The sequence below is a fragment of the Enhydra lutris genome, unplaced genomic scaffold (genome assembly GCF_002288905.1).
Source record: "Enhydra lutris kenyoni isolate GAN:26980312 unplaced genomic scaffold, ASM228890v2 scaffoldscaffold3, whole genome shotgun sequence".
Lineage (NCBI taxonomy): Eukaryota > Metazoa > Chordata > Mammalia > Carnivora > Mustelidae > Enhydra > Enhydra lutris.
The window spans coordinates 56,175,837-56,244,257 of record NW_019154087.1 but is presented as its reverse complement, the minus strand read 5'-3'; the positions used below and the strand labels follow the sequence as shown (position 1 = coordinate 56,244,257).

At 40.0% G+C, this 68,421-nt stretch overlaps 2 protein-coding genes and 1 pseudogene across 3 annotated transcripts; all 3 read right to left on the bottom strand.

The window, feature by feature from the left end:
• Positions 1-18,356: 18,356 nt before the first annotated feature.
• LOC111157726 (tripartite motif-containing protein 60-like) lies at positions 18,357-19,772 on the bottom strand. Its single transcript, XM_022519370.1, has one exon. It carries the CDS (start codon positions 19,770-19,772, stop codon positions 18,357-18,359), a length of 1,416 nt encoding a protein of 471 aa, XP_022375078.1.
• Positions 19,773-29,666: 9,894 nt separating this feature from the next.
• Positions 29,667-33,573, bottom strand: LOC111152899 (annotated as a pseudogene).
• Positions 33,574-35,772: 2,199 nt separating this feature from the next.
• Positions 35,773-59,669, bottom strand: LOC111152683 (apelin receptor early endogenous ligand). 2 transcript variants are annotated; one of them, XR_002640934.1, is made up of 3 exons: positions 59,447-59,669; positions 57,979-58,068; positions 35,773-35,822 (listed from the first exon to the last, which is right to left on the bottom strand). XR_002640934.1 is itself a non-coding variant. In XM_022511253.1 (2 exons), exons 1-2 carry the CDS (start codon positions 59,520-59,522, stop codon positions 57,980-57,982), a joined length of 165 nt encoding a protein of 54 aa, XP_022366961.1. In that variant the 5' UTR covers positions 59,523-59,654. The 2 variants fall into 2 exon arrangements, 1 of the variants encoding a protein (XP_022366961.1); XM_022511253.1 differs by lacking the exon at positions 35,773-35,822 and having other exon boundaries at positions 57,980-58,068; positions 59,447-59,654.
• Between the last annotated feature and the right edge of the window lie 8,752 nt (positions 59,670-68,421).

Sequence of the window (68,421 nt, the reverse complement as noted above, 5' to 3'; positions counted from 1 at the left end):
GAGAGAGAGGAAGGAAAGCAGGCTCCCTGCCAAGCAGAGAGCCCGATGTGGGGCTCGATCCCAGGACCCCGGGATCATGACCTGAGCCACCCAGGCGTCCCAAAGAAAAACCTTTCTTATTGCTTGAGTAGACAGCCATCTGCATTGAAGAAGTCCACGAAACATATAGCTTACATCTCTCCCATTCTCTGAACTGTTCTCTGAAGGTGGGGACTCCAGATGGGATCTTTGCATTCCGGACTTCTGGTTTAGTGCCTCACATGCAGTGAGAGCTTATAAAAAGTCTCATGCATGAGTTATTAAATGAGATGCCTAACTGGGATTTATGAGACCAAGGTTAGAAATGCAGATCTGGCAGTTTTCAGTCTTTGTGTGAATCAAGTCACCAGCAGCAATGGGTAGAACATATCAAGAGTTTTCTGTCTGTCCAAACCAAAACATTTTGCTTACTATTTAGCACATAGAGAAGCCTGGATCTGCTGCCATTTCCACACTGCTCTCTTGCCTATGAATGCAGTGTGATAAGAGGGTATAGCTATCCGGGGGGCCCTGTTATGCCTGGAAGCGTTGAGATGAGGAACCAAAGATGTCAACTGAGAAAAGAGCCAGAAGAGAAACTTGGGAATCACCCACTTCAGAAAAGTAATCTGTTTAACAGACTGAGAAGGTGCAGTCTGAGACCAAATTGCAGGATACAAGATCAGGGCTCAAATGTTTAGAAATCAGTTGTATTTCTATACACTAGCAATGAACAATTCTACAGAGAAATTAAAGAAATAATTCCAGTTACAGTAGCCTTAAAAAGAATAGGGGCACCTGGGTGGCTCAGTCAGTTAAGCTTCCAACTCTTGGTTTTGGCTCAGGTCATGATCTCATGGGTCGTGAGATGCAGCCCTGTGTCAGGCTTCCTGCTCAGCTTGGAAGTCTGCGTGGGGATTCTCTTCCTCTGCCCCTCCTCCCACTTGCATGTGTGTGCTTTCTTTTTCTCAACTAAATAAATAAATATTTTCTCAACTAAATAAATAAATTAATTAATAATTTTATTATTAAAAAAATAATAAAACACTCAGGGATAAATTTAGCCAAGGAGATTCAAAATTTAAACAGTGAAAGCTATAAAATACTGATGAAAGAAATTACCAAAGACCGAAATAAATGGAAGTATATTTGATGTTCAGGATCAGAAGCCTGAATATTGTTAAGATAGTAATACTGCCCAAAGCAATATATGGATTCAATGCAATCCTTGTCAAAACCCCAAAGGCTTTTCGCTGAAATGGAAAATCTTACACTTTAGATGGTATTGCAAGAGCCCCCTAATATATTGCCAAAATGATATTGAAAAAGAACAAAATAGTAAGTGAAATACAGGGTAAAAATGTTGTTTGTCAAATTTGACCAGGCTATGCTGCTCTAATATGTAAACCCTGACCTCTCAATGGCTTAGCACCACAAAGTTTATGTCTTGTTCTTGTGATGTCCAGGACTGAAACTGTGGCTCCACTGAGTGAGTCCAAGATCCATACCCTCTGACCTTGTTTTTTTTTTTTTTTTTTTTAAGATTATTTCTTTATTTGACAGTCAGAGAGCACAAGTAGGCAGAGCTGCAGGCAGAGGGAGAGGGAGAAGCAGGCTCTCCGCTGAGCAGGGAGCCTGATGTGGGGCTCGATCCCAGAATCCTGGGATCATGACCTGAGCCGAAGGCAGGCAGTCAACCAACTGAGAGGATAAGGGTGCCTGGGTGACTGACTTGTGACAGCACCATCAGAGAGTTGTCTTAGAGAGGTCAAGAGAGCACTATGACCTGTTTCCAAGGAGGATGATGACTTGCTCCCAAGATTACAGCATGGAAAAGTAAGGGAGGAGATATAACTATACAGAGTAGAGAAGCTTACAAACACTAGGAAGATGATCAAGGGTCCTATCATCCAGTGATGTGCCATGTTGATACCAAGTACCCTTGATATGATGTGATAAGAATGGCACCTTCAGCCCTATGGTCTTCCCTAAATCCACTGCTCTAGTCCAACTATAGGAACAGAAAATGAACTGAAACTGAGGTACATTTCCCCCAAATACCTGATATAATATTCCTCAAAACTGTCTGAGAAAGTCTAAGAAACTCACAGACCAGAGGAACCTAAGGTTACAGATGATTAAATAATGTGGTATCATAGATGGGATCCTGGAACAGAAAAAGGGCAGCAGGGAAAAACTCATAAAATCTGAATAAGATGTGGAGTTTAATTAATAATGCATAAATACTGGTTCATTTATTATGACAGAGGTACTAGAGTAATGTAGGGAAACTGAGTATGGAGTACGTGAGTACTCTCTGTAGTATCCGTGCAACTTTGCTTAGTATCTAAAATTATGCAAAAACCAAAAAATTACTTAAATATATGAAGGAGAGAGCATTGTGATGGCCTGTGGCTCTTCATGCCAGGCAGAAAGTAGCACTCATCATGTCTGCACTTACTTTGTTGGCTAGAAGTAGTAACACAGCCCCACTTATTTGCAAAGCGGTTGGGATCACTGGGAGTCATCTTGGAGGTAGGCTATCACCCTGTGGAAGAAAAAGAGAAAGAAAAAGGAAAGAAAGGAAGCAAATAGTCTGTGGGGAGTTCCTCACATGAAGTGCACTCAGTCTGGCCAGAATGGGGGTGGGTGGCAGAAAACTAACAAACCAACCAAACACCCCGGTCTCTTAAGAATGCAAAAATGTCTAGTCCACAGGACAACTCTGCACCTCAAACCCCCTCCAGCTCCTACTACCTCAGGTGCTACTGGGGGCATCAGCTCCTAAGAGTCTGGAAGGCAAGGGGTGGCTAGCCAAGTTGTGATTGGCAATGGTCATCGGGGGCTTCCGGGCCTCGGCTCCCAGTGTGACAGGAGGAGGAGGTCAATCTTGGTTTTGGAGACCACCAGCAAGATGAGGGCCAGAAAGAGGGAAAGACATCATGTGTGAACAGAGAAGCTGTCCTCTTCTCCCAAGACCCAGTGCCTAGGGACTTGGCTGTGTGGGGTCAGCTGGGTGAGCACGAGGTTCCCCGAGAGGGCGTGTCGGTTGTCCTGCAGAGCTCTCACTGAGATACAGCTACCCTTGTTGTTCCTGTTTCCTCACAGACCTGATGACGACTGTCCTGTCCATCCGCTGTCGCTCTTGCATCCATCAGTTATAGAAGCTAAGTGTTTCCTCTTCCTGGCTTATCTGTCCCTCACTCTGCCAGCCCAGGGAGCAGCCCCCAGCAGATCACACTGAAATTGCCAAGCAAGTGCAAGTCAGAAGTAGCACAAGGAAAAGACAGGAAGAGAAATACTATCAGGTTCCCACCCCTTTTTTGGTGAAAGGCCTAGAGCATTTATGTCTGCACTGTAGTCTCTGACTGGGTTCACATGTTCTGTAGAACAAGATGCCTCAAAGATAAAGCAATAGCCATGTAAAGGAGAAAAACGTTAAAGCTAGAGAAGATAGCTGAATATTAGAGGGAGAGATTAGATTCTGGTTTTGAGCAATGGATGCTCTTATTGGAAAGTAACTAGCTACAGCCTAGAAAGTCTTAAAGTACAAAGAATAGGATACTAGACACAAATTAATTGATAACAAAACTTTCAGACCACGCTTTCATACTCAAATCTCCAATATATTGAGATAGCAGATTTGCAATTACTAATTAATTAATATTGAAAGTATCCACAACAGGGTGCACATTTTGGCAGCACATATACTAAAACTGGAAGGATATGGAGATTAGCATGGCCCCCGTGCAAGGATGACAGGTAAATTCATGAAGCGTTCTATTTTCTGTGTAGTTCCCCAGCATCCTGCCCCTCTTTCAAGATTAGGAGACACACACACACACACACACACACACACACACGCATGCATTCACAACAGGTATTAAATGATACAAACTCCAGGGCTTTTTCATTTTAATTAAAGAATGATGATTACAGACTTTCATCACAACATGTGGCTCAGAAAACATCAATTCAAGATAAATCTGATTCTAGATCCTATAACAGCACAATCTGATCTTACCATTTTTAAGGAGAGAAGAGACATTGGAATTTCAAAAGACGCCACAGAATTACAATCCAAAAGAGATCCTGTCACGATGGCATTACTAGGTGGAAGAGATGAAAGACAAAACCAAACAGGATATAAAAGTTGCTAAGAATCCCAGTAAAAGGAGGAAGATGCCATCGTGACAGGATTCAGGCTATAGAATTCAGTTACAGAACTGGGATACTTTTGCTGCAGGGGTTCCAGTAGTTAAAGGCGCAATTCTTTTTCCACAAAAGTAAAATCCAGTAGGACTGGCATTCTTCTGAACTATGAAATTGGCACAGTTTAATTTTATAATTTGAATGCCTAGTCTTATATCTATTCAAGTGATATTTTACCAAAATACTTACACCTTATGTCATACTGGGTATGATTCCTAATCTCTTACAATCTGTATAAGTAATAGATTATGAACAATGAACTATTTAAAAACTACTGTGCATTCTGCTTTATTTTCTTATTTTACATATATAGGAGAGTAAGCACATGCAGTATAACTCAACCAGTGTGCAGTCTTTAAAATTCTGAATTCTGTGTTTACCACTTGTAAGTGGAAGAAAGATTTTTGTGTGTGTGATTTTTTTTTAAGTGACATCTTTAAGGTGTAGAAAGAAAAAAACACGTGAACTCGTTGTTTTATACTTAATGAAAATACTTCTCAAAAGTGATAATGGAATGCCTACAAAAGTAAAACTGAGGGAATTCATTGCTATTCTTATACTACAAGGAATGGTAATCAAAGTTCTTCAGACAAGCCAGAAATGTGTATCTACACAAAGAAACGAAGTACATAAAAAATGGAATCAATGAAGGTAATAGCTCTAAAAGATGACTGCTGCTTACAGCAATAATACTAACAAATGTATTAGTCTGTTTCTAGCATATATGTATGACCCTAAAAGCATAAAGGATTAATGAGAGAAGTTGATAATATACTTTTATAGGGGCTATCCCTTTCCCTTCCTGAAAAGGAAATGTTAATATTATTTGAAGATGACCTCAGATTATTTTATTTTATTTATTTTTTAAAATTTTAAAAAGATTTTGTTTATTTATTTGACAGAGATCACAAGTAGACAGAGAGAGGCAGGCAGAGAGAGAGGGAGAAGCAGGCTCCCCACTGAGCAGAGAGCCCAATGCAGGGTTCGATCCCAGGACCTTGAGATCATGACCCGAGCCGAAAGCAGAGGCTCTAACCCACTGAGCCACATGTACACTATAAACCATGGTGAACAAATCAAACCTAAAGCAAGCAGTAGAGTATAATAAAAACTATTATTTTTTTGGAAATTGCAAATGAAAGGTTTAATTTCAGAAACTGAGTCACCATTTATAAATACACTAAAACATAGTCAATGTAAATACAGATTAATAATAGGTACTTTTTTTTAAAAAACAAAATAACTTTTCTAAAAGGTCATGGCAAATGAATGACTTGTTTCATCCAGAATATTTAATTGGTTGAAAGTAGGAAAATGAACCCTTTCCTTGATGTTGGAGCAAAAATTCTGAAGACAGGTCATTGTTAGAAGAATGCCAACTGATGCTTCCTTCTGCTGCTCTTGAATTTTTTTTAAATTTTTAAAATTTTTTATAAACATATACTGTATTTTTATCTCCAGGGGTACAGGTCTGTGAACTGCCAAGTTTACACACTTCACAGCATTCACCATAGCACATACCCTCCCCAATGTCCATAACCCCACCCCCTTCTCCCTCCCCTCCTCCCCCCAGCAACCCTCAGTTTGTTTTGTGAGATTAAGAGTCACTTATGGTTTGTCTCCCTCCCGATCCCATCTTGTTTCATTTATTCTTTTCCTACCCCCCAAGCCCCCCATGTTGCATCTCCACTTCCTCATATCAGGGAGATCATATGATAGTTGTCTTTCTCCGATTGACTTATTTCGCTAAGCATGATACCCTCTAGTTCCATCCACGTTGTCGCAAATGGCAAGATTTCATTTCTTTTGATGGCTGCATAGTATTCCATTGTGTATATATACCACATCTTCTTTATCCATTCATCTGTTGATGGACATCTAGGTTCTTTCCATTGTTTGGCTATTGTGGACATTGCTGCTGTAAACATTTGGGTGCACGTGCCCCTTCGGATCACTACATTTGTATCTTTAGGGTAAATACCCAGTAGTGCAATTGCTGGGTCATAGGGTAGCTCTATTTTCAACTTTTTGAGGAACCTCCATGCTGTTTTCCAGAGCGGTTGCACCAGCTTACATTCCCACCAACAGGGTAGGAGGGTTTCCCTTTCTCTGCATCCTCGCCAGCATCTTAAAGTAGTAATAATCAGCTTCGGATTCAGAATACATGCCAGCTCATCATTGACCTGTTCTTGAATTTTAAAACACTTCAGTGATGGCTGAATCTTCTCTATTATATATATTAAAAAAAAAAAATCTAAACGCCTAAGGCTATTCTTACAACTGCAATATAACAATTTCCTCCCTGTTAATGAGCCAACTCTTCTAAAAAGAATTTTATACATAATTTGATCAAATTGGAGTCAGTGGAGTCAGTGCACAAATTTCAAAAGATAGCTTCCTCGTGTGGAGACAGCAGGTACGAGGCTGGGGGCGGACTCTGCAGGACTGTGAACAGGCTCCTCATGTGTGGGCTGGACAGCATGTGTCTGGGGGCTCATGGTCACGGTTGGGGCCTCTGCGTGAGTCAACCACATAAAAGCTGAACACAGAAGCACAGACCCAGAATGCTCTCTTAACCAAATTACTATATAACTAACATTCCAGGACACATCTAAGTTTAGTTTCATCTTCAAATACAAATAAACACTTATATTCCAGAATATTTTCTGTATTTGACATACTTTAGAGCCTGCAGTTAAAAACTGCTCAGCCAGGATTTCTTGAACTCCACCTCCTATTTACAGATTTCATTAAATAGCCACAAAAGCTGTTCTGTTGAATTAAAGCAATTTTAACTAAAATACAGTACCTGATTTGTGGTTTTTACATAATTGAATAAAAAGCCTACGTAATAAAATTGTTTACATCTCCTCTGCCATTCTAGTGAAACAAATTAGTAACCCCCAACTTTAAAAAAAAACTTTACAGTTATGAATGAAACCCTAATCGTCCTCTTTCATCATGGGCAAGACAGGCTCTTCTTAGGGGGCCTGTGGGAACCCCTCAGTGATGTGGGGCCTGCAGGCCTGGGAATAAGGCACCTGGGTGACTTAAGTCGGTTTAGCGTTTGCCTTTGGCTCCGGTCATGATCTCAGGGTTCTGGGATCAAGCCCCACATCAGGATATCTGCTCAGCGGGGAGTCCACTTCTCTGTCTCCCTCTGTGCTCTCTTTTAAGTAAATAAATAAAATCTTTATTTAAAAATTTTTAAAAGATTTTTATTTATTTATTTATTTGACAGAGAGAAAGAGAGATCACAAGTAGGCAGAGAGGCAGGCAGAGAGAGAAGGAGAAGCAGGCTCCCTGCTGAGCAGAGAGCCCGATGCAGGGCCAGATCCCAGGACCCCGAGCTCATGACTAGAGCTGAAGGCAGAGGCTTAACCCATTGAACCACCCAGGGTGCCCCAAATCTTTTTTTCTTTTAACTATTTTTTTTAAAAACTATTTTGAATAATAGATCAATAAAGTTGAAAGGGACTAATTAAAGTGAAAATTAGAAACAATGGAAGACCATCAACAAACCCAAAGCTGATTTTTTGAAAAGATAAAAATCAAGAGGCAATAAATTGGTAATGAGTACAAATAGATCAACTTAGCTTGGGATTTAAAATGTATGCTCTTTCCACTATTCCACTGCCTTATTTTGGGTGATGGGGAAGGTTTAGAAAGGGGACAATCAGGAACAAGCATGATGATGTCACGAAAATGGGCAAAAGAATATTATAGAGATGGCTTCCTGGGTGACCATGTTGGTTGAGGAATATTAAGGAACCAGAAACTGGCAGGGACAGAGCAGGGCAGGGATGCTGGGAGTGCACTACTGATTTTTCAATCAACAAATTATTTTCTCACAGAAATGATTTTATGCTTTTGAATGGGCGCTGGTTTTCTTGGTTAAGGAAGCCAGTGAGCTGCGCTTTCGAGAAGGGTAAAGGGGGAAAGGCTGAGCTGTGACTGGCTGTGGGGTATGGGACTCCCCCTATTGCTCACTGCAATTATTGTTAATGGCAAAGACTTAATGGTATTTCAAAAGTGGCCATTTGAGAGGTGTACCACTGAAACGCAAAGCAAGACAGTTTTCGTTTTTTGTCTTTTCTGCTTGGGATGAAACATCAATGTTTTATTCATAATGAACTCACCCACTAAAGCTAGAATTAGACTACTATTAACCACCTCCAACACTGGTCCAAGCACCATTTCTTCTTTCCTGGGTTATCCCAACAACCTCCTCATTTCTCTTCTTGGTTCTAAACTTGCTTCCTCCAGGCTATCCTCAACACAGCAGCCTGAGTGATCCTTTTAAAACATAAACGTGCCGCTTTTCTGCTCAAAACCCACCAGTGACTTCCCATCTCATTTAGTGGCCTTAGAATCATGTCCCACACAACATACTATTCAGGCCCATGCTGCTTCTTGACCTTATTTCTTATTATTCTTCCACGTATTTACTGTGCTCTAGTCATCCTGAATTCCTCGCTATTCCTACAGGCCAGTTACAATCTCTCCTGAAGGATTTGCACCGGCTATTCCTTCTGCTCTGTCAAATAAACAAATAAAATCTTTAAAATAAAATAAAATGCTCCACAGAAACTATGTGCTAAAGTATGACTTTTAATCAATACTGTATACACAGTTAGTCTGTTTCTCTAATCAGGAATTCACATCCAAGGATGGTCAGGTGGCGTTCTAATGGCAAATTCAAGCTCCAAGTGCTACCATATTGCTTCATTTTATCTTAGTCCTTTTTTTGTTGTTGTAGGTTTCAGCATTTTATTTTATTTTTTTAAAGATTTTATTTACTTATTTGAGAGAGAGAGACAGCATAAGCAGAGAGATCAGCAGAGGGAGAGGGAGAAGCAGACTCCCCTCTGAGCAGAGAGCTCAACGCAGAAGGGCTCAATCCCAGGACCCTGGGATTATGACCTGAGCCCAAGGCAGATGTTTAACTGACTGAGCCACACAGGCACCCTCTAGAACACATTTGAGATAGTCATTTACTTAGCAGGCAAACTCTGTACGTTCATATAGCCTTGTTGGTAAACCAGTGTTCCCAGCATTCTTTTTAGGTGTTCTGATCTTGCACCAACGGTTCACTTGAAGCAAACACAATTCCATAAAGGCAGAATTCATCTAACATTATACTTACTGTGAGGCCACCAGTGTCCTTAGAATCGACGGCCAGAGAGTTTGGGAATTCCAGGCTCATTTTTCATTGGGTATAGACTACAGTGTTCCCTAGCATTATTGTCCTATCCATGCAAGAGTGTGAATAACTCTAATCTTTCAGTAAAATCATACATGTCCAATACCACTAATTTCATCAAACTCACCCCATTTTTTATGTCCATTATAATCCGTTAGTTTAATTATAGCTTCAGAATATATGAGAGATTAAGATAACTGAAGTAAATATATATCTATATCTATATATCTGAAGCAATGTTGCAGCACTTGGAGCTTAAGTTTGCTATTGGAATGCCACCTGATCATCCTTGAATGTGAATTCTTGATTAGAGAAACTGACTCTGTATGCAGTATTGTCATGCTTTAGCACATTGTTTCTGTTGATGCATTTTATTTTATTTTAAAGAGAGAGAGAGAGAGAGAACCAGAGAGCACAAGCAGAGGGAATGGCAGAGGGAGAGGGAGAAGCAGGCTCTACTGAGTAGGGAGCCTGATGTGGGGCTCAATCCCAGGACCCTGGGATCATCCCCTGAGCTGAAGGCAGATGCTTAACCGACTGAGCCACCCAGGCACCCTCTGTTGATGTATTTTCAAACACATGTCAGACATCCTAACAGTAGATTTCACAACAAAAAATGCTAGAAATATGTAACAATTATTTCAAAACCAGAAACTGAGAAACTTTGTTAAATACCAGGATAGACTAAACATACTTTCATACTTGAAAGTCTCGAAAAGGGGTGCCTGGCTGACTCACTTGGTGGAGCACGTAACTCTTGATCTTGAGGTTGTGAATTTTTAAGCCCTATGTTGTGTAAAGAGATTACTTAAAAATAAAATATTTATTAAAAAATATTTTATTTATTTATTTGACACGGGCAGAGAGAGCACAAGCAGGGGGAATATCAGGCAGAGGAAGAGAGAGAAGCAGGCTCCCCAAAGAGCAAGGAGCCCAATGTGGGACTCAATCCCAGGACCCTGGGATCATGACCTGAGCCGAAGGCAGATGCCCAACCTACTGAGCCACCCAGGTACCTCTAAAATAAAATCCTTTTTAAAGTCTCAAAAAATTTATTTCCCATGGACCACTATTAGGAAGCTACTGAAGGGCCTTGTCAATGAAAAACAACCTTCAAATGTAAAACCATACGGAAACACAAAAATCAACTCAAGAGATGCCAAAGGCATTCCCAAGATGTTCTATGAGCAGCTGGCTTCGTGAACCGGTCTGCATTAGAAGTCACAGGGCTCCTTGAGAGTAGCTGGCAAAATCAAAGTGGCAGAAAGCTAAGTATGTTAAAACTGAGAAATCTGGAGAACTGTAGGGACAGTTTGGGGATGAACTAAGGATAAGGACATGGGAAACAAAGGCAATGAGAAATAGAACTGTTTTAACTATGGCCAAGCAAAGTTGTAGAGAAACAAAATATTATTTCATATTATATGGCTAAGAGGTGAATGGCACTAACATAGTCAAAATATCTTGTAAACATCAGAAAACATTCTATAGAAAATGAAGAATGCTATTAGGAGAGGACCAAAGAATGACAACTGCTCTAAATTCCAATCTTCCAAAGTAAGACATTAAATGATAATATCAAAAACTGAAAAATATATAAGTACTATTGTTAGCCTGTTATTTAGTGATTATAAACAGCCTAAGAACAAGAATTGAGAAGTGGTGGCCTCTGAGAAGCTGGCAATAGTGGCTGTAAAATAATCTTGTAAACAATACAAATAATTGAAACATTAAAACTAGATTTAAAAATAAAGGTGAGTCAAATCCCTTCTGTAAAGGAAATCAGATGAGCTTTTTTTTTTTAAAGATTTATTTATTTATTTATTTGACAGAAAGAGAGAGACACACACACAGCAAGAGAGGGAACACAACCTGAGCCCAAGACAGATGCTTAATGACTAGGCCATTCAGGTGCCCCCAGATGAGCTATTCTTTTTTTTTTTTTTTTTTTAAAGATTTATTTATTTATTTGACGGAAAGAGAGAGAGATCACAAGCAGGCAGAGAGGCAGGCAGAGAGAGAGGGGGAAAAGCAGGCTCCCTGCTGAGCAGAGAGCCCGATGCGGGGCTCCATCCCAGGACCCTGAGATCATGACCTGAGCCGAAGGCAGAGGCTTAACCCACTGAGCCACCCAGGCGCCCCCAGATGAGCTATTCTTAAAGTACAAAATGCTCCTGATCCCAGGGGCGTGGGAGTGAGCCCTACATCCGGCTCCCTCCTCAGCAGGAAGCCTGCTTCTCCCTATCCTACTACCCCTGCTTGTGTTCCCTTTCTCGCTCTGTCAAATAAATAAAATGCTTAGCTGCACTGAGTTTGATAGGAGGAAGGGGAGACTACACCTGTAGTCTTGGTATTACTGAGGGTGGCAGCTGGGAACATTGTCTTTAATCAACCCTATAATGCAGATTGTTTTTCAGTTTTAAAGATAAGGAAACTGGTTCTAAAACCTAACAAGTTCGAAGAACTTCAAAGCCCTTTTGGTGTACCTAGTATATGGGCTTCCTCCAGAGACCACATAACTCTTCAGTGCAATCTCCAGTCCGTGAAACACACTCGTCAGGTCAGTCACAAAACTTAATGGCTTCTTGAGATATGAAGCTTTTAAGTCAGTACAGGTCTCTCATTGGCTCAATGTCTCATTTACTTCTACCTGAACCATCTCACAGGGAACCCAAAAGTGTTCTTGGGCTACTATGTGAACTAGAAGGGTTTTCATGGAAATGAAGCTACAGATGCAAACTTGCTTAATATTCAGTATTCTTCTGAGTAATCTTGATGTCAGGAATACCCCGTGGAAGTCATGTGAGTTAGAATGTTTAGTTTTCCCTAAGGTATCCCACTGGTGGGTGTTGTAGTAGTTTTAAAGACTTCAATAGATGTAAAGGCATACATGGATCAGGCAATTCAATAAACGTGTCAGTTTTCTCAAACTTGATTTATAGCTTCAATGCAATTTCAAATAAAATCTCCAAGTTATGGTTTTTTAAAGATTTTATTTATTTAACAGAGAGAGAGAGAGATCGGAAGTAGGCAGAGAGGCAGGCAGAGAGGGGGAAGCAGGCTCCCTGCTGAGCCCCTGAAATCATGACCTGAGCCAAAAGCAGAGGCTTAACCCACTGAGCCACCTAGGCGCCCCAAGTTATGGTGTTTAATATGGCAGGCTAAAATTTGTATGGAAGAGGCCATGAGTTGTCAAGGTAACCTTGAAGAGATGAAAACTGTCACCAGGTACTAATGAGAGACCTGCAAGAGTATGGTATTGGGATAGACCAAGGATAGACAAACAGACCAGCAGAACATATTAAATGTAGATACAAGTGGTACCTGGGGAAATTATGGACCTCTCAATAAATGGTGTTATAACCATTAGTCATCCATACATTATGTATAGTTAATAAGCAGGACCCATCCCCAAAACAGAATCAACTTCCAAGTAGATGATTAGGTGTACATATAGATTATTTAATGGCCCTGGAGTAGAGTAGGGGAGGATTTCCTAAAGAAACCAAACCTCTGGGGCACCTGGGTGGCTTAGTTAGGCATCTGCCTTTGGCTCAAGTCATGATCCCACAGTCCTGGAATGGGGTCCCTTGTCGGGCTCCAAGCTCAGCAGAACATTTGCTTCTCCCTTTCCCTCTGCCCCTGTTCATGCTTACTCTCTAATAAATAACATCTTCAAAAAGAATTCAAACCTCAAGAAAAAAGATTGAATCAAACTTAACTAAGACACAGTAAGAGTGAGATAAATTTTGAAGAAGATACCTGCAGTGAATGTAATTGCTACAGGACTAAAATCCAGAAACTAAAGAGCTCTTATAAATCAGTAAGACACACTAACAGGAAAACAGGTGGGGGGTTAACAGGTATTTTACAGAAGAAAAACTAGTGATTATTAAACTACAAAAATATACTCTATTAGAGATCATGGGAATAATTAAGACTGGAGAGAACATTTAACATATTGCAATTAGTAAAAAAAAAAAAAGTATGTGTATATATATAATTTAAATCAAGTACTCTTGAGGCAGAGCAATGAAAACATATATACACTGTGGGGGGGGTATAAATTGGCACAACACTTTGGAAAGTAATTTGCTATTATAAAGATGAAAGTTTAGTAACTCACTCCCCAAAGAAACCAGATGCATAATTTTCATAGCAGCTGTTTGTTGAAAGTTTCAAACTGAGTATCAGAAGTAGAATGAAAACGAAGTACAACTTTAAGCAAAAACATGACAAATCAAGTTCATGAACATGTTGAATGAAAAATATTCAAGACATGATTAATCAACTTTATGTAAAACTCAAATATATGTGAAACTAAAGAGTACACTTATGAGCTTTGAATAATATACAGAATTGAATAACTATATTGTGCACCTGAAATTAACACTGTTAACCATACATGTTGTAATTAACTATGTTAATTTTAAAAACATGTGGAACAAATTAACATACTGTTTGCAGATATAAACATACATAGTAAAAGGTCAGGAAACAACGGACTATCAAATTGAAAATAGCAGAGGTAACTAGATAGGACCAGGAAGTGAAGAGGTTGGGATTGAAAAGGGGCATAAAGGAAACCTCAAAGGTGTTGGTAATGTTCTATTAACATTAGGGCCAAGCATACATGAGTTTTTTTTCATTATGTTCGATAGTCCTATTTTGTTAAAAGTATAAATATGTATAAATTGTATATTATTTACAGAAGATGAACTAAATAGTATCAGTGGGGAAATGATAAAAGAATATTGAATTGCCAGTATTTTTTTTTAAAGATTTTATTTATTTATTTGACAGACAGAGATCACAAGTAGGCAGAGAGGCAGGCAGAGAGAGGAAGAAGCAGGCTCCCCGCTGAGCAGAGAGCCCGATGCGGGGCTCGATCCCAGGACCCTGGGACCATGACCTGAGCCGAAAGCAGAGGCCTTAACCCACTGAGCCGCCCAGGCGCCCCTGAATTGCCAGTATTAAATAATTTTATGTAAAGACTGAGAGGTATCCTAAGTAATAAAAAAAAAAGAGGGAGGAACATGTGGGATGGAGTAACAGGGTGATGGGCATTAGGAACACATGATGTAATGAGTCCTCTTTAATGGTGTTATATACAACTGATGAACAACTAAACTCTACCTCTGAAACTAACAATACTCTGAATTTAAATAAAACAGAAAAAAGTAAGAAAATCAAATAAGGAAATAGGAGCAGTAAAATGACGGGTAAAACCAATCATAAAATGTTAAGAATTAGCATTGTGCTGGAGGTCCTAGTCTGTGCAATCAGGGGGAAAAAAAAAAAGGAAGAAAGAAGAAAAAGAAAAAAAAAAGGAAAAGGACTTAGACTGTCAAGTAAGCAACTAAAATGTCTATTTGAAGGTAACAAAATCATCTTTGTTGAAAACCCAGTGGACTGTACTTGGGCATAACACTGACAGGATGTTGTACCATGTATACTGAAAACTACAAACATTGCAGAGAGAAGTTATAGTCAAATAAATGGGTACATGGATTAGAAGCCTCAATATTGTCAAGATCTGAATTTTATGCAAATTGATCTAGATTCAATACAACTCCAATCAAAGGCTCGGCAGTGTTTCTTTGTTGTTGATACAGGTCTAAATTTTATGTTATCTACTGAGAGATTCAATTTTCAGAATAGAGAACGCCTAAGAAAGAAAACCTACAGGGCTCAAGCAATTAAGCATCTGACTTTGCCTCAAGCATGACCTGAGGCAAAGGGTCCGCACCTAGTAGGAAATCTGCTGTCCCTTACCCTCTGCCTGTCCCCCACCGCCAGCTCATGCTCTCGCTAACAAACTCTGAAAAAGAACGAATGAACAAACGAACCTAGAAGATCTAAATCAAAAGGGATTGAGAAAGAGATCAGTCCCTAAAATGAAATGAAGGATGGTAGCTTAAGACAGCTATAGGTACAGTGTCCAAACAGGAATAGAGGGATTTTTTTTTTCTACTCCTACATTCCTTCCCATTATTATTAACATAGATTGTTTCAGGGGTACAGGTCTGTGATTCACCCGGCTTACACAACACACAGCGCTCACAACACATTCTGCATCACAACACATTCTGCAACGTCCACCCTCACCCCACCCCAGCAACACTGTGTCCTAAGATTAAGTCTCTTATGGGGGACGCTTGGTTGGTTCAGTGGGTTGGGCCTCTGCCTTCAGCTCTGGTCATGGTCTCAGGGTCCTGGGATTGAGTCCTGCATCGGGCTCTCTGCTCGGAGGGGAGCCTGCTTCCCCCCTTCTCTCTGCTTGTGATCTCTGTCAAATAAATAAAATCTTAAAAAAAAAAAAAAGTCTCTTATGGTTTGTCTCCCTCTCTGGTTTCTTATTTTCTCCCATTCCCCTATTCTTAAGTTCTGCATTATCAGAAGGAAGATGACTTACTGTGTTTACCTAATGTCGTAAGTATATGCTGCATGTATATGGTGGGGGTATTACCTCATATTCCATAATACTAAGTCAACACACAAGATAAAAAGAACAAAACATGTTAGAGAAATATTGACGTAAACAGAATAAAGTGGAAAGGGGCTGCCTTTACAGAGCCCGTAGTCCTGGAATGGTCATGTCTGCCTTTCATAAAGTGTGTGTGTATGTATAGACAAAATGTGTGTGTGTGTGTGTGTGTGTGTGTGTGTGTATATATATATATATATATATATATATATATATATATATAAGAAAAATATGTATGCAATACAGAAAAAAATACTGGACTTTTATTGACAATTACTCTCCAACTGATCCCATAATGTATCTGTAAAACAGGCATTATAACCACATTTTTAAACATTTTTCATTTAAATTTAATTAAACAAATGTATTATTGGTTTCAGAGGTACAGGCCTGATTCATCTGTCTTATATAATACCCAGTGCTCACTACATCATGTGCCCTCCTTATTATCAATCACCCAGTTACCCCATCCCTCCACTCCCCTCCCACAACCCTGTTTGTTCCTATGATTTTAAGACTCTCTTATGGTTTGTCTCCCTCTCTGGTTTCATCTTTTTCCTCTCTTCCCCTATGATCCTCTGACTTGCTTCTCAAATTCCACTCATCAGTGAGATTTATGATTACTATCTTTCTCTAACTGACTGACTTCGCTTACCACAATACCCTCTAGTTCCATCTACTTTGTTTCAAATGGCAAGATTTCATTCTTTTTGATGGCTGAGTCATAGTCCATCATACACACATATATACACACACACTTCTTTATCTAGTCATCTGTTGATGGGACATCTGGGCTCTTTCCATAGTTCAGCTATTGTGGACACTGCTATGAACACTGGGGTGCAGGTGTCCCCTTTTTGTATCTTTGGAGTAAATACCCAGTAGTACAATTGTTGCCTTACAGAGTAGCTCTATTTTCAAACTTTTTGGGGAGCTTCCATACTGTTTTCCAGAGTAGCTGCACCAACTTGCATTCCAACGATGTAGGAGGGTTCCCCTTTCACTATATCCTCGCCAACATCTGTCATTTCCTGACTTAATTTTAGCCATTCTGACTGGTGTGAGGCAGTATCTCATTGCGGTTTTGATTTGTATTTCACTGATGATAAGTGATGTTGAGAACATTTTCACATGAAATTGCTACTGCCACTTGGATGTCTTCTGCCATTTCTTGTTTGGACTATTTGTTCTTTGAGTGTTGAGTTTGGTAAGTTCTTTACAGATTTTGGATACCAGCCCTTTATCTGATCATGTTATTTGCAAATACTTTCTCCCATTCTGTGTCTTTCGGTTTTGCGGTTTTCTTTGCTGTGGAAAAGCTTTTGATCTTGATGAAGTCTGAATAGTTCATTTTTGCCTTTGTTTCCCTTGCCTTTGGAAATGTGTCTAGCAAGAAGTTGCTGCAGCTGAGCTTGAAGAGGTTACTGCCTATGTTCTCCCCTAGGATTTTGATGGGTTCCTGTTTCACACTGAGGTCTTTCATTTTGAGTCTACTTTTATGTATGGTGTAAGGAAATGGTACAGTTTCACTCTTCTGCATGTGACTGTCCAATTTACCCAACACCATTTGTTGAAGAGTCTTTTTTCCCACCGGATGTTCTTTCCTGCTTTGTTGAAGATAAGCTGACCATAGAGTTGAGGCTCCATTTCTGGGCTCTCTATTCTGTTCCATTGATCTATGTGTCTGTTCTTGTGTCAGTACCATACTGCCTTGATGATTACATCTTTGTAACAGTTTAAGTCTGAAATTGTGATGCCACCAGTTTTGGTTTTCTTTTTTTAACATTCCTTTGGCTATCTGGGGTCTTTTCTGGTTCCATACAAATTTTAGGATTATTTGTTACAGCTCTGTGATAAAAGTTGATGGTATTATTTAAAAAAATAGTTGATAGTATTCTGATAGGGATTACACTGAATGTATAGATTGCCCCAGGTAGCACAGACATTTTAACATTTGTTCTTCTAATCCATTATCATGGAACATTTTTCCACTTCTTTGTGTCTTCTTCAATTTCTTTTATGAGGGCTCTGTAGTTTTCTGAGTAAAGATCCTTTATCTCTATGGTTAGGTCTATTCCTAAGAATCTTATGGCTTTTGGTGCAACCGCAAATGGGCATCAACTCCTTAATTTTTCTTTCTTCTGTCTCATTATAACCACATTTAAAAGAAAAAGTAAACTCTACCCGCAACGTGGGGCTCAAACTCACAACCTGAGATCAAGAATTGCAAGTAGTACTGGCTGAGCCAGCCAAGTACCCTATAATTATATTTTTTTAGAAGCTGCTGAAATGAAGATAAAATCATTCTGGTTGTTTAAAGGGAAAACTAAAACAAAACTAAAGCAAAAAGTCAACAACAAAAACCACAACAGAACTTAGTTTTATCCACCACCTGAAACAAACAAACAACGAAAGTAAGAGTTTTACAATAATTCATCATTCAGAATCTGTCACTGTACAGATTTTAAGAGGCTTTGAGTCAGTTCCAGTGTAGAAATAAGGCCAAAGTGTTTCTGTAAAATAATAGTTAAAAATATAGAGAAGGGATCTATCACTCAAATTATAAAAAGAAATCTCACACAATTCACAGTCTAAAAAAATGCCGATTTTTCTAGGTATTACTTTTGGCAGAAGATTGATTTTTTTAGGACCCAATGCAATATAATTACTCTGACTACATCGTCCAACACCCCATAATCCATCCTGTGCTAGAATTGGTTGCTTCTTTCTCCTTCTGGGAAGAGAGTCTTTACAGACACCCACGATCCATTCAGGCTTATCTTTCACTTTCACCTCCCAATACTGCCTGCCAGAATCATAACCCCTAGAACCCAGAACAGCTGGACAGAGATAGAACCTCCTTGGGTTATGAGGTAAGTTATGTCTTTTATTTCCATATTGGACAGTTTTTCTATCTTCTGAGACAATAAGCTTACGATGTGCTGTTTCAGGATCGAGAATTAGATCCACCTGAAATCTGTTGATAATTTTATTTAGGCCAGAATATTGTGGAGCAAGATGGTAACCATATTCCTTTAATTGGAATGAAAAAGGCTCAGGGGCCTTTAAGGTTTTATACCTATGGTAGATACTTTTAACATCTGTCAGTAATTCCAGCTCTGATTTAGTAGATTTACCCTCTATCTCCTTTGATAAATGTTTTAATGTGGAAAGATGACTTGAAAATGTTGTTAGGTTTTCATTTAGTTTTGTTAAAATATCCATTTCTTCATCTTGTAATTGCTGAAGAACCATCTCTTGCTCATTTTTGAGAAACAACAAAATTTGTTCAAATTCAGACTTTATTTCTTCTCTCCTACACTGTACCTTCTTCTTCAGTTCCAATGATTTTCTGCTTTGCATAGTTATCACCTTTTCAACTTGTTCTACTCTCTCCTTCCATGGTTCAATGCAATTCTGCAATCTTTTCCTATGATAAGGAGCAGCCTTCTCTATGGGCCAAATATAGTGACTCCGGTGATCAGTGGAGAAACTACACTGTGGACATAAAACTTCTAGGTCCTTCTGACAGAAAAATGTCAAAACCTGATTATGTTTTTCACATATAAGCTTCTCTTCCTTCCTCTTCCTCTTGCTTCTTCTTACCCGTAGTAGTTTAGCAATTTCAATCAAATTGCCCAATTGGGGATTGTTTGTGAATTTCCTTTCTGGAGAGCAGTAACGGCAAAAGGGGCAGGGGAAAGTACCATTTAGATCCTTCCAGAACATACTGATGCAGGAGAGACAGAAGTTGTGCCCACAGTTGATGGTCACTGGCTCTTTCAAGTAGTCTAGACAGATGGGACAGCTAGCCCCTGTTTGGAGGTCTGCCAGGGCTGTCATAAACTCCATTGAGCTGTGAAGAAAGGTGGTGAGTAAGGTAGTATGTCCTTTAGTAAAGCTTGGCTCTCTATCGCTCAAGATCCAGCTAACGAACAGTGGATGATATCCTCCCACAGACCTTGAAAACTGACCAGCTTCCAGTTTCACTGGATTGGCATGTTGGTAATAGTCTATATAAACCTGTTTATCCCCCTGCCCCTTAGCTCTAAGGTCTTTTGCCAAGAATACTCCACAGGCTGTAGTCTATTGCATACTAGAACGTATCAGCTGGGCTGCTGTTCTTCCCACTCAATGCTATAAAGTCAGGCTTAATGACTTTTCTGATCAAGAAAGCAGCTGTAGTAGCCCTGAAACATAATACATTATATGTTAATAAAAAAGCAAGCAAGCAAGCAAGCAAGCACGCACCTGTAGGTCAAGACTAGGAATCCTTCCTATGGTAAGAAAGACATTAAGTTAAAAATATGACACCACAATCACCAATGTATTGAAACAGTCACACAAGACTCATCAGTAAATGCTAAAATCATTGTGTAGAATCTCTTAAAAAAAAACAAAAAACCAGGAATTCATAGTTATAGTCATTCATCTCACATATTTCAACAGCAGCAACAAAACCTGTAAGATAACCTTACAAAAAAAAATTCCATCTCAATCCAGTCATAAGAAAACAAGTAGTGTAACTTAAATAGGGGGGCATTCTACAAGACAATCCGTATGTATTCTTCAAAATGTAAATGTCATGAAAACACAAAAAAGTTTCAGAAATATGACAGACAAAAATATAATATACAATACCTGATTGAATCTGGGGTCTTAAAAGATAAACTAAAAGAATATTTCTGGGATAAATGGGAGAATTTTAGTTATGAACTACATTTCATATTCTATCAGTATTAAATTGTGTTAACATATTAATTTACCATAGGTTAAGAAGTAAAAACATCCTTGTTCTTAGGCAATATATAGTTCGGGGGGCAGGGACACCATCTTGATGGTGGCAACGTACTTTCAGAAGTCTCAATAATTTTAAGATGTGTTAACAAAAAAGTTAGAAACTGGTGCATCTAAGCAAAAGGTTATCTAAAGGTTTTTCTATAGGTTTGAAATGTTCAAAATAAAAGAGTTAGGGAGAGGGGCACCTGCGTGGCTCAGACAGTTAAGCAACCGCCTTTCATCTCAGGGTCCTGAGATTGAGCTCCATTTTGGGCTTCCTGCTCAGTGGGACATCTCTTTCTCCCTCTCCCTGTGCTGCTCCCCAGTTTGTACACTCTCTTGCTTGTGCTCTCTCTCAAATAAACAAAATCTGAAAAAAAAAAAAAAAAAAAAGAAAGAAAGAAAGAAAAGAAAAGGTAGTGAGAAAATTTCCCAGCTTGTTTTTTAAGATACCCAATACACCTGGAGCGCCTGGGTGGCTCAGTCAGTTAAGCATCTGCCTTCAGCTCAGGTCATGGGATCGAGCCTTGCATTGGGCTCCCTGCTCAGCAGGAACCCTGCATCTCCCTCTGCCTGCCTCTTTCCCTCCCTCCTTCTCCCCCCACAGTTAAGTAAAATCTTTAAAGAAAAAAGTCTATTACATTTGAATCCTGGTTCAGCTACTTAGTGTATACTTCAGGAAAACCCATATAGCTTTTTTTAATCCCATTTCTTTGATCTATAAAAATGGGGATTGTTGACATTTATTTACTTCCTTATTTATTTAGGTTTTCCTTATTTGACCGAGAAAGCGTGCACAAGCAGGGGGAGTGGCAGGCAGAGAGAGAGGGAGAAGCAGGCTCTCCACTGAGCAGGGAGCCTGATGCAGGGCTCAATCCCAAGGACCCTGAGATGATGACCCATGCCAAAGGCAGACGCTTAACTCAGGTTCCCCTATAACCCCCTTTTAAATAAGGAGATCACATAAATGGCAGCCAACGTGTTTACTGTTCTTGGCCAATAAGCTATTTATTAAAGATTTTATTTTTCACATTATCCCAACATTCAACGTGGGGCTTGAACCTACAACCTCGAGATTAAAAGTCACATGCTCCACCTACTGAGCCAGCCAGGTGCGGTGCCCCACCTTTCTATTTTACATTTATTTGAACCTGGATCCAAATATGGCCCACATGTTACATTTACTTATTAGCACCCCTAAGTAACTTTCAATCTATAATAGTGTCTTCTGCCTCTACCTTTGTCCTGGTGGACTATCCCAAGTTCCACATTTACCTAGTGCTTCTTGCTATATAATTTTAACTTATCCCTCATACCATGACTGTTTAAACGATTAAACCTTTCCTCTCAGTTAAAAACCTGTCAGTAACTCACCAACAGTCAAGACAAAGCACTCCCCTTGGCTTACCATTCAGAGCCCTTCACCCTTCATACCTTATTGTTTTCATCTTCACCTGCCTATGGTTCCCGAAAGCAGTTTTTTTCCTTTTCTTTTTTTTTTTTTAAAACAGAGATGTTATGTTCTCCTTCCTGCTTAAATGACTCAACTGGTTACATTACCTTTTCCTCCCTTCTTTCCTTGGGACTAAGTTCTGCTCCTTTTGGAGACTCCAACCAAGACAAATTTTCTCTAAGACGGTTTAGTATGTGTTAGGCACTAAGCTAGGATCTTTCATGTAGTCACTGATTCAATTAAACTCTCCGAACAACCCTATAAATTAGGAGCTATTATCCTCAATTAGAGCTGTAAAAAACGAGTCTGCAATAATCTGAGTACACGCATACAACACTGCATTAATTGGCACGATGATTACAAAGCTATACTGTCCCTCCTTCACACTCCCGCAGAATCCTCTGCATCCCTCTTCATCTATTTCAAAGCAACTTATATTTTTCATATTTGATATAGTCACAATTCTTCACATTTGATAACATACTCAAACACTTTTAGGAGGAAGGACAGGGCTTTATTGATTCTAGCACTATCAGAGCAAAAACATAACACACATCAAGAAACAGCAATACCGTATAGAACTGGGTCTCCATCTGACTCTGCCACTTAACTAGCTGTATGCCCTTGGCCAAATTAATTTCTCTGAACTTCAGTTTTCTTTTCACAAAGAAAGAAATAATACTATCTCATATTGTAATTATTAAACATGGAAATAAAATTAACGCACATGTCACAGTGCCTGCCATTTAACAAAGGTGCAATAAAAAGTATAAGACAGCTCATAAAATCTCAAAAGCTCTCAGAAATCTAGCAGAAATCACATACTTCTATTACACATAAAGGCATACCTCATTTTATCATGCTTTACAGGACTGTACTTTTCATATACTGAGGTTTTTTTGGATTGTTTTAACAAACTGTGGTTGAACAGATTGAGAGTTAGTAGCTGCTTGGGGCGCCTGGTTGGCTCAGTGGGTTAAAGCCTCTGCCTTTGGCTCAGGTCCTGGTACTGGGATCAAGCCCCGCATCGAGCTCTCTGCTCAGCAGGGAGCCTGCTTCCTCCTCGCTCTCTCTGCCTGCCTCTCTGCCTACTTGTAATCTCTGTATGTCAAATAAATAAATAAATAGATCTTTATAAAAAGAGAGTTAGTAGCTGCTTATGGACAAGGAGAAAAAAGTCGTTTCTTGAGATGCAACCCACTCCTGGTAAAGGTGCTATGAAGACTGTTGAAATGAATTTAGAATATGCCATAAACTCAGTTGACAAAGCAGTAGCAAGGTTTGAGGATAGACTCTCAATTTTTAAATAATTTCTACTGTGACTACAATGCTATCAAACAGTATCACATGTCAACAGAGAAATCATTCATGAAAGAAGAGTCAAAGTGGCAATTTCTACTGTCTCATTTTAATAAACTGCCATAGCCACCCCAACCTTGAGTAACCACCACCCTTATCAGTCACCAGCCATCAAACAGAAGCAAGATCCTCCACCAGCAAAAAGATTATAACGCACTGAAAGCTCCAATGATGGTTAGCATTTTAGCATTAAATTATTTAAAGTATGTACACTGATTTTTTTAGACATAAGGCTATTGCACACTAAAGTACAGGGCAAACATAACTTATATGCACTGAGAAACAAAATTCGTTTGACTTGCTTTCTGACAGTGGTTTGGAACTGATCCCACAGTATCTCTGAGTCGTGCGCGTGCGCCTGTGTAGGCACGTAATATAAAAAGTACTGATATTAAACCTAAAAGTTGCTCTGTCTCATATAGTTGCTAAGTCCTTCGTGACAGGTAAAGGCATTAGCTTCCACCAGGTTCACTATAATAATGGGATGTAGGAAATTTTCTTGCACTGATTTTGGAGGCACAGGAGAGGAGCTTCAGAATTTTAAAATGAACTTTTAATTCTATATTAAAATACATTCAATTTGTAATAAATTCCAATAACACGGAACTACAGAAAATAAAGCATAGTCTCTTCCAAGCTACTCTTCCTACTTGTCCACACTATGTTGTACCTAATGACTAAGGCTTCAACGACTTCTCATACTTGCTTAATACTTTCAAAATGGAGGGCGCCTGAGTGGCTCAGTTGGTTAAGCATCTATCTGCCTTTGGCTCAGGTCATGATCCCAGGGTCCTTGGATGCAGCCCCACATCAGGCTCCCTGCTTAGCAGGGAGCCTACTTCTCCCCCTGCGTGTGCACTCTCTCTTGCTCTCTGATAAATAAATAAATAAAATCTTGAAAAACAGAAAAACAACTTTCAAAATGGGTACTTTTTTAAAAAAAGTTTTTTATTTAAGTAATCTCTACTCACACATGGGGCTCAAATTCACAACCCCGAGATGAAGAACTGCAGGCTCCTGAGCCCCCAAAACAGGTACTTCTGAGTAAGCTAAGATGTGGAGTGCATTGGGTTCAGGGTGAGGCTGCATAGAATGGTCAGAGATTAGAAAACGCGCTGAAATAGTTTTAAGAATCTTGCCCAATATAACAGCATACTGAATTGCAGAGGATAATGGGAAAATAAAAATCAAGAAAAAAAATGTAACTTTTTAAAAAAGTTATGTGCAAAAAAAGAGGACTCAGTAGGGTTCAAGGAACATAAAATACTCACTCCAGGTATCATTGTGCCCCACTTTTTCCAAGTGCACACACTGGTCAGTTTTCCCTACTTTCCAGAATAAAGCCATTAACAGACTATAAAGCCAAAAGAACCAGCTTTGTGGGAACAGACTGCTACCACCCCAGTTAACTGTCCTTTTCTCTCTTCCCACTATGAGACCCCTTTCTACTCCAAAACAGAATGGTGCTTCCAATCAATTCCCTAACTCTGTAGCTATACTGATCTTTCCATATATAAATATAATCCTTTTATCTTCCACTTAAAACATTCCACTAGTCCTTTATTACTCTAAGAAAGTAGCTCTCAAACCTTAGATAGCATCAAGATTACCCGAACACCTTGGTAAAAGACTACTGGGCCAAATTCCTGGTTTCTGATTCAGTTGGTGTGTTTTATTTCTAAATTCCCAGATGATGTCGCTGCTCAAGGGACCATAGTTTGCGAACTGCTGCTTTAAGAAAAATAAAGCTTTAAGACCCATCAAGAGCTGGTCCTAGCCTGTTTGCTTAGCTCCCCACCCAATCATACATTGTTATTCTGATTTGATTCTACAGTAATTTTTGAAATTCCTTAGCAGGTATGTCCAACTCTTTCTGCCAGACTGTGAGCTTCTTGGTGGGAAAGTGTCTCCAGCTTTATTCTTATTCTTGGGCAATACAATGGGTGCTCAAGAAGTATTTAATGAGTAAAGAGAACCTGTGGTAGATTTCTAGCTCTCAGTTTCAACCACCATCACCTTGGATGACTCTTAACATGCCCGAGCCTAAACCAGCTCATCTCAAGAGTTGAAATGGTTCATTCCCAATGGTAAGATCTTTGTGAGAGTTAAAGGATATTTCATTTGGCCAGGAGGTGTACACACTGTGGAGTAGTGGATTTTTAAATGGTGGCTACCACTCCATTCTCTTAACTTCCCATCTCGCCTCCCTCCTCTCTTCCACCAAAGACAGTAATTCTTTGGCAATAACCCAACAATTTCACAATTCTCGTTCAAACCAACATCTTCTCGAAAATTTAACTGAAACAGGGCTACCACTCCCATCCTGATTCCACATGTCTGAGAAGGAGCTGACGTTTTCACAAGACCCTTGCCACACTGAGGAGACCCAGTCTTAGACAAACTATGACCCCGAGGTCTGGCGCCCAGCAGATGCTGAGGAGGCCCTTGCCCAGGTGAACCTCACGACACCCCACTCGGCTTACCTGGAACCGATGACGCACTCAGCACCTCTCAGAGCAGAAACGCTACGCCCCAGAGCCTGATTCAGCATTCAACAGAGAGCCCTAATCTGCGTGAATGGGCGGGTTCTCGCCAGAAGCACACCCGCGACCCTTGCGGTGATTGGCTATCCCTCCGGAAGTGGGTAGGTAATCGCCTGTTCACGCTCAATGTCCCTTAGTGGCCAAGGAGATTGGGAAGAGCTTTCGAGCATTGCTGAGGGCGTTTCCTTAAGTAATCAAGCAGCTGTTGTCATCAATTGATTTTTCTCAGTGGCAACCTTTTGTATATTCTTATGATTTTTATTCCTGTGAGCAATTTGAGGATCACAGTAAGATTTCAGGTTGGTTTTAAAAGAACGCCTTCCTCCTCTCAGACACTAAGGGAAGGCAGAGTTCTGGGGCAGACGTGCTTACTTTGGGATGGCAGGTGAGGAGATAGTAAGCTTTGAAGTGAAAGAGAAGCAGTCACCTTAATGGATCAATTTGCATCTTTGTGGGTTAGTGGGTGGGTCCGTCCCACCCTGTAGAACTATGTCCCACCTCAACTCTTGACTCACCCTAAGTCCCTTCTGAGGAAGTGATATTTAAGGTGAAATTTAAGGAGTGGATTTGAGTTATTTTGTAAGTCTTTGATGCTGAAGGAAGTGCCAGGGAGGAGGCTGGTAACTCTAAAGAACTTGGTGAATGAAAGATTCTGTACCCTTGGCTGGCACCTCAGGGGGAAGTAGGGAGGGGTATGAAGTAGAAAAGATGGAAAATGGCTTTTGGGAAGCCGATGAGCTAGGCCAGAATAGCTGCTGCAATACTTTTCAGGCAAAATGGAGAATTTTGATCTTTATAAAGTCACTGCGGTTTCATAGTGTAAAGAAAAGCCGGTGAAGCTTTCTTTTCTTTTTTTTTTAAAGTAATCCCTGCACACAATATGGAACCTGAAATTAGGGGTCTCATGCTCTACTGACGGAACCACCAAGGCGCCCTGGCCAGTGAAGCATTTTAAACCCTTACCATGATACAATAAAATTTTGAATTTTGAAAGGAGAATTGGCTACAATTCAGTGACTTAGGAATTTTGGGAAGTGGTGAGTGGTGGGAAGTAAAATACGGGTGTGAAGACTCGGTCATTAAGCGTCTGCCTTTGGCTCAGGTTATGATCCCAGAGTTCTGGGATTGAGCCCAGCATCAGGCTCCCTGCTCAGTGGGGAACCTGCTTCTCCCTCTCCCACTCCCATTGCTTGTGTTCCCTCTCTCATGGTCTCTCTCTCTCTCCGTCAAATAAATAAAATCTTAAAAAAAAATACGGGTGTGAATTAGAGATTCTTCACCAAATATTGTTATTGGTGCTTCCTAAACCTTTTGAATTGCTGGTGGCGAGAGCTTACCCCCTTTTCCTTTGTTCTTTTATTGTGGGATGAGTACATGGTTTTAATTTAAATACCGTGAGATAGAAAATTTGAGTCATTTCCTATCACAGTTCATGACGTAAAAAATTATTTATGACATTGGTATGACACTGAATCCTGAAAGGCTGGCCATGTTCTGTAGGGTACATCATAATCCATCCAGATAGGGCCAGCCTACCTGCTATATGCTATTTAAGGAGTTGATCGTTATGCATTGGATTCTTCTTCTCAACGCATTGCTTTTAAGATTTATTTAAGGGGTGCCTGGGTGGCTCAGTCGGTTAAGCATCTGCTTTCCATTTAGGTCATGATCCCAGAATCCAGATATCAAGCCCTGCGTGGGTCTCCCTGTTGAGCAGGGAGTTTGCTTCTCCCTCTGCCTGCTGCTCCCCCAGTTTGTGCGCTCTCTCTGTGTCAAATAAAATAAATAAATTTTAAAAAACAATTATTTAACATCCCACAAGACTAGTTCAGAAGCAATCTGGCCTTCACCCTTAATCTTCCTGTGTAAGGACTGAAACTCTTCCTAGTTGATCAGTGATCTAGTTTCTCAGCCAAAGATGATTTTTCACGCTTATTAATCTCTGGATGCTTTGTATTCTTGGTCTCTGGCTGCTCCATCTTGTTTTAGCAACTTGCTCTTCCTCTGCCTGCACTCATGCGCATAAGTAAAGGCCTGCAAGGGCACATGACAAAGTTTTAATATGTAGTATGAAACATATATATGTATGTGTATATGTATGGGTACACATACGTGTATTTGTTTGCTTCTGCATGTAGAGAGGAAAAAGTGATGGTTAAGGTCTGGCTTTGGAACCAGGCTCGCAGGAATGTAAAACCAAGCACTGCTTTGTGTAACCTTTGGCAGTTTATCTTTTTGTACCTGTTTCTCATCTAGCACACAGAAAATGGGCGTGGGGCGGTAACAATATGTAGAGAATAAGATGTTTCACTCATGTCAAGCAATGACACAAACAGTCATGGGTGCTGCAGCCGCCAGATAGCACTGAGACCAGCAGCAGTTGATGACACCCCAGAACTGATAAGCAGAAGCAAAGGAGGTTTGCAGGGGCCCAAGATTAATTAAATTCCTTTAAAAGGGGAGGATTTTGGCAGCAAACTGTCAGACTCTTCAGACATTGACCCCTCTATGTCTGACCACTTGAAAAAAGGCAGCTGCCACCAAAGGCTCTGCCTGACTGATCTCTGAACAGAACTGAGATCCTTCACTGCTTGAACATAATAGGCAGTAAGTGCCAAGAGCTGACCTGGGCCAGATCCAAGACTTACCTCAACTACACACCCACAGACTGACTTCCCGTTTGGTTCGTTAACTTCCTACCCTCTGTCTTATTTGTTGTGTGACTTGTGTTGGGCTTTGTATGCCGTGTAAGTAGACAAATTAGTGCATGGTGAAATGTCATGGAGTTTGGAATCCTCAACCTGCTTTACAATTTTGTTAACCTTGCTTTATGACTGAATAAAGCTGACATTGTGGAAAGACACAAATGTGTGTGTCTTTATAGCGTGCTCATGACACAGTACAATTTGACTTCTTGGAGACTAAATGAGATTTTTTTTTTAATATTTTACTTATTTATTTGACAGACAGAGATCACAAGTAGGCAGAGAGGCGGGCAGAGAGAGAGGGGGAAGCAGGTTCTCTGCTGAGCAGAGAGCCCGATGGGGGGCTCGATCCCAGGACCCTGAGATCATGACCTGAACTGAAGGCAGAAGCTTAACCCACTGAGCCACCCAGGCGCCCCGACTAAATGAGATTTTTATGAGCTAAAGCACTAACATCTGACATGGCAAATGTAGTGTTAAAACACACACACACACACACACACACACACACACACACACACACGGCGTCTGGGGTGGCTCAGTCGGTTAAATATTTGCCTTCGGCTCTCATCAGGATCTCCAGGTCTGGAGATTGAGTCCTGTGTTAGGCTCTCTGTTCAGCAGGAAGTCTGCTTCTCCCTCTACCCCCTCCACTTGTTCTCCTTCTCGCTCTTAAATGAATGAATAAAATGTTAAACACACGCACACACTATATAAATTCATCTGAAAATGCCTATTTCTGTTTCCCTGAGAGCAGAAATGAGATTTAGAAGCAGCAGGTATAAGTGGTCCATTTTGTTTTCTTTCATTTGTAAAGCTCTTTCTTTTTTCTTTCCTACTCTTTTTTTTTTCTTTTTTTGACTGAACTAAGTGGCTTTATTGGGGGAAAATCTGGATTACAATGGATTTAAGAGTTGGCATTGGGGCCTTTTGTCTTGCCAAAGGCGGGCACAACATTGACAGAGTGCCAGGCATCCTGCATCTGCTGCTTCGCTCTGCCTGTCTTCTTTCTCTCCTGCTTGGCCACCTTGGGAGTCTTCCTTCTTCCTTTCCCAGTGCAGGCCAGGGAACCATGGACTTCGTCTCCAGGCACGCGGTGAGCTTCTTCAGGGTGGTCAGAGCCGCCACTTCACACTGATCGAGGGTAGCCTCAGCCTCTAGAGGTAGGCCTGCCAGGAGCTCAACCTGATCTTCTGGAGTGATACTCTCCAGCAAGGCTACATGAACCTGAATCTGGGCGACCATCTCTTGTCCAGTCACCTCCAGGGTGTGTCACTCTTGGGCACGGACAGAGAGTTGCGTGTCCATGACTGAACCACAGCCACTGCAGCCACTGCCTTGAAGATGGAGTTGAGAAAGAGCTGTATCATTTGTAAAGTTAAAAAACAAAAACAGAAACAAACAAAAAAGCTAAACTAAACTAAAATCTATGGGCCTGGGGTGCCTGGGTGGCTCAGTGGGTTAAAGCCTCTGCCTTCGGCTCAGGTCATGATCCCAGGTTTCTGGGATCGAGCCCTGCATCGGGCTCTCTGCTCAGCGGGGAGCCTGCTTCCTTCTCTCTCTCTGCCTGCCTCTCTGCCTACTTGTGATTTCCATTTGTCAAATAAATAAAAAAATCTTTTAATAAAAAAAAATAGCTAAAGCCAACAGAATGATTTCCAAGTTTCCTTAAAAGCTCAGAAGGAAAGTTGAGAAGGAATTAATCCAAACTTTGTTGAATTAAGTATGAATCACACGGATGGACACAAAGGGCTCTCGCTAAGTAAGCTGAAATAGTGACCACCAAAGCGATCTGTCTCCAAGAGGGGGCAAAAATCTACACACTAGAAAATTTGCCCCAGTTTTCAGTGGCAGGTCAGGAAACTACTTTTTATTCCATGTTATTATAAAAGACGTGGCTTTGATAATTTAAAACTCCTCTTATATCCTAATACTTAAGAGCACATTTTGGAAGGCACTTGGATTTTCATTCCAGCTGTATCAGTTTGCTAGCTGTGTGATTTTAGTTTACTTCCATTTTCGAAGTTTCAGTTTCTTCATCTAAAAATGGGTGGGTGCCTGGGTGGTTCAGTTGGTTAGGTGTCTGTCTTTGGCTCAGGTCTTCCCCTGCTGATACTCTTTCTCTGTCAAATAAATAAAATCTTTTAAATAAATAAAACAGGCAAAATAATGCTTAATCCAATAGAGTTATAGGGAGACTACTTTGCAAAAGGCTGAGTCCCTTCTTTCCTCCCTTCCTCCTCTCCCTTTTTAGCAAGTACACTTGTTATTTATTTTTTAAAAAGATTATTTATTTATTTATTTATTTGACAGAGAGAGATCACAAGTAGGCAGAGAGGCAGGCAGAGAGAGAGGAGGAAGCAGGCCCACAGCTGAGCAGAGAGCTCGACTCAGGATTCCATCCCAGGACCCCAAGATCACGACCCAAGCCGAAGGCAGCAGCTTAACCCACTGAGCCACCCAGGCTCCCCATATTTATTTATTTTCAAAAGAGTTTACTTACTTATTTGCTGTCAGAGAGTGAGCAAGCGCACAAGCAGGGGGAATGGCAGGCAGAGCAGGCAGAGGGAGAAGCAGGCTCGCTGCTGATAAATCAGCTCAATGTGGGACTCGATCCCAGGACCCTGGGATCATGACCTAAGCTGAAGGCAAATGCTTAACCGACTAAGCCACCCTGTGGCTCACACTTTTTAAGTTTTTAAAGACGTATTTATTTTGAGAGAGAGAGAGAGAGAGAGAAAGAGCATGCTTCAGAGGGGTGGGGCAGAGGAAGAGGTAAGGAGAGAGAATCTCAAGCAGATTCTTCACCAAGAGGGGAGCCTGATGCAGGGTCAATTCATAATCCTGAGATCATGATCTGAGCTGAAATCAAGAGTCGGATGCTTAACTGACTGAGCCACTGAGGTTCCTCTCAAGTGCACTTTTAAAATTAAATTGTAAGCCTAAGTAATATGTATTTTTTTTCTTTAGAGAGTAGGGAGGCAACTAGGGAGTTAGGGGAGAGGGAATCTTAAGTAGGCTTCAGGCCCAGTGCAGAGCTTGATCTCACAACCCTGAGATCATGACCTGAGCTGAAATCAAGACTGAGCCACCCTAGTGCCCCTCCTAAAATAATACTTTTTAAAAAGAGGCTCAGACATTCTGAAAATATGGACAACAATCATCTACAATCTCATTACAGGGAAGGCTATTTTAACAGAAGGCACCCTGTTTGGTGTTGTTTTTTTCTAAAGATTTTATTTATTTATTTGACAGAAAGAGAGATCACAAGTAGGTAGAGAGGCAGGCAGAGAGGGGGAAGAGGTTCCCTGCTGAGCAGAGAGCCTGATGCGGGGCTCGATCCCAAGACCCTGGGATCATGACCTGAGCCGAAGGCAGAGGCTTTAACCCCCTGAGCCACCCCGGTGCCCTTGTTGTTTTTGCTTTTATCACATTACAAATTTGGAGGTTTTTTATTTTTCAAAGCTAATATTATTAAAATATCTTACCAAATACTAAAGAATTAGAAATATTTTTGTTTTGGTTTACTTGTTGTATTTGAACTTTCCATGATACTTATGGCTTAGTTTATACAAGTTGTACTTAGTGGGGCACCTGGGTGGCTCAGTGGGTTAAGCCTCTGCCTTCGGCTCAGGTCGTGATCCCAGGGTCCTGGGATCGAGCCCCGCATCGGGCTCTCTGCTCAGCGGGGAGCCTGCTTCCCTTCCTCTCTCTCTGCCTGCCTCTCTGCCTGCTTGTGATCTCTGTCAAATAAATAAATAAGAATCTTTAAAAAAAACAAAAAAAACAAGTTGTACTTAGTTAAGCATAACTATTTGAGTTATGAAACACAAAAATTTTATTAACACCTCAATGGAAGAAAAAATAGTATGGAAACTAATATAGTAACACATGCTCCCAGGACATGTTACATTAAAAATAGAAAAATGGATACATACCAAAATATTCTTTACTTTTACCCATTACCAAAGTAAAAACTTTTGAGAATATTCTATAGCCACTTACTACATAGCAAGTGACACAAAACGGTTGATATACAGTATTATGAGAACTTGTAAAAACTGAGTTTTGTAATATTCCTAAATATGTAGTGAGATGGCGGCATAGGTAGTTCTTGTGGATTCCCAGTGTACAATCAAGTAACAAACTTCCAGATAAGGCTGAGGGCTTTTCTGCAGAGCAGTTGACAGGGACCAGCCTCAAGCCAACCTCACCATCACTTACCGAGACTCCTTGGAATCCAATTATGATTTTATAGTAGGATGAGAGCTTAAATGTAAAAAGATGCCACAGCTTGTATCCAATGTTCTTTCCATGAACATTCTGGCCGGGTAGAAGGCAAGAATGGAAAATGGGATACAGACCTAGGGTTTACAGAGTGAGGTCATTTTGGGAAGTGAGAACAAAGAGAAGAAACAAAGCCTGGAACGCGACTTCAATATGCTAAAATAAGGTTCTTCTTACTGAATTAGAATTACTCATTTTTTCCCTTTGCTTCAGGCTCTAACATGGCTTGGTTGATCCTCTTTATTTAAAAAATTGGTATTTTGTTCATCATGCATTTTTTTTGGTGTTTTTATTTTTCTCAAAAATGGTGTTAAGCCATTACTTGTTTACTGAGGTTTTGAGCACGCCCTTAAATTTTGTGTCCACATATTCTAGTCCTGGCTCTGGGAAGGAATAAAACTAGTGCAAAAATAGAACCAAAGACTGCACTGACTTCAGAATTTGGAAGGAACTAAGCCAAGAGGGAAGGATCAACTCTTATTTGGTCCACGCGTTGCCATCTGCTCCACTTCCCTGACTCACCTCATGGCCCCAAATTGGGGTGGCACCATTACTTCTGATTCCCTTAAGCATCTTGATTAAACTATGTAACATCTATTTTCCTTTGGGTTCTGAAAATGTTAGCAATTACAAAGAACTTTTAACTGTAACTTTTATAAAAAATAATAAAACAAACATCAAATCATAGGGGAAGTTAAGTATACATATTTGATGTCCTCTGGTCTCCCCCTCCATCTCATCAGTGACTAAATTTGGCTCCATTATCATGGATTTGTTCTGGTATGCCACTTCCAGCATACATGTGACTGGTTGTTGAGTTTTTATAGATTTTGAAAGAATTTTTGCCCTTACCCTGGTAATCCTGAATTAAGTAATAAAAAAAGCTCGCAGTGGCAGGGTATGTATCAAGGATTTATAACCTTAAATGCCACAACTGAAAGCAATAAAAAATGAAAATAAAGACAAATATCAGAAGCATTTTTGCCGTGCTGTGCCCAACATTCTGAACATTTCTTATACAAAATGAAGACAACTAGACACTTGGATGTTTATTGAAAACTTATAGTTGTTTGGGCAGAAATCTGCACCCATTTAATTACAATGATATGGCTAGTTTTTAGCTTTGTGAATGTGAGTCTGTACTTGAAAAAGTGTTGGTTTGTATTCAGTAAGACAGTATCTGAACTGTAGTTTTTTTTTAAATTTTATTTATTTATTTGACAGAGAGCACAAGTAGGCAGAGAAGCAGGCAGAGAGAGAGAGGAGGAAGCAGGCTCCCTGCTGAGCAGAGAGCCCTATGTGGGGCTTGATCCGAGGACCCTGGGATCATGACCTGAGCCAACGGCAGAGGCCTTAACCCACTGAGCCACCCAGACGCCCCTGAACTGTATTGTTTTTCTTTTTTTGGTACAAAATATATAAACAAGTATATGTTTTATTTATTTATTTAAAACAAGTATATGTTTTAAACATAAATATAACTGATAACAGCTTCTGTTTCTACTGAAATGCACTTGTGTAAAGGAATTACAATTTATCCAGAAAATTATTTAGAATTTCCCCAAAAGTACCCAATTTAAATGAGGTAATACATTTCATAAAACATCTTCTGTGTTTAAAGTTAATTACAGTGTTTTACAGTACTTTCCATTCCAAAAGATACCATTAATTAACTATGAAAGGGAGACAAACTGTGATTTCAGAATTTCTATCTCAAATTCTTTATAGTATACCAATCCCAAACTTTTATTTTTTTTATTAAAGATTTTTATTTATTTATTCGACAGACAGAGATCACAAGTAGGCAGAGAGAGAGGAAGGGAAGCTGGCTCCCCGCTGTGCAGAGAGCCTGGGAAGGGGGGAGGGGACACGATGGGGCTGGACCTCGATCCCAGGACCCTGAGATCATGACCTGAGCCGATGGCAGAGGCTTAACTGACTGAGCCACCCAGGTGCCCCCAAACTTTTATTTTATCAAAGTAAGGGTTAATGGTTTATTGTTTCTTCCACTCTACAATGTTTACAAGCAAAATTTCTAATCAAGATTTCATAAATTTCATACCTGGAATTAACTTACAGTAAAATAAAAACTTTATGGCATTGTGCTAACTTTACTCTTTTAATAAATACAAATTAAGAGTGTATTTAACAACTTGGGAAGACCTCACACTGGGAAGGAAATAAAGCACTGGTTTCTTATAATTACATGATGAGAGACAGATTCAGAAATTAACATCTTAGTATTTCAAACTTTCTTTTATGACTTTATGGGTACTGTTCAAAATAAAAAAATGCTTTCATAAACATTAAAGCCTATAATATAAAATTGATAGCAATTAATAGTTTCTTTCTTAGTTTCACTATATAAATAATCAATGAACCAATTAATGTATCCTTATTCTGTAAAGCCAAACGGTCAAAGCATTTGATTAGAGATTTAGCATTTTCGGGAAAAAAAAATCACTCAAACATATACAAACGTATACAAACATTTTAATACTTGTGGAGAATTAAAGAATTATGAAAGAAAAATTTTAATTCTTGTACTAAGACATTAATTGTGCTTCAGACTGGAATTGCTTTTGAATTTGTTATTTTCCCCTCTAAAGAGAAACCAGGAAGAGAATCCTGTAAGACTAATAAACCATCCCAGGTCCTTTCAAATGATTCCTTTTTGTACAGGAACTTCTAAGCAATCACACTATGGTGTGGGTGGGTATCTTTCCTTCATTCCTCTTCTGGTAGACCAGGTACGATTATCTAGAGAAGGTCCACACTGGGAAGGCAAAGGAGAAAGAAACATAATAAGAAATGCTATCCAGCAGACCAATTACCCATGCTTAATTTTTTTAAACAGATAATGAGTTATACTATCAATAGTATACTTTGTATTTTCTTACCTTTTAATATAGAAAAAGTACCTCTATTTCTTCAAGTCTGAATTTATGTTATTAAAGAGATTTTTTTCATTGAATTATTTTTCACCTAATCTCTATTTGCTCAGTGACCCACATGAGCAGTCCCAGCTATTTGTCTCAGCATTTTGGATTTTGATTCTTGGTATTTATACTAGCTAAGACAATTTATGTGGAGCAGGTCCACAAAAACATATCAGAACCAGTATCTTTTTTCAAGTAGGCTCCATGCCCAACCTGGAGCTTGAACTCACAAACCCTAAGTCAAGAGTCACACGTCTGGGGTGCCTGGATGGCTCAGCAAGTTAAGTGTCTGCCTTCAGCTCAGGTCATAATACAGGGTTTTCATAGAGCCCAGGATCAGGCTCCTTTCTCAGTGAGGAGTCTGCTTCCTCTCCCTCCACCTGCCTCTGCCTCTGCTCCTGCTGTCTTTTTTTCACTGTCAAATAAATAAATAAATAAAATCTTAAAAAAAAAAAAAAAAAAGTCAAATGCTCTACTGACTGAACCAGTCAGGCACCCCCAGAACCAGTATCTTAATTTGGGGTATTTTAATAGATAAAATGGTCCCTAGAAATCTTTTAATGTTATGAAACTATTTAAATTAATACTAGCAATAACTTTTAAATATATGGTAGGGCAACATGTAACTAATTTTTTAAAAAGAAAAATGGATCTTTTACAGGAAGACAATCATTGGTATCAAGGTTTCCCTAGGCAATTCGTTTTGGCCCCCTCATGAAGACATGAGGCACTCTCTTGGTTCATTTTTGGAAGCTTCCACATCCTTAACATTTCACTTTCCTGACAGTCACAGTGAGGTGTCAACTTTAATGAATAGCAGTAAAAAATGTAGGTATGCCTCTTCTAGAAATCACCTCAGACTGCCTAAATTTGGAACATAAAATGAGATGGGTTCTTTGCTTATCAGATTAGAAAAGATTAAAAACATTGATAGCACCCAGTGTTGGCAAAACTTTGTAGTATAAGCCTTCTTACAACTTGCTATTGGAAATGTAAGGTGGTAGCTTTTCTACAGAGCAATTTACTACTAGGTATCCATGTTTAAAACACGCACAGCCTAGAGGCACCTGGCTGGCTTAGTTGGTAGAGTGAACAACTCCTGATTTCTTGGGGATCATGAGTTCAAACCCCACAGCAGGTGTAGAGCTTACTTAAAAGACAAAAACGTGCAAACCCTAGAGGGTTCTTAAATGAGGATACAAGGAGCTCTGTGACCCTTCCTCCTGATGAAACAATCTTAGCTGGTGAAAAAAAATGTTTTTAAGTTAGTTTGTTTTTAATCTCTACACCCCATATAGGGCTCAAACTCACAACCCCAAGATCAAGAGTCATATACTCTTCCGATTGAGCCATTTTCTTTAAAAAAATTATTTAAAGGAGTGCCGCTCCTTTAAATAATTAGTTGGCTCAGTTGGTTAAGCATTGGACTCTTGACAGCTCAGGTCCTGATCTAGGGTTTTGAGTTCAAGCCCCATGTTGGGTTCCACATTGAGTATGGAGCCTGCTTTAAAAAAAGCTCTTTGAAGTCTCTGGAAATTGAGGGAATAGAGCAAATGGAAACATTGATTCAAGTGGTATAAATTAAATGTTTGTGTGTCCCCCAAATTCAGGTATTTAAATCTAATTTGCAATGTGATGGTATTTGGAGGTAGGGCCTTTGGGAAGTGAGTAAACTATGAGGTAGAACCTTCATGGCTGGGATTAGTGCCCTTACCAAGTAGAATCCAGAGAGCTCCTTAGTGCCTTCCACCATGTGAGAAGATGGGTATCTATGAACCAGCCTCCAGAACTGGGAGAAATACCACCTAGCCTATGGTACTTTGCTATAGCATCCTGAATAGACTAAGACATCAGAAAAATCCACTAATGACAAGAACTGGAAATGGTAAATAAGAAGGCTAATATAATAACTCTATTATAAACATGTATTTCTTCTCCTTCCTTCTCTCAGCCTTAAAGGACCTAAAATTGTAGAAAGTAATGATTTTAACAAATTTGTATGTGTAACATATACAGATGTGTGTAACTGTAGTGAAATTAAAAAGAAAGAGAATACAGCTATACAGGTATTTCTGTGTCTCGTGGACATAAAAAATAGCATAATCTGAGGAAGATGCTGATAACTTAGTATACTGTTTAAGTCCTAGAGCAACTGCTAAGAAAGTAAAGTATCAGATATACAGCTGACCCTTGAACAACATGGGTTTGAACTACACAGGTCCACTTATACATGGATTCTTTTTTGATATGATTCTATAAATCTATTTTCTATTCCTTATGATTTTTTTTAAGATTTTTATTTATTTTTTGAGAGTGAGAGCAGGGAGTGGGGGGGAAGAGCAGAGGCAGAGGGATAAGCAGACTCCGAGCTGAGTGTGGATCCAGAAGTGGGTCTTAATCTCACAATCCACGAGGGTCATCACCTAAACCAACAAACATCAAGAGCCAGATGCTCAACCAACTGAGCCACCCAGGTGCCCCTTATGATTTTCTTAATAACATTTGTTTTTATCTAGCTTACTTTACTGTAAGGATGCAATATGAAATTCCAGGTTGTTCAAGTGTCAACTGTGTATCCAACTATATCAATAATAACATTAAATGTGAATTTGGGTAGCTTTGCTGGCTCAGGCAGGAGAGCATGCGATTTTTTGATCTCAGGGTCATGAGTTCAAGCCCCATGCTGGGTGTGGAGCCTACTTAAAAAAAAAAAAAAAAGGTGCAATCACCGAACAATCCATTCAAAAGGCCCATCTTGTCAGACTGGGTGATCTTGTCAGACTGGGTAAAACGAAACAAAACAAACTTTTAATCTAACTGTATAAAAAACACACATATATTCAAAGGTCACAAATCGGTTAAAAGGATAGAAAAAGATAGGCAAACAGCAACCATAAGACAGCTGAAGCAGATATACTAATGTCAGATAAACTCTAAGACCAAAAGTTATTAGAGACAAAGACATTTTATAATGATAAAAGGAGTCAACTGAGGAAGATACAAAAATTATGAAGATACATGCACCTAAAACAGAGCCCCCAAAATACATGGAAGCAGAAACTGACCAAATTAAAAGGACAAATAGATGATTCAACAACAGGATGAAGTTAGAAATCAAGAACAAATAAATTTGAAAAATTCACAAATACGTGGGAATAGACCACACGCTGCTGAACAACCAATGGATCAAATCAGAAATCATAAAGGAAGTAAGCAAATACTCTGAGATGGGGGCTCCTGGGTGGCTCAGTCATTGGGTGTCTGCCTTCAGCTCAGGTCATGACCCCAAGGTCCTGGGATCCCTGCTGGGCAGGAAGCCTGCTTCTCCCTCTTCCACTCTCCACACCCGTCCCCGCCCCCCAACCCCGCTTGTGTTCCCTCTCTCACTCTCTCTCTCTGTCAAATAAGCAAATAAATAAATAAATAAATAAATACAATCTTAAAAGAAAATACCTTAAGATGACTATGAAAGCTTATGGGATGTAGCTAAATAATGCTTAGAAGGAAATTTGTAACTCTAAACATCTGTATCAAAAGAAGACAAAGACAGATCTCTATCAGCAAGGTAACAGTTCACCTTAACACACTAAAAAAAGAGCAAATGAAACCTAAAGCAAGCAGAAAAAAGTAAGGATTAAAATAGAAATAAATGACATAGAGAATGGAGAAACTATAACGAAAAAGAACAAACCCCAAAGCTGGTCCCTTGAAGAGATCAATAAAACTAATGAACCTTACGTAGACTGACCAAGAATAAAGAAAAATTCAAATTACTAAACTCAGAAATGAAAGCAAAAACATCACTATTGACCTTACAGTAACATTTTTATAAGATTATAAGGAAATATTCTAAAGAACCGTATACCGAAAAATTGGGTAACTTAGATGAAAGAACAAGTTCCTAAAAAGATACAAGCTACCGGGGCACCTGGGCTCAGTGGGTTAAGGCCTCTGCCTTTGGCTCAGGTCATGGTCCTGGGGTCCTGGGATCGAGCCCCTCACTGGGCTCTCTGCTCCGCGGGGAGCCTGCTTCCTCCTCTCTCTGCCTGCCTCTCTGCCTACTTGTGATCTCTCTCTGTTAAATAAGCAAAATCTTAAAAAAAAAAAAAAAAAAATACAAGCTACCAAAATTGCTTAAGAAGAAATTTAAACTTTTTTTTTTTTTGAAGTATGCTTTACACCCAATGTGGGGCTTGAACTCATGACCCCAAGATCAAGAGTTACATGCTCTACTGACTGAGCCAGCCAGGCACCCCAGAAATAAAAAATCTAATTAGGCCCATGACAAATAAAAATGACTGCATTAGCAATTTTAAAAACTTCCCACAAAGAAAAGTCCTATGAATGATTTCACTCATACATGGAATTTAAGAAACAAAACAGATGAATATAGGGGAAAGGAAGGAGAAAAAAAAAAGACAAAAACAGAGAGAGAAAAAAACCATAAGAGACTCTTAACTATGGGAAACAAACAGGGATGCTGGAGGGGAGGTTGGCGGGGGTGGGGGTGGGGGGTGGGGGGGGATGGGGTAATTGGGTGATGGGAAAAGCACTTGCAGTAATGAGCACTGGGTGTTGTATGCAACCGATGAATCACTGAACTCTACCTCTGAAACTAATAATACAGTTATGTTAAATTAAACTTAAATTAAAAACTTTAAAAAAAAAGAAAGAAAAGCCCTAGGCCAGATGGCTCCACTGGTGAATTTTACCAAATTTTTAATTTTTTCCCCAACCATTTAATATTTCAATGTCACACATGATTTCAATAGAACAAAAGACAAAAAATGCATGATAATCTCAACACATATAGAGGGGAAACAGAAGTTAAAACTCAACACTCCTCTTTCACGATAAAAATTTTCAATGAACTAAGAATTAAAGGGAACTTCTTCAAACTGATAAAGGACAAATACAAAGACCCACAGTTAACATAATGATGAGAGACTGAATGCTTTCCATCTAAAATCAAGTAACAACAAAGATGACTGTTTTCACCAATTCTATACAACATTGTACTAGAGATTCTAATTAGGGTAATTAGGCAAGGAAAGAAGATAAGAGACATCCAGATTAGAAAGAAAGAAGTAGGGGGCGCCTGGCTGGCTCAGTCAGTAGAGCATGTTCCTCTTGGTCCTGGGGTTTTGAGTTCAAGCCCCAAGCTGAGTACAGAGATGATTTAAAAATAAAATCTTAAAAAAAAAAAGAAAAAAGAAAAAAGAAAGAAGTGTAAGTATCTATCTGCTGATGACATGAGTTTATACATAATAGAGCCTAAAGAACCTACTAAAAATTATGAGAATGAATAAAAAATTTCACCAAGTTTACAAGATATAGGATCAATAAACAAAAATCAAATTATATTTTTATATATTAACAATGAATAATTCAAAAATGAAATTAAGACGATTCCATTTACAATGGCATCAAAAGAATAAAATACTTAAGAATAAATTAGACAGAATAAGTGAAGGGGTGCCTGTCTGGCTCAGTTAGTAGAGTGTGAGACTCTTAATCTTGGGATTATGAGTTGAAGCCCCACACTGTGGAGATTACTCAAAGAAAAGAAATAAACTTTAAGAAACAAAGTAAGTGTTAACTTCATATTCTAAAAACTACAAACATTGTTTAAAAAAACTAAATTAAATCTGACTAGATGGAAATACATTCCATGGTCTTGAGTTGGAAAACTTAATTGCCAAGATGGCAATACTTCCCATATTGATCTATAGATTCAATAATCCTTTCCGTATCTCAGCTGGCTCTTTGCAGAAACCCATAAGCAGATCTTAAACTTCATACAGAAATTCAAGACAACCAGAAATAACCACCCCCCCAAAAAACACAAAACCTACCAAACAAAAAACCTTGAAGAACTACAAAGTTGGAGGATTCACACATCCTTATTTAAAAGCTTGCTATAGTGGGTGCCTGAGTGGCTCAGATGATTGGGCATCTGCCTTTGGCTCAGATCATGACCTCCAGGTACTAGAATCGAGCCCCATGGCAGGCTCCCAGCTCAGTGGACAGTCTGCTTCTCCTCTTCCTCCGCTGGTGCTCTGTGCCTCTCTCCCTCAAATGAATAAACTAAAAAGTTAAAAATAATAATATATATATGTATATAACGTATGTATATAATGTATATAACGTATATACATATATACATATATGTATGTGTGTATATATATACACACACATACATATATATATATATATATATATATATATATATATATATGCTTGCTACAGGGCACTTAGGTAACTCAATCAGTTAAAGTGTCTGCCTTTAGCTCAGGTTGTGATCCCAGAGTCCTGGGATCCAGGCCCATACAGGCTCCTTGCTCAGCTTGCTTCTCCCTCTCCCTCTGCCTCCCACTTGTGCTTGCTCTCCCTCTAGTGCTCTCTGTCAAATAGATAGATAAAATCTTAAAAAAAAAAAAAACTTGCTGTAATACTACAATAATCATGAAAGAACAGTATTAGCACAAGGAATGACATATAGATCAATGAAATAGAACTGAGAGCCCAGAAATAAACCCTTGCATTTATGGTCAATTGATTTTCAACAATAGTGCCCGCATAATTAAGTGGGGGAAAAGAATAGTGTTTTCAAACAAATGGTGCTAGAACTGGATGACCACAGAAATAGGAGGTTGGACTCTCACACACACACCACATAGAAAACTGAACTCAAAATGGATCTTAGTCAGGGGCTCCGAGCTGGCTCAGTTAGTAGAATATGTGACTCATAATCTTAAAGTAGTTAGTTCGAGCCCCATGTTCGGGCAGACTTTATTTAAAAAAATAAGAAGAAGAATTTTTAAAAAAATGGATCACAGCCATAAACATAAGTGATAAAACTACAGACTCTCTTAAAAGAAAACATAGGGGGGTGCCTGGGTGGCTCAGTGGGTTAAAGCCTTTGCCTTCGGCTCGGGTCATGATCTCGGGGTCTTGGGATCGAGCCCCACATCGGGCTCTCTGCTCAGCAGGGAGCCTGCTTCCTCCTCTCTCTCTGCCTGCCTCTCTGCCTACTTGTGATCTCTGTCTGTCAAATAAATAAATAAAATCTTAAAAAAAAAAAAAGAAAAGAAAACATAGGTGTAAATTATTATTTGTAACCTCGGATTAGTCAGTGGTTACAAGCAGGGGGAACTGCAGAGGAAGAGGGAGAAGCAGGCTCCTCGCTGAGCAAGGAACCCAATGTGGGACTCAGTTCCAGGACCCTGGGATCATGACCTCAGCTGGAGGCAGATGCTTAACCAACTAAGCCACCCAGGTGCCCCTTGTCAGTGGTTTTAAAACATGATGCCTAAAGCACAAGCAACCGAAGGAAAAACAGGCAAATCGGATTTTAACGAAACTAACAATTTTTGTGTTCAAGAATAACACTCAAAGTGAAAAGACAACCCACAGAATGGGAGAAAATAATTGCAAATGAAGTACTTGTATTCAAAGTATAAAGAATGCTTATAACTCAACAATAAAGATAAGTAAGCCAACTGAAAAATGGGCAAAGAATTTGAAAAGACATTTCTCCAAAGACAGACAAATGGCCAGTAAGTACATAAAAAGATGCTCAACATCATTAGTCATTAGGGAAATACAAATCAAAATCACAAAGGGCTACAGTAGGTCCCCTCTTAGCCCGAGGGATGTATTCCAAGCCTCCTAGTGAATACCTGAAACCATGGACAGTGCCAAGCCCTATGTATATATACTATGTTTTTTCCTATTGTTACACATCTATGATAAAATTTAACTTACAAATTAGGCACAGTAAGAGATCAACAACGACTAGTAAAATAGAATGATTATACCAATAAACCAATTAACAGTTATGTGAATATGATCTCTCTCTTTCAAAATACCTTATCTTACTATACTCACCCTTTCTTGTGGTAGTGTGAGAGGACACAATGCCTACAAGATGAGATAAAGTGAGGGGAATGACGCAGGCGCTGCCATACAATGTTAGGCAACCACTGACCTTCTGAAGACAGGTCAGGAGGATCATCTGCTTCAGAACCACAGTTCACTGCAGGTTAACAGAAACCATGGACAACAAAATCATGGATAAGGGTGGTGGGGGGACTACTGTACTAATCCCCAGGATTGTTAAAGTAAAAAATGTTGGTGAGGATGTGGAGAAATTGGAACCCTTATATACTGCTGGTAGGAATGTAAAATACTGCAACCACTATGGAAAATAGCTTGGCAGTTCCTCAGTAAGTTAAATAGAGAATAACCATATAACCCAGCAATTTCAATCTTAGGTGTATACCCAAGAGAATTGAAAACATCTGTTCAAACAAAAATTTTATAAACGAAGGGCGCCTGGCTGGCTCAGTCACTAGAGCATTTAAGTCTTCATCTCAGGGTCATGAGTTCAAGCCCCATGTTGGGTGTAGAGATTATAAATAAACTTAAAGAAATTATAAATGAATGTTCAGAGGAGAATTATCCCTAATAACCAAATAATGAAAATAATAATGACTGGATAAACAAAATCTTTCTATGCAATTTTATTTCATCTTTAAAAACGAATGAAGTACTAATATCTGCTACTATATGGATGAGTCTTGAAAACATTAAGCTAAGTGAAATAAGCCAATCATACAAGAAAAAAATCCCAAGGATATTTATATAAAATATCCAGAATAGCAAATCTATAGGGAGAGAAAGTAGTTTAGTTGTTGTCCAGGATCAGAGAGCTGGGGAGAAATGGGAAGTGCCTGCTAATGGGTATGAATACTTCATTATGGGGTAGCATGAAAATGCTCTAAAATCAATTATCATGATGTCGCACAACTACTTAAATATAATAAAACCCATTAAACAGTACAACTTAAAATAGGTAAATTATACACTACATAAATATTTCAAAAAATTTAAAAAATATGCATGTCCTAGTGATGCTTTTAGAAATGTTTTGTAAGTAAATGCACAAGTGTTCTAAGATGAGTGCATACATGTTCATTGCGCTGTTCAAAATAACATAAATACATTAATATCCATCAATAGCCAGGTTAAATAAATTAAGGCTGTCCATACAAAGAAACTGAAGACTGGTTCAAGAGGACTGTCTCCCAGGGTGCCTGGCTGGCTCAGCTGGTAGAGCTTGCAACTCTTCATCTTGGGGTTATGGGTCTGAGCCCCATGCTCAGTGTAGAGATTACTTACAAAAACAAAATCTTAAAAAAAAAAAATCACTGTCTCCAGATCTACAAATAAATACAACTAAGTTTAGCAACCTAAAGAGGCAAGGTAATAAATGCATTACACATGTGTTTAAATTATGTGTGTGTGTATATATATATAGTTTTTGTATATATAAAAATATTAGTAGAGAAAAAAATGAGTACACATAAAGTTGAAAGCTCTAACGCAAGTTCTTTCTTCTTCTTCTTTTTAATGATTTTATTTATCTGAGAGAGAGCACGAGCAGGGGATGGTGGGGGGCGAGGGGGAGAGGGAGAAGTAGGCTCCCTGTTGAGCAGGGAGCATAACGTAGGGCTCAATCACAGGACCCTGGGACCATGACCTGAGCTGAAGACAGATGCTTAACCAAGTGAGCCACCCAGGCACCCATGTTTTTTTTTTAGATTTTATTTTTAAGTAATCTCCATACCCAATGTGGGGCTTGAACTCACAACCCTGAGATCCAGTCATATGCGCTACTGACTGAGCCAGCCAGCGCGCACACACAGGAGTGAAGTAACATTTGATCAAAGTTCTTGACTGAATAGGAATAAACTAGGTGAAGGGAAGGGCTGGAACATCGTAATCTTAGGTCCAGAGAAACAATGTGTGAAAGCTCTGAAGTGAAAAAAGGACATATACAGCTAGTGAGTCAGGTCAGATAGGGCGGAAGACAGAGCAGTGCTTGATCATGCGGTTTTGTGGGCTACATTAAGAATTTTATCTGGGGGGCACCAGGGTGGCTCAGTGGGTTAAGCCTCTGCCTTCAGCTCAGGTCATGATCTCGGAGTCCTGGGGCAGAGTCCCACATTGGGCTCCCTGCTGAGCAGGGAGCCTGCTTCCCCTTCTCCCTCTGCTGCTCCCTCTGCTTGTGCTATCTCTCCTTCTCTCACTCTATCAAATAAATAATTAAAAAAAAAAATCTTAAAAAAAAAAAATTTTATTTTGGGAAGAAAAAAAAGTTTATTTTGGGGTACCAGGCTCAGTCAGTGGAGCATGCAACTCTTGGTCTTGGGGTTGTAAATTCAAGCCCCGTGTTGAGCACAGAGATTAATTAAAAATATAATCTTTAAAAAAATTTGATTTTAATTTTAATAGTAATGAGAAATCACTAAAGGGTCTTGAAATGTATGAAGCTATGAATATAAAGAATGGGTAAGAGACGCAAAAGTAGGTATGAGGCAGCTGGTACAAGGCAGACAGCAGTGAGGCTTGGGTCATGTGAACTAGAGAGGAAGTAAGTTTGGAACGGAGAGACTGAACATATAAATGGACAATGGCCATGGCCAGACTATATAAAGACCATAAAACAGAACTCTGACCTGCAAATGCTATAGCAACCAGTTGAGGAAGCCCAACCATGACCTGTGTAGCAACTGGCCTCAAAGAGTCAATATTCTCTCAGTAACTACCAGGTTCCCTAATTTTGTCCTTCTTTACTCTGATCCCAATTCAGGACTAAGGAGAGAAGGCCATATATGCACCCCAAACCAGTCACATAGGAAGCCTCATTTCTAGGTAGCCTGACTTCAACTTCCCCATACCAACAACTTCCAATCAGATCACACCTCAAAGCCTTCTCTTTTTTCACTATAAAACTTTCCAACTCCCCTGCTTATCTCTTGTCCTCAGCCAAAAACAAATGACAGCTGCTGAATCAGCTCTGAATAAATAGGCTTTACTGGTTTTCATTTGGATGGTCTTCTCCCCCCTCCAGTATTATCAGTCAGTGTAAAGAAGAAATTTAGGGGGCGCCTTGGTGGCTCAGTGGGTTAAAGCCTCTGCCTTCGGCTCAGGTCATGATCCCAGGGTCCTGAGATCGAGCCCCCCATTGGGCTCTCTGCTCGGCAGGGAGCCTGCTTCCTCCTCTCTCTGCCTGCCTCTCTGCCTACTTGTGATCTCTGTCTGCCAAATAAATAAATAAAATCTTTAAAAAAAAAAAAAGAAATTTAGGCCAAAGGAATGGGTGAAACACATTGTGTTTTAAGTACACTTCAATTAAAATGAAAAACCAAAATTCGGCGCCCGGATGGCTCAGTTGGTTAAGTGTCTGCCTTTGGCCCAGGTCATGATCCTAGTGATCCAGCCCCTGGGACAGAGCCCCATGTCCTACTCTCTGCTCAGTGGGGAGCCTGCTTCTCCCTCTCTGTCTGCTGCTGGCTTCCCCTGCTTGTGCTTTCTCTCTCAGATAAGTAAATAACATCTAAAAAAAAAAAAAAAGTAAAATAAATAAAATACTGAAACCTTAAATAAATAAATAAATAAATGAAAGAAGGAAAGGCTGAAATGGAGTAGAAGAGGGTAGAGGAAAACTAGAGCTTGCAAGCCTTTTAGGTATGATTAAGCCTACCTAGGAGACAGAGGGTTGGCTGAGAACTTGATGGAAAAGCAGTATAGGGTCAGAAATCTAAGGTACGGGATTTTTGCAGACATAGTTGTTAAAATTCTGAAAAATAAAAAGGAAGAATAAAAAAACCTTAATTTAGAAAGTTGAAGGTGACTGAAGGCTATTTTATTTTAAAGATTTATTTATTTGAGAGAGAGAGAAAGAGAGAGAGAGAGAGAGAACACGAATCTCAAGCAAGACTGCTGAGCTCGGAGCCTGAGGGCGGGGCTCAATCCGAGGACCCCGAGATCATGACCTGAACAGAAATTAAGAGTCAGCCACTTCACTAACCCAGCTGCCCAGGTGCCCCAATGGCTATTTTAAAGAAGGTGTAAAAGGATTAGAGTGGCTTGAGGTGTGAATGGAAAATAATGGATTAGACAGGGTGCCTGGCTGGGTTAGTCAACAGAGGATGCAGCTCTGATCTCAGGGTCATGACGAAGGAGAGTTGCAAGGCATGCAGGCAGCAACAACAACGCTCCCCCCGCCCTGCCCCCGCCCCCCCCCAGAGGAAACCACCCTTAAAGGGATTTTATACCACCCTGGAAGGAGCCCTCCACCCTTTCCCACGTGGCAAAAACCTGGTTGGATGACAGGTGCAGGGAGGGTTAATCAGATTAAAACAGCCCGCCCCTGAGCCCAGTTAAACCCTAAGACTTAGAAATTCCACTGGCAAGCCTCTTGGGTCCCCTCCCTTCTTGGGAGCTTAGTACTCTGACTTTGCTATCGCCCAATAAACCTTGGTTTGCTGCCCAGCAGTCTATCTGGTCTAACTCTTCATTCTTCAAAGTGGCATGACTGAGAACAGGACACTGTGAGCACTGATGAAGAAAATCCTGTAACAAACTGAGTTCGGGCACCGTGTTAGGTGTAGGGTTTACAATTAAATATAACAAAGTATTGAAAAAGAAAACAAAATAGTGGATCAGAAATGAAGAGTACAGAAGACTGGTTTGAAAGCATTCACAGAGAAGTGCCCGGGCTGTGTGTTGTCTATTTTAGTATATAGTCTTATCAGCATTTTAAAAAAAATTTTATGGATTTTATTTATTTGCGAGTGTGTGTGTGCACAAGCAGGAGGGAGGTGCAGGCAGAGGGGAGAAGCGGGCTCCCTGCTCAGTTCGATGTGGGACTTGATCCCAGGACCTCAGGATCATAACCTGGTCCACAGGCGGACTAGACCCTTAGCCGACTGAGCCACCCACACAGCCCTCTTACCATGTTTAAATCTCCATGTTGTTACATAATCCAGAGATTGAGGAGAATGAACAAAATGTTTAAGGGACAGTTTCAGATTCCTGATAAAGTGGGAAGGGATGGGGAGGGGACCCACAACAGAGAGGAAGGAATGGCCTTGCTTTCTCAGGCGGTGGGAGGGCAGAGGAGGATTGGGGTGAGCAGGGTGGAAATCGGATTAGATGGGATTCTAGTTTGGTGCTGGGAAGTTGAGGGATACACCATCTGAAGACTTTTCTTTGTAATGTGAAGAGGCAAGGTCAGCTGCTAAAAATGCAAAGAAGAGCCTAAAACCAGAGGTTTTAAGAAAAATTAAGTACCAGTGATTGTGGAGCATGAGGCAGCAAAAGCTGAGCACAGAAATGCAGCGGGAGCTTGCCAGACGATGAGGGGGAGATGATGAATTTAAAAGTGGTTCCAGGGGGCGCCTGGGTGGTTCAGTGGGTTAAACCATGATCTCAGGGTCCTGGGATTAAGCCCTCCATTGGGCTCTCTGCTCAGCAGGGAGCCTGCTTCCCCCTCCCCCTCCGCCTACTTGTGATCTGTCAAATAAATAAATAAAATTTTTTTAAAAAAGATTTTATTTATTTAATTGACAGAGATCGTAAGTAGGCCGAGGGGCAGGCAGAGAGAGAGGAAGGGAAGCAGGCTCCCCGCTGAGCAGAGAGCCTGAGGCGGGGCTTGATCTCAGGACCCTGGGATCATGACTTGAGCTGAAGGCAGAGGCTTAACCCACTGAGCCACCCAGGTGCCCCTAAATAAAAATCTTAAAAAATAAATAAATAAATAAATAAATAAAAAGTGGTTCCAGTCTGGCTTCTTGTGTATCCTCCAGCAGCAGGAACATGACTGGATGGAGACGTCAGGATTCTTCCAAAACAGTGTGATGAAGACAGAACAACAAAGGGTGACCTATGATGTTGGCAGCAATTATGGAAATAATGAATTAGAGAATCTTAGCTGGAGGATGGAAAGACTCGGGAGGACTGGTGGACCTGGGGAAGGACGGTCAGTACTCTGGTGGAAGGCCTGATGAGGTGCCAGTGGCCGCTACTCAGAGTTCAGCTTGTCAAGTTAGTATAAGGAAATAAAGCTGAAAATGTGTGTTAGGGTGTCATTGTAGTAAGTCTTAACTGCTAAGATAATAACTCAGAGTTTCATTTCACTTCTGTTAGCAGCGTTTATGGACTGCCTCGCTGTATTCAGGGACATTTTCATCCGCTAATGATACGAAGATCAACCCAACCCAGTGTGGAGAGGTTCGCTTAGCCACTCCATGGCACTGCCTCCTCCAGATCCAGTTTTTTGTAACCAAGCAGCCAGCAGGGGACCTGCGCTGACACCAGCCCCTCTGGCAAGCTCCTGTGGAGTGCAGCTGCAGAACCACCAGCAAAGTAGCAAAGAAATGGAAATTCAGGTATCACTTCCCCAACAGCCCTTGTGATCAAATCTCCCTTGCCTTCCAGGGCCTCTGTATTTTAAGTGGCCCTTAGATATGAACCCTGCGGGGGGGCAAACCCCCCACCTTGGGTCTAAATTGACCCGATCAAGACCCCAACCCAGGAATCCCAAAGCACTCCACCCAGTCTGGAATATTGGCATATGCCCTGGGGCTGGTCTCTAGGTCGGCATTTCCCTTGACCTCCTCCAGGTGACCCCTCCAGGCACGTTGCGCACTTTCTCCAGGACCTATGAGTCATGAAGTTCCCTATTTCCAATCCCCTGTGGGCCAGCTTTTGAACTAAGGTTGAGGGCTCATTGTTCTGTAACTGGTGCTCCACTTAACAAATGTTAACAAAGCAGAACACCCACCCTCTGCCTTCAGGGAATTTACATCCTTTGGGAGGAAGGGAGGGAGGAGTACAGGCAATTAAGGTGTTACAATGCAGTGAGGCAAGTACTTTGACAGAATTACACAAACAGGGTGAGGGACAATGTAGACATCTAATACAATTCATAGGGGCATCAATCTCTGGGAAGCTTTCCTGAAGGATGAATGAACTGCGAGGAAAAGCGTCAAGTAAGGACACTGCAGGCAGAAGTATACTTTGAGGAACACCCAGAGCTATAGAACACGAACTCGAAAGTCATGTTAATAATAAACTCTGGCTCCTATCAATTTAGCAGCTACCCCGTGCTAGGTAGGGTATGGCCAAGTTAACACCATTACTAACTCCTATTTACTAGTCTAGAAGCTAAGAGATCTTAAGCCAGACAAGTGACTTACCAGTGACCACCAGTGAGTCAGCTTGTGGTCAGGGTTCGAATCCACAGAGGCTGGTGTTAATTCTTTCTTATCCCTTCTAGGGAGAGAAGGCGGAGAAGAAGTGACAGGATGCTGGAGAGGTGTTATTTCGTAAGGTCTCGTTTCTTAAATTGTGAAAGTTCTCACTATCCTGAAGGCTACAGGGACAATCAATTAAGATGTGACATGGTTGGATTTACAGTTTAGGAAGAATCAGTTGATAAAAGAAAAAAAAAAAAAAGATTTTCCAGAACTGGAGGCTGGAGTGATGAGTTAAGGAGTTGAAGTCATGCCGGAGAGCTCTAACAGGTACTAAGATAGTGGTAACAGAGATGAAGGGGGAGCAGATTTTTAAAAATATTTCAAGGTAGAAATGATAGGCCTGGGAGACCTACCAGAACTGAATACTACAGCACAGGCAGCTCAAAGAGTAACACTGAGGGATGCTGGGTGGCTCAGTGGGTTAAGTCTCTGCCTTTGGCTCAGGTCATGATCCCTGGGTCTTGGGATTGGGCCCCACATCAGGCTCCCTGCTTGGTAAAGAGCCTGCTTCTCCCTCTCCCCCTGCTTGTGCTCTCTCTTGCTATCTCTCTCTCTCCCACAAACAAATACAATCTTTAAAAATTTTTTTTTAAATTTACACTGTCAAGGTAAAATGTATATTTCATAGCACAGAGCTTGATACATAGTAAACATCTAATATATGATAGCTCTACAATTATTCTCCAGATTCTGAGACATATCTGAGTGGAAGGAATTGAAGACTTTACTTTTAAGTGTGCATTCACTCGTTCATCAAATATTTCTGTGGAGCTTACGGCAGTCACTGGGTGTATAGCTGTCATCAAAGCAAAGTCTCTGTTCTTATGGAACTTACATTCTAATGAAGAGAGGCAGATACTAAACAATAACAAAATCTGGTGGCAGGTGTCATGGAGAAAAACAAACCATGAAAAAGGAAATAGAGTTACCTTGGGTGGAATGAGGTACTGAGTTTTTTTTTTTTTTAGAGATTTTATTTATTTATTTGCCAGACAGAGATCACAAGTAGGCAGAGAGGTGGGCAGAAGAGAGAGGTGGGGGGCAGCAGGCTCCCTGCTGAGCAGAGAGCCGGATGTGGGCTCTCTCTCCTAGGATGTTGGGATCATGACCAGAGCCGAAGGCAAAGGCCACCCACTGAAGGAATTGGAAGACTTTACTTTCTTGAGGTACTGCTTTCTTATATGAGTTTATTTTTGCATTGTGTATTTATTTTAAAGATTTATTTATTTATCTGAGAGACAGAGAAAGAGAGAGAAGCCACCGGGTGAAGAGGCAGAGAAGAGAGAAACTTAAGCAGACTTACATAGAGCACGGAGCCTGATGTGGGGCTCAATCTCAGGACCCTGAGATCATGACCTGAGCAGAAATCAAGAGTCAGGCGCTTGACTGACTGGGCCACCTAGGCGCCCCAGTGTTGCAGGGAACAGATGCAGGGAAGTCCTTCCTGATGACATCTACCATATTGGAACAGAGAACTGAGTTACAAGAATAAGCTATGGGTATGCAGAAGTCATGGCAGAGATTTGCAAATGCACTGTAGGCATGAACTTGAAGTGACTGAGAACAGCTAAGGTGATTTCAAGTAGGCAATTGGACACCGTGTACAGGTACTGAAAGGAATAGTGATTTGTTTCAAAGATAATCAAAATGGAGCATGGTATCATCAAAACCAAGGAAAATCTATTCGTTATCTGACCTATAGCAAGATAACTGAGACCAGAATCAAAATGTGTTCACTGGATTGAGAAGTCCCTGTTTATCTCTCCCAGAATGCAGCAGGGAGCAGATGGTAAGAAAGGAAACAGCCACCTTTTCAAGAAATTTGGCTACGCAGAGAAGAACCTAGGTTAGTCACTAGAGAGGACCATGGGGTCAGTGGTGCACGTGTTTTCCTCTTCTTTTTTTTTTTTTTTTAAGATTTTATTTATTTATCAGAGAGAGAGAAGGAGAGTGAGCGAGCACAGGCAGACAGAATGGCAGGCAGAGGCAGAGGGAGAAGCAGGCTCCCCGCCAAGCAAGGAGCCCGATGTGGGACTCGATCCCAGGACGCTGGGATCATGATCCGAGCCGAAGGCAGCTGCTCAACCAACTGAGCCACCCAGGCGTCCCTGTTTTCCTCTTCTTAAAAGAGGAAACAAACCAGTTTTGACATACTGAACCATCTGAGTAAGAAAGGGAGTGACTGTTAGATCAAGGTTCTTGAGGTGTAGAGAGATTAACCATACCCAAGAGAGGAAAAGAAAACAGAAGTTGTAGCAGATGTAAATGTAGTCTGAGTGCAGTCTAATTTTAAAGCTTGATGATCTCCATTTTCTCTGGAAGAGATTATCTATTGTGAATTGGAAAAGGTTCAGAAGTTCAAGGAAACTAGAGGTCATTAGAGGTTTAAATATAGGCGAATGGGAATCAGAGGTGCCTAAAAGTAAGTAGGAGTTTTTCTCAGGGGCACCTGGCTAGCACAGTCAGAAGAACATGCCACTCTTGATCTTGGGGTTGTGAGTTCAAGCCCTACACTGAGTGTAGAGTTTACACACACACACACACACATACACACACACACACACACAAAAAGTTTTCTCAGAAAGTCCTGCTAATGTGGAAGATAAAATGCTTCACAAAAGTAGAGATTCTGGGACGCCTGGGTGGCTCAGTTGGTTGGACGACTGCCTTCGGCTCAGGTCATGATCCCGGAGTCCCGGGATCGAGTCCCGCATCAGGCTCCCAGCTCCATGGGGAGTCTGCTTCTCCCTCTGACCTTCTCCTTTCTCATGCTCTCTCTCACTGTCTCTCTCTCAAATAAATAAATAAAATCTTTAAAAAAAAAAAAAAAAGAAAAGAAAAGTAGAGATTCTGTGCTTTAGAGAGTTGGCTTTCACAGTTCAGCCAAAGAGGCAGCATGCAACGAGAAGGGCCAAGACAATAAATAGGACAATTGCAGAAAGAATTGGCAGGCAGGGCTAGAGGACTGGTCAAAGGAGTGGGAAGCCTGTAACTGTGAGGAGGTAAGAATAAGGCAGAAAATAGAGAATACTTAACATTTGAATGGTAGTCAAGAGTGACAAGAGAGTATTAGCTGGTCTCAATTTAAAATAATGTATTAAAATGTACCTTTACCAGGGTGCCTGGGTGGCTCAGTCAGTAAAGCATCCAGCTCTTGGTTTCAGCTCCGGTCAGGATCACCCTGTATGAGATCCACCCCCCGACCCCCACCTTGGTGCTCAGCCCCAGTCTGCTTGAAATTATTCCTCTCCTCCTCCCTCCTCCTCCTCCCCCACCCTGCTTCACACCCCCACCCTCCCACAGCCCTGCTCAGGAGCTCTCTCTCTAAAATAAATAAATCTTTTTTAAATTGAAAAAAAAAAAAATTAAATCTACTTTACCAAAAACCCTTTCATAGCCATTGCCTCTTGGAAATGAAGGGCCAAAGGTTAGACTAGGAGACTTTTTACTTGTGACTTTACATTCTTTCATACTGTTAGGAAAAGATTTTAAAACATGAACATATGTCACAATTATTTAAAAGCCAGACAGGGGTGCCTGGCTGGCTCAATCACTGGACCATATGACTCTTAATCTCGGGATTATAAATTCAAGCACCATGCTGGATGTAGAGATTATATTAAAGTGTGATAGAGTATGCATTAATAGGTTATGTAGTTATCTAGAGTATCTATTTATTTTAAAGATTTATTTATTTATTTATTTGACAGACAGAGATCACAAGTAGGCAGAGAGGCAGGCAGAGAGAGAGAGAGGAGGAAGCAGGCTCCCCGCTAAGTAGAGAGCCTGATGCAGGGCTCGATCCCAGGACCCTTGGATCATGACCTGAGCCAAAGGCAGAGGCTTTAACCCACTAAGCCACCCAAGTGCCCCGAGTATCTATTTATTTTTAAGATTTTATTTATCTGAGAGAGAGAGAGAGAGCGAGCACGAGCTGGGGTAAGAGCAGAGGGAAAGGGAGAAGCAGACTTCCTGCTGAACAGGGAGTCTGGGGTTGCATCCCTCCTGACCTGAGCCAAGGGAGAAGCAGACTCCCTGCTGAACAGGAGTCCGGTGTTGCATCCTTCCTGACCTGAGCCAAAGGTAGACGTTTAACTGAATGAGCTGCCCAGCCACCCCCTAGAGTATAGTATTCATCAATAGCATTGATGTAGTGAGATTTTATGGGTGAATGAGGAAAATCATTAGAATTGAAGGATCCTACCTCATTTTCCACTCTAACACTCTCACATTAGCCTGTAAATTTGGGATTTCCTGACATCCTTTCTCTTGTTTTCCTCCACTCTAATTCACTTAGGGGTGAACCTGATACCAACTTATTCCAGCAAGAAAAAACGTTTATCAAGAGAATGAATTTTAGGGGTATCTGGGTGGCTCAGTCAGTTAGGCATCTGCCTTCGGCACAAGTCATTATCCCAGGGTCCTGAGATTGAGCCCCACATCGGGCTCAGGGAGCCTGCTTCTCCCTCTCCCTCTGCCTGCCGCTTTGCCTACTTGTGCTCTCTATGTCAAATAAATAAAATCTTCAAAGAATGAACTTCACACAGCATAGATTTCTCTATTAACTCAGTTGTACAGTTTGGAAAATGTCTCTGAGGATCATGGAGAAGGACACAAGGAGCTGGTAAAATTTGCATGGCAATGATAATAGGACATTCTTATTAAGGGAGCTAAAAGTCTAAGCTACTTCAAAGGTTAGTCTGGACAATTTCCAAAGTCAACTGTTTACCTTACCTATCCTTTTTCAGCCTTACATGACCCTAGCTGTAACCATGTGTGATTTTTATCTAAAACATGCAGAAAACAGGAGTGCCTGGCTGGCTCAGTCAGCAGAGCACAGAAACTCTTGATCTCTGGGTCATGAGTTCAAGCCCCATGATAGGTGTAAAGCTTACATAAAAAATAATGGAGACAAACAAAACATGGAGAAAACAGAGGGGGGATAAGTGAAAGGGAGGTTCTGCCTTAGAGTTCCACTACTTAGGTCTCTAGTGATTTAGCCAGCCGTCAAGTTGTTGTGTTGCAGAACATGTAAAAAAGTGTTCAAGTATTTGGGACAAATGAGGATTACGCTTTCACATCTGAAGGTGGTGCTTGTTACTACAGCATCGTTCAGCAAGATCCTGGAAAAGTATCTTAATATTTAATCCACGTTGGCTCTTATGCTATCACTGGATTTCAAAATGGGAGTTTTATACATTCTTCGAAGAACTTTAATTGGAATGTAGGGCTGGTCTAATCTAAAGAGAAATGAGAAAATCGATACTGTAACCCGAGCGGTTGTTTACCAATCAGCCAAATTTGGTAAAGGACTGCTCTTATTAAATGGTTGACATGGCTTTTCTTTAGATTGCCCTTTGGTTTACAAAGTTTTCCTTAACTTTGACAATTCAAATTTCACCACTCTATCTTGTTTACTTGTGACCCTTGTTTTTAGGGCAGGTGGTTTGTGTAGAAAGCTGATACAACCTGGGGCTGCAGGCTTTTATTTGAGTTCTGCAAGGTATCTTCCTCAGTATATGCAGGAATTCCCTTGCTACTGTGGACCGCCTCCTCTCCTCTTTGTTATTTGTGGAGGAGTGCTGGGAAAGTCTTGAACTTCTCCACTCCTCCTAAGCACAGATTTTACCGCTATTTGTATGTGGGACTGAAATGCATTATCGACACATGCCAAAGGATTTTTTAGCATCGAAAATGTTTTAGCCCCTACTAATTGGCTTCTCAGGAATTTCTTACTGTATCTTTCTGGATTTTTCCACTAGACCTGTTTTTCATATTTTGATAGCAAAGGGTAATTTGTTACAGATACAGGTGTAGAGAATTGGCTTTTTGTCTTAGCCTTCTTGATAAATGATTACTCATTTGCTCCTTCGTTTAATGTCCCACTATGGGACTTTCACCAGGTTTGGAAAGCATGTATTACTGAAAAAGAGGCATGGCAACCATGAATGAATAGTGCCTTGAATGAATAGTGCCATAAACACAACAGTCTACAGACCAACTGAATAAGCTAGTTTAGCTATTGCCTCTGTATGCTAACCAGCAGAGGGCTATTTCAATGGCATTTTTAAAAGGATGATATATTTTAGAAGAATTAAAGAGCTTAAAATAATTACAATGGAATGCCAAGTCATTTATTTTTTAGTATGAAGAAATACACACTTGGTCAGTGTTTGAAGTTAATTGATTCAAGCAATGTTACTGGTAGTGGTGGTGGATAAAATCATTGGCCTTTCAGTGAATGTAAGGAAAAAAAGAGGCAGGGGAGAGAGAGAGGAGCAAAATTCTATTCAGAATTTATCCTTAAAGATGCAGCAACCATCAAGACCAACTCTATGAGTTGGTATCAATATTAAATTGGTTTTGTACATAAAAGAAATATTGCCAAGAAAAAGAAACTGGTTTAATAAATCATTAAAATATCGAGGATGGTACATCGTTTATATGGTGTCATTGGGCAAATATCTCCAAATGCTTTCCAAGGACACAATGGTCGTACGGAGAAATATGCTTGTTCTGGATGGCATACAGAGCTATTCAGCGTTTTTCAAAACATATGTTTAAAGATACTCTCATAATTACATTCTCTTGGTACCTGATTTTTCCATTATGAAATTGCTAAACACAAACCACAGTAGTAATCCCCATACTATCACTCACAACAATTATCAAGATTTTCCTACATTTACTTTATCTCATTGAACAACTAAAGCAATTCTCACATATCGTGTCATTCACTGTTTCGTTTGTCAGTATGCATCCCTTGAAATGGTATCACCTTAAAGGTATTATCGCATATTACAAAATATAAATGGACCTTCTTTGATATAGCTCATCTGGAACATTGCCTAAATGTAGTAAAATAATTTTCTGTCAGAAATACCTCAGGGGAAGGGCACCCGTGAATGGAGAGGCACACATCTCCTCTGAAGGCAGTTGTGTCTGTGCAATTTTCTTCTCACAGCCAAATTAGCTGAGAAAAAAAAAGGGGGGGGGAATATTAGGAGCAGTTTTCAGAAAATGAATTATTGTTTAATCTGGAGAATGTAAAGGAATATTTTGGGTCCAAGCTATACTGTGGTTATTTGCTACTTGTTCAGATGTGACTGTGATCTGAAAATGATTGTGAACAAAAAACGCGGAATATATTCCTAACAGCTCATGTTCATAGCAGGATCTAGCTGTAGTAACCTCCTCCTTCCGCAGGACTTCTTCCTCAGTGCTCTTGGACCTTTCGTCCTCTGAAATGAATCAATCACAGATGTAATTTTACAAGAACATGTCCAAGATGTTCCGTAGTTCAGAAAAGTCTGATTAGCAATTGCTATAAACTGTAAGAAGGGGTCAGTTGCTTTCTGAACTGACCCGCACATTTTCTCTTATTTATGTAAAAGGGCTAAGTAGGGGATGTCATCTGAAATAACCTCAGCAATCAGACTTCTGATTAACTAAAAAGGAGAGACTGAATTTTTAACCAGCTATGTACTCTTTTCTGCTCTAAATGGAGAAGTATATTACCAACTGAATAACCTAATGTATTTGGAATAAATATGACACCCCCCTCTATTTAAATTTTTCCTGAGTCAGAAAACCTTCTAATTTTTTTTACTTGCCAAAGTGCTTTGAAATCTTAGATATTTGGTTTTGAAGTAAAAGCGCATAAGAGTAACTCTGCTTACTAATTCCTGTTGGTTAAGAACGATGCAGCATACATCATCTTTGAAAAATGTGTCGTCAATTAATGCTATCTTGACCATAAATATTTCTGACATTTTTGGCTCCATTAGCACAATACTACTAAAATTGCATTTTTAAGTGAGACATCTAATTATATAACTAGAAATAACAGCTATCATAACCTGTTTTAAGATTTCATCCGCAACCTGTTACATGATTTTTGTTGTTAATTCAAATTAATAACATTGCCCCACTCCAGCCAGCAACATGTTCTTCTAATCAACTGCTTTGGATTTTATATTTCACCTAAAAATCTGTCCAAGTTTGTTGACTTCTGTCGTGAATAGACCAAACAGTCCTTTTTTTTTTTTTTTTTTTTTTTTTTTACTTCTAAGGACAACATATCTAAAATAGCTAAGGAATAAATTTTCTTTGAATTTAAACAAATAGTGGCAAAATATTTATTATCATTTTAAAATTCACCTACTTTAAAAAAAAACATTCAAATACTGGACCTACCAGGATAGATAACATTCTCCTGAAATCTTACACATTTACCGGTACCTCAAGCACCACTAAGTGATTTTCATCAGGAACATGATCCTGCTCCCTCCCACCTACGGGCCCAAACAGGCAGAAACAAGTTACTCGGTCCACACACATCAAAGTCCTACCTGGTCTCTGTCCGTTGATAAGAAGAAGACTCATCACGAAAAGCAGAAAGGCAAAAAGAAATTGTTGCAACCTCATTTTCCTGCCCCCCCTGAAGTAGAGCAACAGCTCTCAATGTAAACCAGTCTTGAATAGTCTGTGCGGTATCTGTGAGGCTCCCCTCACATTCTACTGACGAGCCTCAGACAACGGCCAGCTGCTTTTTCCAGAAAGGTTAATGATCACATCAGACAAGGTTACTGGTGCTGTGGTCGAGCCTCCCTCGGTCGCAAACCCCTCCTCCCCTCCTCCCCCTCCCCCACCCCCTGACACTCCCCTTTATTTCCATAAGCAAATATTGGTGAAGTAAACCATTCAAGCGTGCTGTAACTTAGTGTCAGTCGGCTGTGGAAGCTTCTAGGGGAGACTTAAACTCAATCTGGAGGTGGAGAAATATGTAAAACGAGGCAGGGCTTTGCCCCCTCCCCTCACCATTTGCATCTGTTTAAACTTTGCATTGCCCATATTGGTCCCACATGCAGAAACCAATAGAAATGACAGGAAGTCTCTCTTTTGTCCTCTTCAGAAGGAATTCTGCCGCTCTGATTTAAGACTCCCAAATACTTTGTGGCAGAACATGTGCTGAAATGCTTTCTCTTTACCAAACGCATGGCCAAGTGGTGCCTATTTACTCCAAATCTCTAAATTGCTTAATCTCTGTGGTTTTCTATTAGTATCAACATTCCTGGGGTTTTAGAATGAATGTTCCGAAATGTTTATATTTTTATTTCACAAAGTGCAGTTTAAAAAGTAATGGAGATCATTTTCATCTGCAATACCATCCAGGATTTTTTTAAAAAGGAAGTTCAGGAAAGCCACAAACTCATGAAATCTGTGTTCCGTTAAAAATTTTATATGTAGTGGAATACCAGGCTAACATATCACAGGCACAGAAATGAGACGTGGAGAAATGAGTTCTCAGTTCATCTTCCACTGAATTCAGAAGACGCAGGAACAGCCTGCTATTGTCGCTCCCACACATGCACTGGGATCTTTTTTGAAGCATTTCCTTGTCATATGTAGCTGTTATAAACAGAAACCACTGTATTTACCTATAGAGCGAACCAAAAGGATGGTATAGATACACTCTAGAACACAGGTGGTGCCTAAATACCAAATCTAAAGCATGTGCAACTTGTTATAAGTGGCCATTCTAGGGCACTTTAAGTAAATAAATAAATAAAAGATTTAAATAGAATCTTCTCAAGGTTCAGGGAGTTGATGAACAACCTTGGGCTTCCAGAGATTTGAAATTAACGCGTAATTTGTCCTAATGTTATGAGTCACTCTGTGAAATTCCCTGCCTGCCTAATTATGCCTGAACTTTATAACAGGCAATAGCATACAGAAATTCTTCAAGTCACTTAAAATCCAATGACTATTTGCCCATTTGATGACTGTGAACATAATGTCGAAGAGTACTACATTCTTGTGCTGTATTTGTACATTGCTCCACAAAATCAATGGGATACAAGAATTTGGACTCATGATATAAAAATGCACCAGAAGAGGGCGCCAGGGTGGCTCAGTCAGTTAAGCATCTGCCTTCAGCTCAGGTCATGATCCCAGGGTCCTGGGATCCAGCCCTGCACTGGGCTCCCTGCTCAGCGGGAAGCCTGCTTCTCCCTCTTCCTCTGATACTCCCCCTGCTTGTGCTCTCACCCTCAAATAAATAAAATCTTAAAAAAAAAAAATGCATTAGGGAGTCTGGCTGGCTCAGTCAGATGAGCTACAGCTCTTGATCTTTGGGTTGTGAGTTCGAGCCCCACACTGGGTGCGGAGATTACTTGAAAATAAATAAACTTTTAAAAAGTAGTAAAAAATAGGGGTGACTGGGTAGCTCAGTGGGTTAAGCCTCTGCCTTCGGCTCAGGTCATGATCCCAGGGTCCTCGGATTGAGCCCCACATTGGGCTCTCTGCCCAGCGGGGAGCCTGCTTCACCCTCTCTCTCTGCCTGCCTCTCTGCCTACTTGTGATCTCTCTCTCTCAGTCAAATAAATAAATAAAATATTTTTAAAAAGTAGTAAAAAATAAAGTAAAAGTGCATCATGAGTAACAAAGGGTTGGTTCAAATTTTCACTTCCCCTTCAAACTTCCCATTATAGCATACTGGAAAACAGCAAGCTAACAAAATTGAGGGTTAACAAACCAGATTTTGACAATATAACTTCCGGCCAACTTTTAAGTATATTCTAAGGCAGAATAGTGAGTTTTCTTTAGGATAAAATAGTGACGGCCACAGACTGTGTATATTAAGATTGTTTATTTTTCATTACCAGATGATAAACAATGAACACCTAGAATACGGACAGTAAAAGCCAAGCACTGTGGAAGATATAGAACATCTCTACTGATCAGGATACAATGAAGTGTTGCATTTGTCATATAGACTTAGGGTTGTCTGGCTGGCTCAAGTCGGTAGAGCATGTGACTCTTGATCTCAGGGTTGTAAGTCAAGGTCCAGGTTGGTTGTAGAGATTATTTCAAAAACAAAACAAAACAAAACAAAAACTCTGTCATGTAACTACTTTGAACATCAATTTTCTTATTAAAAAAATGGTATAAAATACCAGGTTTTCTACCTGTAAGAGTTATAAGATAATGTATTACATTTACAAAACTTAAGGCATTATTTATTTATATATTTAAATAGTATTCGTGCCAAATTTAAGCAGTTGTTTTGGGGAGGGGGTTCAGCAATAAAGTGTTATGAAGTCGATGGGCAAACTGAAGTGCTAGACATTGAAAGACAATGACACGTGATCCAGCATTTCTAAGGAATGCGGGTTACCAATGGTGGTAAATCATTCATGTTAGTATTGAACAACCAGACATGGAGAAATCTCACTAGCAAAATGATTAGTGAAAACAATGCAAATGGCTCTGTAAACAGTGCTTGTAGCCTGGAGCTAGATGAAAAGGATGAATGATCTTTGTTTATGTGAACATAAAACCCCACTTCACCCTGCCTACAGCACTGGTCAGGCTCTGGTACCTTCTGGGCCAGTACCAGACTAAGTGTGTTGCTTGTATCACTCCACTTAATCTTCCCCCAAACACTGTGAAGTACTACTCCCTGTTTAGTAGATGAGAAAATGATCAACTGAAGAAGGTGTGGCCTCCAACGCTATACAACTGGGAAGACGAATCCATGGAGTTAAAAGTTCATGAACAGAGCTCCCAGCCATTTTGCTTCCTTCCCTCTTAGGCCCAAATCCTAGTTCTTACAATAAAGGCCTCTTAAGACAATTACAAAAGTCAGGATAAGTTAGGAACATACTTCTTGTACTGGATTGAATAGTGTCCCAAAATTCATGTCCCTGGAGCGTCAGAACATGACCTTGTTTGGAAAGAGGGTCTTTGCACACGTAAGTCATTAAGATTGAGATTGTACTGGAGTAGGGGGCTCTAAATCCAACATGACTGGTGGGAGTCCTTACAAGAGAAAGGAGGAGAGACAGAAGAACACACAGGGACACACAGGGAGAAAGCCATGTTGCCCCAGAGGCAGAGATTGGATTTATGTTTCTACAAGCCTAGGAACACCAAGGATTGCCAGCAACTGCCAAAAGTTAGGAGAGAGGCATAGAACATCCTCTCCCTCTGATCCCCCAAGAAGGAACCAAACCTGCTGACACTTTGGTTTTGGACTTCTGGCCTCCTGAATTCTGAGATAATAGATTTCTGTTGTTTTGAGCCACCCAGTTTGTGGTACTTTGTTAGAGATGCCCTAGGGAACTGGGGTCCCTGGGTGGCTGAGTCGGTTAAGCAGCCGACTCCTGATTTCGGCTCAGGTCAGGATCTCAGGCTCCTGAGATGGAGCCCGTGTCAGGCTCCATGCTCAGTGGGGAGACTGCTTGAGTTTCTCTCTCTCCCTCTGTCCCTCTCCCGGCTTTGCCCTCTATCTCTTCCTCTCTTTCCCTCTAAAATAAATAAATAAATAAACCTTAAAAAAAAAAATAAAAAAGGAAGAACTAGAGAAGCCCTAGAAAGCTAATACACTTATCTATATTCATTATTCTATGAGTAGGTGTATTGTCTGTATGATTCCACCAAAAAGATACTTATTTTAATTAATTGACCCACTATGTATTCAAATATTTTATTTATTTGTTTGTCAGAGATAGAGAGGGAGAACACAAGCAGGCAGAGCAGCAGGCAGAGGGAGAGAGAGAAGCAGGCTTCCTGCTGAGCAAGAAGCCCCATGCAGGGTTCCATCCCAGGACCCTGGAATCAGGACCTGAGCTGAAGGCAGTGGCTTAACCCACTGAGCCACCCAGGCGTCCCAAGATGCTTATTTTTATAATGGAATACTATTTATGCCAAGTATTATTGTTCTTAGACACCATACTCTGATGAAGTTATTGTTCTTAGACACCATACTCTGATGATTTACTTTTCACCTCCATTTTATAGATGAGAAAACAAACTCAGAATTAAGTGATCTGCCCCAAATTAAATTAAATAGCTAATAGCAAAGCCAAGGTGAGGCTTGTGTCTATATAGTTCTAGACCTCTTACTCCTTTGGTTTTGATCCCGTGCCTTTGTGTGTCCTAAGAGGTCCTGCCCCATCTGTCTTGCCTTCTTTTCCATCTGCATCTTATTATTTGCTTCTCTCTCTCTCCCTATGAATGTGCGCTCTCTAACCTAAAAATTGTCTCTCTGCCCAATTTCATTCAGCCCCTATTCAGCCAGAAGTCTGAAATAACTACGGCACCCTGACTGTTCTACTCCCTCACCACCTTTTCAGGATACATCTTCCTGATACTGAACTCCAATTTTCACCACCATGTGACTGAAACTTGTGTGTCTCACATAAAATCATTAAACTTTCAAATAGGGCCTTTTCTGGGAAAACCTTCATCCATCCAAGTTAGGATGAATTACTCTATGCTAGCATTTTCTTCTTTTCTAATTTTGCTCATACTATAGGTTTCTTCTCTTTGGAAAGACCTGCTCTGTTTGTACCAAGGTATTTAACTAAAGTCCTACTCATTGTTTAGGGTTTAATTCAATTATTCAAGGTCAGACCAAACAAATATTTGTTGAGTAATTAACACTATGTTCTGGGCTCCAGTTCTAGATACTAGGGATAAATTGAAGAATCAGACATAAACCCCACTCTTGAATTTAATCCTTATTAAATTTTATTTAATTGTATTTAACTTTTAAAAATAAATTCATTAGGTCTCCTCTATAAGCATTTTCTAATTCTTGCCAACTGAAAGTGATTTCAATTCTCTTCTGCGGATCTGGAGAATTTCCTTTAGTTATCACAGCCTTTTCACCACCGTAGCACTTAATGCTTCCCTTGTGGGCCATAGTACATTCATCCTGGTCTGACAGTTTCTTGAAGACATATGAACGTCTGCAGAAATAAAAACTCCTTGAGTGGAGAGACTTGTTCTTTACCTTTTGATGTCTTCTCCAGAACCTAGGAATATTAAATATAGAAGTCATGAGATAGTAAAAAAAAATAAAGGGATGAGAATAAAGAATAAAGAAAATGGAAAAAAAGAATAAAGAAAATGAAAATGTGAAAAATATCCACCTGGAAAAGGTGAAAAGGAAAAAGAAAGGAAACAAGTTCAGGAATTAATTGTAGCAATATAGAATGGTAGTTTATGGAGATTGATCTAGGTAAAGATAGAACAAGGTGTCTTTTAAGTCTGAAAAGCTGTGTTCTGTAATTATAGCTCTATAACCTGTAGAGTGTTCACTCCATAAAGGTAGGAAATTTTATCTGTTTTCTTCATTTCTGTGTCTTCATTATATAACTTATTGGGTTGGTTTTCTTTTTCTTTTTTTTGAGGTAGGCTCCACACCCAACTTGGGTGGGGCTCGAACTCAACCAGGGGAACATTTCATGCTCTGTGGACTTAGCTAGCCAGGCGCCCCATATAACTTAGTGTGAAATAAATGAATTAGTAAAATTCCTAAGTATCCTAGTGTAGTAAAGCAGATCCTAATAGTATCAGGATCCGCTCTTGATTTCTGGTTAACCACCTGCCTCTCTTTGTGGTGGAATTAGCTCCTACCCACAGATGGAAACATTTGAAAAGATCCTGGTAGAGACAGACTATGGCTTCAATGAGAGTCTGTCTTTCCAATAGTGTTTCCTCTTGAATTCCTGGTTGCTCAGGTGGTATTGACTGCTTTTCCTAATACGATTTCAGCTATCTGCCTTTAGCCTTGATTCATCCTGGTTTTCCTTTTTTCCTACTTCTCTGCTTTCTGATTCTTGCTGGATTTTGGACCAATATGTTGACTGGCATCTGGTTTTGGTATACATTTTTCTTTTGACCCTAGTTTCCATTTTGACCACCTCTGGGTCTAGATTAATCCTACTACCCTCTCTGTTTTCATTTCCCACATTTGTTCTCCCGGGCCTCCCTTAATTGTTTACTGCCATTCTTGGGCCCCAAATGAACAGTGAAGAGGAGTTAACAACCAAAATTATAGAAAAGCAAAATCATAGTAAATAACATTATTTTTCGTTTTGAAAATTTGTGTGACCAAAATTGGCATTCTCCCTACTTAGAGGAAATGGTGAATAAGACATGTTGAACATATCAAATGTATAAAATTAGAATATTGAGTGTGGTAAAACGTGTATTCAGTACAATGCTCATTCAAACATTTTCCCAGGATCTCCTTGGGCATATGTGCTGGCTGAAAAAACATTACTGATCATAAATGCTGCATTGAGCTAATATCTGAGCCAAAATATATATTTTCACAAGAAACCATAAGTCCAAAAAAAAAAAAAAAAAAACCCACCACACACACACACGCATTCACAAAACAAAACAAACCAGAAACAAAAAAACACACACTTTTGAGAGTACAGATATCTTCCTAATCCTCATATGCTGGAAAGCCTGAAAAAAGTTAACCTGGTGATGGATGTAGAAGACTTTCAATTACGTCATGTATAAAAGTAATAGAGGTGGCAATGTACCTGGAACATCCAGATAGCCCCTACATTATTATTGTGATTCTTATTTACTGGGGTAAAGCGGTTGACCAAATGGCATCAAGAAGGTGTTTGTTATTACAGTATATAAAAAAGGTTATTGGTGATCTTTCTATATTTTTCTATTGAAAACCAAATTAGGTAAAAATTATTCGATTGACATAGAAGAGATCCCACTTAGTAGTATTTCTCTCCTAAAAAAAGAAGAAAAAGTGAGGGGCACCTGCCTGGGTCAGGTTAAGCGTCAGAGTTTGGCTCAGGTCATGACCTTGGGGTTCTGGGATCAAGCCCTACATCCAGTTCAGCGGGGAGTCTGCTTCTCCCTCTCCCTCTGATCCTCCTCCCTCTCTCTCTGACAAGTAAATACAATCTTAAAAAAAGAATTAAGAACACAAAAAATAAATAAAATAAGTAAGACATTTTGGGTTTATCTTCTCTACCCCAACGTTTAACCTTGCTTATATGCTTATTTTTATCAAAAATGTCTCAGGAATTTCATAGTAACTCCTCAGCAGTAATTACTGTTTATTGTGTATGATATTTTTACATGTGATATTTTATTATGTATGATATAAAACCGCTAGTAAACCTTATGTTAGAATTCTTTAAGGGTGTATTTAAGACTTTGAGATTATGGAATTTTGAAAGTTCTTTGAACCATAAAGGTTGAGTGGTCTAGAGTGCAACATTAAACCAACAGATTAAAACTTGGCTTGTGATAATTTTGCTCATCGCCAAAATTGAAGGTAGTTTGGTGTCATGGAAATAGCATGACCTTGGGAGTCAGGCAACTTGAAGTTTTAGTCCTGGTTCCTGTCACCAAGTCATATGGTTTTGGCCAAGTTATTTTGTCAGATCCTTCATTTAAAAGGTGAGATATTTAGACTTTAAATTTACAGAGTCTTAAGTTCTCTGAAACCCCAGCTTTCGGCTCTACTTTAATTTCCTTTGGCTGAGAATTTAAGGGGGTACACTAATTTATTTAATAAGCATGACACGAACACTTCATATATGCAGAGATTTTGTTGCAGTTTATGAGAAAGAAAAAGTGTAAGCGTAGAGCATCCATGTCTCAAATAGAACAGTAGGATGGTATCATACTAACTGATGCGTGGTTGACAAAGTACAGAGAATTTTTTTGATCAATTTCCAAGTGTTTTATCCTTTCAACCCTAACCCTTATTTCACTCCCTAGTAGTATGCTGCAAAATATCATTTCTCTTTCTCAGAGAATCCAGTCCAATTAATGTTATCCCAGAATGCTCAGCTTAGCTGTCTAGCACTGCCACGCTTTGCCTGACTGTCTTCCCGATAACTGGTCCAGAACAATTTACAACTCCCTTTCTACAAGGAGTGCCCACAGGGGCTATTTGACAAGAATATTGGATACAGTTCCCTGTCATGCCTCTTGACCTGGCTGGAATGGGTATTTGATTGTTTATTACGTTGTGACTTCTGCATTCCCCAAACTTGGCACCTGAACTGGAAATATTTGTGATCAATTACTCAATTACTGTGACTGTTTTAGATTTGTTGAGTCCATATTACACACACATACCATTATTTAAGCCAGTTTATGTGTTTTGAAGTCTGATAAAAGTCCTAGAAATACATGTAGGAGGAATGTTAGAAATGCAGTCCAAAAAAAGAAAGAAAAGAAAAGAGAAAAGAGAAGAAAAGAAAGCCCAATCTGCTTTCTTTCTCTCAATGAGAAAACTGGCATTCGATGGCTTGCTGAAAGCCAAAAGCAAGTTAATGATAGAGCAAACATGCCCCAGTTATGGTTCTTTTTAGAAGCAAGTTTAAAGGGAAAGATCCTTTCTATATCACCTTCTATATGCCAAGCATTGTAAGAACTTTACTTGAATTAACTGATTTAATCTTCATAACAACCCCCTTCTGCTTGTTTTACAAATTGGGCAATGTAGGTATAGAGAAATGAAATGGTTTTCTAAGGTTAC

What these genes read in the sequence shown, in the direction of transcription:
- LOC111157726 (XM_022519370.1), bottom strand. Translation starts at nt 19,772, where the DNA reads ATGGAGTTTATGACAGCCCTGGCAGACCTCCAAACAGGGGCTAGCTGT.
- LOC111152683 (XM_022511253.1), bottom strand. Translation starts at nt 59,522, where the DNA reads ATGAGGTTGCAACAATTTCTTTTTGCCTTTCTGCTTTTCGTGATGAGT. An exon ending in TATCAACGGACAGAGACCAG is followed by an intron (nt 58,069 to 59,446) that starts GTAGGACTTTGA and finishes TTTTTTTCTCAG; the next exon opens with CTAATTTGGCTGTGAGAAGA.